Source organism: Pan troglodytes, chromosome 6 (assembly GCF_028858775.2).
Source record: "Pan troglodytes isolate AG18354 chromosome 6, NHGRI_mPanTro3-v2.0_pri, whole genome shotgun sequence".
NCBI classification, from domain to species: domain Eukaryota; kingdom Metazoa; phylum Chordata; class Mammalia; order Primates; family Hominidae; genus Pan; species Pan troglodytes.
This window is the reverse complement of record NC_072404.2, coordinates 171667944-171728891: the sequence shown is the minus strand read 5'-3', so window position 1 is coordinate 171728891 and position 60948 is coordinate 171667944. Positions and strand designations below refer to the sequence as shown.

At 41.8% G+C, this 60948-nt stretch overlaps 2 protein-coding genes, 1 long non-coding RNA gene and 1 pseudogene across 33 annotated transcripts; 2 read left to right on the top strand and 2 right to left on the bottom strand.

Moving 5' to 3' along the window:
• Positions 1–769: 769 nt before the first annotated feature.
• On the bottom strand, positions 770–37954 carry RNF32 (ring finger protein 32). 31 transcript variants are annotated; one of them, XM_063815887.1, is made up of 10 exons: positions 37550–37954; positions 34797–34907; positions 33986–34077; positions 33121–33379; positions 23135–23277; positions 20278–20310; positions 19599–19723; positions 19281–19389; positions 2023–2190; positions 770–1481 (listed from the first exon to the last, which is right to left on the bottom strand). In XM_063815887.1, the coding sequence occupies exons 3-10, from the start codon at positions 33998–34000 to the stop codon at positions 1245–1247; spliced, it is 1089 nt and encodes a 362-aa protein (XP_063671957.1). In that variant the 5' UTR covers positions 34001–34077; positions 34797–34907; positions 37550–37954; the 3' UTR covers positions 770–1244. The 31 variants fall into 31 exon arrangements, with proteins under 31 accessions (XP_063671957.1, XP_063671969.1, XP_063671958.1 ...); XM_063815899.1 differs by having other exon boundaries at positions 770–1605; positions 37550–37602; XM_063815888.1 differs by lacking the exon at positions 37550–37954 and adding an exon at positions 37198–37243.
• LOC134810601 (uncharacterized) lies at positions 17896–23668 on the top strand. The gene is made up of 3 exons (XR_010159085.1): positions 17896–19975; positions 20160–20396; positions 23434–23668. It is a non-coding gene; the product is annotated as an uncharacterized LOC134810601 (long non-coding RNA).
• Positions 37171–39505, top strand: LOC463843 (putative transmembrane protein RNF32-DT). The gene is given in 2 exon segments (XM_063815903.1): positions 37171–37672; positions 37674–39505. Coding segments are annotated over 2 exon segments (651 nt in total). The 5' UTR covers positions 37171–37228; the 3' UTR covers positions 37881–39505.
• A 4553-nt stretch (positions 39506–44058) lies between these two features.
• On the bottom strand, positions 44059–44501 carry LOC129135459 (large ribosomal subunit protein uL24-like; annotated as a pseudogene).
• Between the last annotated feature and the right edge of the window lie 16447 nt (positions 44502–60948).

Sequence of the window (60948 nt, the reverse complement as noted above, 5' to 3'; positions counted from 1 at the left end):
TTCTGTGATTCAGTTTCCCTCTGCGCTCTTAGAATAAAAGTGCTTACTCATTGTTTAAAACATTCTCCAAATTAGTCTGCAAATTTTTTGATAGTATACATCCTTAAAAAATGAGCACACCCCAATATATGCATATTTATTCATAAATGATACATACATATGTAGCTATATAATGTGTACATCACAAAACATAGGAGAGTATTTTTTCTAAGGGATGAGATAAAAATAAATAGAAATTTTGGCATTTCTTCTCACATTAGATGCTGGGTTATTCTGAGCCCATGCCATGTGCACACCCACTTGGCCTCTTCCTCTTGGGCCCACGCCCTGCCCTTTCCTTGCCCCTTGTAGTTACCTGTGGCTGGAGTGATGAGCGCCACTCCCAAGCATGGCCTGGAACAATGTCCTCCTGCCCCTCCACCAGCAGTGACAGGATTCACTGGGGACTCGGGGGCAAAGAAGACTGTGTCACAAGACAAAAGGAGCCAGGGTCACACATGGTGTACCCTCGCCCTGCCTCACCCATGGCTGACATGGGTTGGACACCTCAGAAATCATGTGTCTTCAGCGAGCCACTGAGAGTTGGGGCTTTATCTGTTACTCGGCTAGGGGTAACCTAACCGATGAGACTGTAACTGGTTACTGTAAATAACCAAGCTCCCAGTAATAGTAAACCAGTGACAAAAACAATTATCCAAAAAGGTTCACTTTTTTTTAAAATGTGTGAACTAAAACAGTCTTTATTGCTCTAAGACATTAAAATTTGCACTTTTTTGATGTTGAATACCACTGAATATTTTATTTTTATATTTTATTACACAGAAATACAGCAATTATTACAAAACGAGTATTAGGAATGGCAAAGGCTTTAGGACAAAGTATTAGCGGAAAACATTTGGAACTTAAGGAGTGTTTTACATTTGGAACTTACTTTAAGGAGTGTTGTTCAGACACTAGCTATATCTTAACCTCAATTTTTAGAAGTAAGCAAGCTCTCATTTTTTGCTATTCATATTTGAAGTGATTAAACTCATAAATTTGAAATTTACTTTTTAGAGACCAAAGATTAAAATTAGGTGGGCTGTCAGCTTTTAAAATATACTAAGATTTCCTACAACTACCAATAGCTTATTTCCCTGGGAAACAGATTACATTGTAGTACTTAACCCAGAACTCATGCAGTTCATCCAAAATGATGGTAAACTTTTTTCCTCAGAATTACCTAACTTTCCTTGACTATGAATTCAACATTCAAGAATCTTCTTCTGGTAGCAGGAGCGGCAGAGAGGACAGGCATGGAAAGGAGGCCTGTCTCCCACGGAGAACTCCTCTAGTGCCAGCAGACACGCATGGTGGAACACGTGTGAGCAGGACAGGAGGGCCATCTCTCTGGAACGCCGGCCCGCGCCCACGCGCTGACCGCCAGCAGCGGAGAGAGGGGCCAGGCAGATGGAGCACTCGTGGGTCTCCCGGCGCAGAGCCTGCGGCACACAGGACGGGAAGAGGCCACGCGGGTTAGTTTCATCACAGCAGAAAGTTACTTCAACTGAAATGCGAACCACGTGCCCCGAGACATGGGTCTTCGAAACATGCGGAAGTTTCATTCTGTGTTAAAATCACAGGCATTATATATATATATATACACACACACACTCTGTTACTCCTGGGAACTGTGGAAAGGGTTAGTAACCCACCTGTGATAAGCAACATCCAACAGGAACTTCCAGAATTTCAAACTGAAGGGACCTTTGCCGTCACCCTAAAGCCCATGAGGAAAGTCCTACCACAGGTGCAGGGGCAGCTAGGGCAGCGGTTACCCCGGACCTGACACTCCTAGGTTCCCCAAAGTGAGTCCTCGACCTCCCCCGACATGCCACCCCCACAGCCTCCACGGCTGCACCCCGGACCTGACACTCCTAGGCTCCCCAAAGTGAGTCCTCGACCTCCCCCCACATGCCACTCCCCACAGCCTCTGCAGCTGCAGCTGAGTCTGCTGGTTGCCAGGCTGCCAGCCAAACCTACCTGCACTTGGATTTTCTCCCATTCCTCTTCTGTGATCTCATGGCCACATTTTTCTTCCAACTGCTGAAGAACACTTCGATTTATGGCCAAGCACTGATCGATTTCTGCAAAGAGCTCTTCAATGTTGGTGTTGTATGAGCACAGGATGCGGTGGCTGATTTCTGTGAACTGAGGAGGACAGAGCGGGGGGTAAGCTCACACCTGAGCTCGGTGGAGGTTGCAGGGAAGCGCTCTCGAGCCTGACCATCTATTTTGGTAACCTTCCTCGTCTCTGTCTTCGAATAATACTTTTTAGGGAAATAGATATATGTCTATTTTACTTAACTATAAATCCAGATAATCTATCTGGACAGATGACCACAAGAACCCCTATCTGATGGAGTCCAGAACACACTACCCCAAAATACGGCACCTTGGCATACTGAATATTTTAAGGAAAAAACATTCCTTCCCAAAGGAATTTGAGAAATGACGGCTGCAGGAGGGACCGTCTGACCTCTCCCCACCCCCAAAGTGGGTCATAGGACCCTCCTGTGAGAGGCACCCTCGTCTCCAAAGACGGAGGGAGCCGGGAGGAGACAGCACACAGGCCTTGCCGTGGTTCCCACCGACCACCCTCAGCTCACCCCTTGTCCTGTCACGCTTCCCCACGACCTCTGTGTCCTCATCCAACCTAGCATAGAAAGCGCTCAGGCGTTACTGCCTCTTCGGGTCTCTGCTGCCCCTTCGGGTCTCCGCTGCCTTAGGAAGGCTTCCATATCACATGGGACTTACTAAGTAAATCCGTGTAATTTTCTCGTAAAGCTTAACTTACAGGGCTCCAGCTGAAGAATTTAGGAGGGTAGGGGAAAAGGGTATATTGTTTCCCTCCCCTGCTGTTTTCTTGGTTGTGAGCTTTGACCATTAGCAGGAACACATTTGAAATTAAAAGTTGAGAGAAAAGTTCAAATTTCGCAGGATCAGCTCTGTCCCATAGAAACATACTGTGAGCTACGTATGTAATTTTAAAATTTCTGGCAGTCACATTAAGTTTTTTAAAAGGCGAAATTAATTTTAATATTGTATCTGACCCAACATATCCAAAATATTATCACTTCAACGTTTATTAATTGAATACAGTACTTTGTGTTTTTTTGGTATTTTTGTTTGGTTTGGTGGAGACAGCATCTCGCTCTGTCACCCAAACTGGAGTGCTTGGGGCCATCAATGCTCACTCAGCCTCGGCCTCCCGGGCTCAAGCCATCCTACACTAGAAAGGTCTGAGTCATTACAGAGTGGCCACCGGTGTCATCTGAGGCACAGGTAGGTGGCTCATTCAGGGCCACACCAGCAGCTCCTTTTTAGGACATGTGAAGAGTGTAAAGCAAAGGAGAATAAGGTGTGTAAAAGGTTGTGCCAATGGTGACTGTCAGCCACGCTTCCTGCCCTCTTGCTTGTCCTTTCAAGTGCAGAGCTGTGGCTCACCCAGAGATGACATTTCCCATTCCCCCATGCCCAGGTGGGGCCACGTGAAGTAGTTCTTCCAGATGGACGTGGCTCATGTCTCTTCTGGGTGTTCTCCAGGCCCGGGGGGTGGCAGATAAAGGGCAGAGGGAGACAGTTCCCGAGCCCCACAGGCTGGCATGTTGCCTGCAAGCCAGGACACCTGAACTGTCCTATGAGACCGAAGCTCTGGCTTTCAGTCACTGAAATTCGGGGGGTTATTTGTCCAGCAGTGAGAAGTTCCCTGATTCAGCAGTTACATCTGCTTCATGGAATCGAGCTTGAAGCACAAAGAAGGATGAAATGAACAAGTCCCGTGGAGATCTCACACATTTAGATATGTGATGGGGAAAATGCATTTTGGATGGTCCATGACTGTCCAGGTTTCAAATATTCTAGTCTACTGGAGTCCTCACGTTCACTTTTTCTTTTTTTCTTTTTTTTATTAATGTGGAGCAACCTGGCAGAACGTAGTATTTAAATCACCAGACTTCTGAAGGTGCCTTTGAGGACATGGAGTTCTCTTCCAATTCTCTCCCTTCTGCAAAAAGATCGTGAGACAGCGCAGGGTCGAGTGCTGTGGAGACTATGAGCTGCCTTTGTCCCTGGGATGTTAGAAGAATGAGTATGGCTCTAAGGATGAGAGGTCCTTTTGAGTAAAGAACATTCTGTGAACACAGCAGGCAGTCCACAAGGGTTGGGGTTTGAATGAAGGGGGTGGCTGAGGATCTTCCAGGCACCTGTGTTTTGGGATTAGCCGTACTTGGAAGCCTGGTGGAAGCTGCTTTTCTATTTATGAGTCAAATGCTCTTTCACTCTGAATGTAATTATAACTGCCAAGCAGCTGTATCTTAATTTAGGGTCTTGAATCGGTAACGTTTCCTAAGGCTTTAATTTTAATTTTCTTTATTCCTTGGCCTTTCAAATATCTAATAATATCTAAATAAATTATTGAAAGTAGAAGAGTTCTCTATACATTGTAAAAGGAAAAATTACTTGGAAATATACACAGTTACCTCCAATTGATGCTTTGTAATTCAGATTTTCTGTAAATTGTTTTTAAGTGTGAGATACTTTCCACATATGCCTGAAAAGCAAGATCTTTTCTTCCTTCAAAATTATACCTCAGAAAAAGGGTCACATTCTAGTCCAGACCTTGCAAAGTGTTTCAACTTGTGAGGTATGTTCTGAGATTAGTTTTGGACATAAAAGTACTATCTGGAATGACTGATCAATTGAATGAAATGATCGATATGATCTGGGTGTTTATTCTCAAGGTGGGGCCCAGACCCGCAGCCTCAGCTCCTGGGAATCTGTGAGAAAAGCAGAGCTTCAGGCTTCGCCCCGGGCCTGCCGAGGCCACAGTCCGCGGGGTGAGCCCTGCGATCTGTTTTACAAGCCCTCCAGGTGATTCTGAGGCCCATTCAGGTTTAAGAACCACGGTCATAGAAGTTACCGATGACATTTTTAAATATGCAAAGTTATTTAACACAGCATTAGTTATCATTCCTGGAGGTGTCACCTCCCAACTCCAAGCATGGGTATCGCTGTGCGTGCGCTTTCAGAAGCCACTTGAGAGAGGAACAGAGTAAGTGTGCGGGCCACATATAAATATGTATGTACATCTATATGCATTTATGTTACAGTGTCACCTGTGTGTGCATATATTCTATCATACGTGAGTGTATCGCTCTCTCTACAGGATGCCTGGAGCAATCCCGGCTGTCCTGATGTTACATAAATGAGTTACTTAGCTCAAGATAAACTTCCAAAGACAGCATCATTAGGACTTTTTAAAGTACATTTTCCTTCCAACACTTTAGATGGAAATAGAGCTCATATGCTCTGAACAACTGTGTTGGGTGACTCCTAAGTGGCCCTATTGATGACAAAGACCCTGAGGTCCAATACTGATGTCACCTATTGCCTCCTTCTGCCTCAGTCACTGTGGCATACAGGTCCTATCTCCTTTATTAGTCCTGGGGCCAGGACTGTTGTTCTTAACGCTGATAATAGCATCCAGGGTTTTTAAAGGGTTTTGCACCTGTCGTCACACCCTGCCTTTAAACCCTCTCAAGAGCTCAGTACACGCACCGACCATAGTAGGCGCTTGTTGAAAGAAACAGACTTGTCAATTTTGCATATATACCAAATAAATCTCAGGGAGGGTGGCCCTTAACACTTAGTGCTCCAGTCTTAATGGTAACTGGTGTAATATAGCAAGAAAGCAAATAAATGCTTAGGATATTTTAATATACATAAGAATCACAAACTAATTGCACACTCAGGTGTTTGATTCCATAGAAGAAAACCTAGCATGGCAGACGCAAATATTCCTTTCCACAGGTTTTGATGAAATATTCCATTCCACAAGTTTTGATATGTACTTTTGCTATTCAACTGAAACTTCTTCTCATTTCCATTATAATTTTGTCTTCGATTAATACGTTATTTAGAACTGTTTATTTTCAAACGTGAGATAGTTCTATTTTTTTTAAAAAAATTTATTTCTAGCCTGAGCTGCACTGTGGTCAGGGAACATACTCTACACGACTTAAGTTTCTTAAAGTACGTGGACATAAAGATGGTAACATGAGATACTGGGACGACTGGGGAGGGACACAAGGGCTGAAAAACTCACTGTTGGGTACTGTGCTCATGAGCTGGGTGACAGGATCATCTGTACCGCAAACATCAGCGTCCTGCAGTACACCCAGTAACAAACCTGCACAGGCACCCCCGAATCTAAAAGCTGAAATTATAAAACATAAATGTCTCGACCTATGATGACATCTGCATCATGGACAAGTATATGGTCAGTTTTTATAATGATATATTTGTACTTTGAAAGAAAATATGTGCTACAGTTGCTCGGTGTGGTGTTCTACACCATTATCTCTAATGATGCCTTTGCTTTAGAATCTCTTTTGTCAGGTATCAGCACATCAGCTTTCTTCTGTAAAGAGCTTATGTGTATATTATAGTATGTATAATACGTTACCACACTCACACACACACTGTTCGCGTTTTCAGGCATCTCTTCTGAGTAACACATACATAATCTGATTGGTGCTGGAGCACTCAGTCTGCTTTGTGTTGTTACTGACAGACAAACGGTGCACCCATCCTGCTCTGTCTTCCATCTGCCCTGCCATTGGTTTCTTAATTTTTGCTCTTTTCAATTAAAGTTTTCTATTCATTCTCTTTACTGTTTTGAAGGTTAAAACTCTGTTTCTATTCTTTTAGCTATTGCCCTAGAAGTGCATACTTACATTATTAAGGTCTAAATTGGAATTTTTATCCCTTGAACCAATACAAGGATCTGAGCATACTTAATTTTCCTCTCCTGCTTTATGTTATTTTTGTCATAAGCTCTCTCTCTCTTTTAACCTGAGACATGATTTTTCTTGTTTGGTGGAATCAATGTCTATTAGATTTACTCACATTTTTACCACTGACATCTCAGATTTCCCGTCTGGGGCCATTTTCCTTCCTCATGCAAGGCATCCTTTAGAATTTCCTTTAACGAAGACGTTCTAGTGGCACACTTTTTGTCTGGCTTTTCTTTTGCCTCTCTTCTTGAATGTAAATTTCATATTTCATTTGGTTCATATGGAAGTCTAGACTGACGGTTAGGTCTCTTCCGACACACGGAGATGTCATCTCACCTTCTGCCGTTCCCACTGGGAAATCTGCAGGTCCCAGGGTTTGCCATCGTCTATCCTCGTTCCTGGCCACTTCCAAGATGACTCCGTGCTTTGTGTTCTGCAGGCTCACTAGACACTTAAAACAAAATCATATTGGGCTTCCTTGGGCTTCTTAAATCTGTGGCTTCTATCTTCTCCAGATCTGGAAAATTCTTAGCCTTTGTTGCTTCAAGCCGTTGCCTCTGTCCCACGTGTTCTCTTTTCTCTTCAAATTCTGACAGTGACATCCTGCGCCACATCCTCTCTTAGGCAAGTCACTTCCCTGGACCCGCTTTCCAGGGGATGCAAAACGCAGGGCCCCCCTTGCAGACCTGACTCCTCAGTGAGCTGAAGGCAGGGCCTGACTAGAATGTGTGTGTATCAAGAGCCAAAGTCAAAACAGTAGAGCCAGCCGTGCTTAGCATCCAGCTCCTCTGCAAAGAAGGAAATGTGTGTGCCCTAGGGGGTGGGAAATACGAACTGTGTGCTTTTGGTGATTCCACGTATGAACTAAATGCTCTAATATTTGCACTTAAAACTGACATTCTGGTGTAAAGATGCACTGTGAAAGTCATAACATTTATAATTTAATTTTTTCTTAGAATAACATTAAATAAACAGCAAATAAAAAAAACTACATGACCACTGGAGAGAGAGGCCACAAAGTACATACAGCTTTATACTTTTAGTACTTGGATGGCACTTTCCCATGTTTTCTTTCTTTTAAACAGGGATCTGTGTTTCATTTTCATGGCACTAGGCCATGACCGCCCGCCCTCCTGTCACCTGGAACAGAGTCCCCAAGCCCTGCGTGCTACAGGCCCAACTGCACGTCTCATCTGGTTATTTTGAGCCTCCCCTCCATGGGCACGCCCTGCAGAGGCTCCCAGGAAGCGCCTGTGCTGGAGGGGCCCAGCCATGGCCCCTTCTCCCTGGGAGTCCCCAGCCCTGCCCTCTTCACCCTCTTTGGTCTGGGTCCCAGCTGCTGACCTCGCACCCCCGGGGCTCTGAGGGCAGTTTTCCAGTGTTCACGTGGCTGTGGGCCGCCCTCTTGAAAATGACCTATCTGCTCAGCGCCCGGCTCAGGGCCTCACAGGGGCCTGGGTCCTGGAAGGGTCACCTGTGCCCAGCGGCTCACACTCTGCCAGCCTGCCCCTCCCACATGCTAAGCCGTGCTGCTCTCTGCCTGGACAGAGGTTCCAGGGAACGGCACGGTTCCTCCATTTGGGTTCAGGGTGCATCTCCTCAGACATTTCCACCTTATTTCAAACATCTCACCCCTCACTTCACTCTCTCTCCCCTTCCTCTCTTTGCATTTTTCTTCCTGGCACTTATTCTTGAAAATTGTAACAAAATATTTTATTATTTGTCTCTCCCCAGCTCCCTGCAGGAAGCGTGCCCTGCAGCAGGCGCGAACCACCCGAGCGGCCTCCACGTGCACCTAGACAGGCGCGGGGGCTGGGTGCTCACACCTGGGCCCTTGCACCTGTGTCTGCCCAGAGGGGCTGGTCAGCACACCCTTTACAATGAAGGCTCACAAAGTACACAACTCCAAGTGCCAGTCCATGAAAGCAGTTCACATAGACTTTTAATGCAGTTGAGTCTAATTTATATTTTACTATCCACTTACCCTATGTAACCAAATATCATTTTTACACTTATTAACAATTCGTACTTTTTTCTTCCTTAAGAGGAATTAAAGCATTTCCTCAATGAGAAAAACAATTCCCTTTATATGTAATGGTGGTTAAAGACTATTAATATGCATTTTAATCAATCTAAAGTAAATAATTTTAACTTAAATTTACCACTTACAGGATCCGCACGGTGAATGACAAGTTTCTAAAGGGGCTGGGGTGAAAAGAGTTGGGGAGTTGCTCAGCTGCCATAGAACAGGCACTGTGCTAGCCTGATGGTCTGGATGACAAACACTGGTTCCTTTAACAGAGAGCTCCCGTGTAGCAAGAAAAGCCCCGCTGACGATGGAAAGCGTGCTGCTGTGGCACTGGACTCCGGGAGACACGGAGTGAGGGAGGGATCGCCAGGCTTCTTGGGAAGTCAGCCTACAAGGGGCTCTGGCAGATGCAGCCAGTGGGACGGGGACCTGGGAAGGAAGGAGTGAGGACACAGAGGCAGAGGGAAGCAGGGTGGCAAGACCCACAAGTGCAAGTCACTGGAGCCCAGCTCCACCCGCCTCCCCTCAACAGCCTCTGTCCTCTGGGAACACTCTCCCAGGTCACTCCCCATGGGCCACCCTCCTTCCTTCTTGTTCCTTCCTTTCCTGTGTGAATCTTATGGTCCGGCCAAACTTGTTGACTCAGTTCAGTGAATCACTGTTAGATTTTTCTGTTTCCTTGACTGCACATGAATGACTGGTGGGATCCATGTGTCCCAGGTACCTGGGCTGGAGGTGACCTCTCTTCTCTGAGCTCTCACAGGGCGCTGCTGCTCCTTTCATTCCACACACGTCAGCTGCCCAGTGTTAGCTTTTTCCTGTGTGCATTGCTTATCTCCTTGAATGAGTGCCTTAGATTCAGGGGAGCACCAATTCATCTTTGTAAGGCCCTTAGCATTCAAGAAATTTTGACTTTAGGTTTGCAACAGATGAGAAATGAGAGCAAATATATGCCTCAAATGTACATATTCCAAAGGAGTGCAGTAGAAATCCTTTTTGGGGGAACTAAGAAAAAACACTGCCTACCTAAAATGATTTTCAAGTTACTTTCAGTGTCAAAATTCAGTAAAACATCAACTTTAGCTTATAACATTGACATTGGCTTATTAATAAATATACTGAAAGTCCTTCCATAGACATTTATGACAAATTTAAAAAGTGAACTGGGATGAATATTCTTACAGCTTTGAGTATTCAAAAGTTAGCAAGGGTGGTACTTTTAGAAGTCAAATAAACATTTATTAACTATTGTAGTTAATTCAAAGTAATATCCTATGGGTAGCTACTATTAAATATTTTTAATTGTCAGATTCTTCTGTGTGCAGCTTTCTTTATTCCTTTATTTACTCCCTCACTTTTTATGTGAGTTAGATGACCTTAGTAACTGAAAGGGCAAGAACTGTCAAAAACAAATGACAACTGACTTCTAGTTTTTAAACAAGTGGTTGATATTATGAATTTTACAGAAACAGACAAAATACCTAAACATTTTCAATTTTACAAAGAATGAATGTCTTAGTGTAATTTTTCCTTTTAAGCCTCACATATCAGATACTTGATAAACTAAATAGGAGTTTGAGTTATTGATATGTAAAACAATTACTGGTCATTTACAAGTAACAAGCTGGCTATACATTTTTAAAAAATATACTAACAAAAGCACCCAGGTGAACTCTGTCTACTCAGGAGGGCTTTTAAAGTGATCCATCTTGATGTCAGCAAATTGCTTACTAATGTGTTGACTTATGGCCGCCCTCAAAAGCAAAATGAAAAGCCTGGAATTTACAGCATATCAATGAATCAGTTGATAAGCTTTTACTGGTTTAATATCCTTCCAGTCCTGCTGCTTGGAGCCACTTCAAGTTAGCAACAGAATGTTTGCCATCTCTATGTGATAAAGGAAGTCAAAGGACTAAGCAAACTTTAAGACCATTATGCTGTTTGGTGAGATGTAAATGAAAAAAGTCAGAGAAATCTTGTGCTGGAGGGTGTGGGAGCCGGCAGCCCCTAAAGCCGCCCCAGCATCTGACAAATCACTCACCCCACTTTCTAAACAATGTCTGGGACTTTTAGCTGGGGTGGAGATAATATAATGCACTTGAGAAGTTTTAATTGCAGCAATAAAAGACCCTACCTCAATCATATGACATATGCTAGCAGAGTTTCTAGATAAGGATCAAAGGCAGTCAGGCCCAGCCGCTGCATTCTGGGCAACACTGTGGACTTTCTGTACACACCGGTGCTAGGTATTAGTAGAACAGCTTGAGTGACCTTTCCAGGCCTCTTTGATCTGCGTTCCTCAAAACCTGAATGAATAAGTGTTCGAGGACTACTGTATCATCCCGAGACAACTCAAACACCCTCTCTGACACAGGCATTTCTGAGTGAATTTTTATTCTCTGACACTTACCTAAGGGTACAAAACTCAACATCTGACCTTTTCAATTCTTACCACAAGACTTCAATATAGCTGAAAGGATCTACATTGTAGCACGACATCACTGCTGTGGTTGGGTTTTGTTAGGAATGTGTCAGTGACATCTTAGAGCAACACAACTTTGTGAAAAGAAACCTGCAGTGTATGCAAGCATTCCTCTTCACAGAAAGAGGGTCCCTTTTCACTCGTCAACACACCCAAAAGGTGCATGAAAACTAAAGAAAAGACTTCACTAACTCTCCCTGTAGTAGAGGAGTAAAAATGTAGGAACAAAGTTTGACAAGCAAAATAGATTAATTTATAAAAACAGAATGGCTTGGGCTAATCTCATCCTGAGTATTAAAAACGTATCCCTCTTGGTGAGATCCTAAAACATATAAGGGAAACAAACACTTCCTAATCAGCTATGTCTAAAAATATCAAACTATTATCCCTCCTTGCCCTCCTTTCTATTGATTAGACTTCTCTTTCTCTAAAGGCAACTTATCTTTGATCGAAACCAATGGTTCCCAAGTATAGCAAACAAGTTTTCACCTATCTGCCAGCCAAGAAAGAAAGAATAAATTCAGTGGAGTGAAATATGTGTAAGGCCAAATGTCTGCAGTGTGAAAGGAATATGCTTTAGTGTGCGGTCAGGTACTTTTTTCTTTTCTGGTGTTAAAATGGTCTTTCTTTTACACAATGATTCTGATGGTACGTGGTGTTTTGTTTTTTCCTCTAACTTGGTAAGGTAAGTTTAAAAAGTTGGCACTGACTTTGTTGAAGCCCCAGATTTCTCTCCTAGTTCAGCAGAGTCTAGAAGACTGAAAAGCACTGGAGTGCAGAATCGAGATGGCTGGTGGTTGGGAGTGGAGAATCAGCCACTGACAGAGAGTCAGGGGAGCTGACGCTGACGTACCTTTAACTTTGGAGTGCGTCATGTGATTGATTTCTCCTAGTAATTTGTGATTTCAGTTTTTTTAGGTTAAAAATAAAATGAATTTGCAACAGTTTAACGTTCACCAACAGTGAGAATGGAGATGCCACTTAGAAATGTAGCTGCTGGTTTCACATGTTATTCCCAGACTTAAAAACTGTTGTTCCCCAGATCATTAAGAATTTGCCATAGTCAATCTTATTAATTGCCACACATTTTGCTTTGTAAGATTTCCAGTTTCTAAAATTCAAACCTCAGAGTTGCATACACAGAGAAGTATGGAAGGGGTGATGAGCTGAACGCATGTGAACAGACTCAGGGGTGGCTTCCCATACTACGCAGAAAAACCTGGCATGCCTGGAATTTCACTACATTACAAAGCTAGTCTCTCACTCAGAGGGGCCTTGATAAAGTCATTGTTCATTCTGGCTTTGGAATTTATTTTTAATGGCCCTATTACTAGGAAACCTATAGACACCGATGAATCTGATGCTGGTCCCTATTTAGTACACATTTTTAGTTCTGAAGAACTTTTGGAAATATAAAGGAAAAATGTAAGGAGAAAATGAAGCCTGAGTTGAGAACCTGAGACCCACAGTTATATTTTTATTTTAAATATCTTAATCTGATTTCTAGAAGCTTAACAAGCCTCATTTTACTTATAATCTTACGTTAAAATTTTTATAGGTACTTAAAGGAAAGCAGTTCAATTTCCTCTTTTTTACTGAAACATATGTTTGTTTCTTGGTGAAAACAATACAATTCTGTTTCTATCATTGGAAAAATGACATTTTCAATGTTATGCCCAGATTAAACTAGATAAACTTGTTAATAGTATAGTATTATGCTAGATGAAAAGAGTCTTTTCTAAAGGCATCTGAGGATGATGATGACTTTCTTTACTAAGATAGGGTCCGTGTATTATTTGTCTCACATTTATTATTAAGCTCTTCCAGTTTTGAGCTGTAAAATATTCCACTCATTGATTACATCTTTAAAAAAGAACAATAAAATAGATGCAACCCCTAAACATTAATATATAATATATACAAGGAAATTCTCCACTTGTACCAAACATGTAAATCAAGATGATCATTTTGCCTTGTCAACCAGGACAAATTACCACCTAGTGTGCTCTTGCAGTGTTTTTCTTTTTCTTTCTTTTTTTTTTGGATGGAGTTTGACTCTTGTCGCCCAGGCTGGAGTGCAGTGGCACGATCTTGGCTCACTGCAACCTCTGCCTCCCGGGTGCAAGCTATTCTCCTGCCTCAGCCTCCTGAGTAGCTGGGATTACAGGCATGTGCCACCACACCCGGCTAATACTGTATTTTTAGTAGAGAAGGGGTTTCTCCATGTTGGTCAGGCTGGTCTCGAACTCCCAACCTCACGTGATCCCCCCGCCTCAGCCTCCCAAAGTGCTGGGATTACAGGCGTGAGCCACCGCGCCCGGCCCTTGCAATGTTTTTCTACAGCCTTCAGAACGTTGTAAAAGCCACGGTGGCAGTCACGCAATGTACCGTGTGCATTGGAGCAGAATCTGAGATCCAGGCTCTCTCCCCGCTCTCTGAACTGCACACGTTCTGTTAGGATCGTGGTGTTTTGTCTGTTCCCTCATTATCTCCCCTGACTAACAAAGCACAGGCAGCGAGCAGGCACCCAGGAAGCTATTTGACTCCATTAATTTCATGTATCCATTAAAATGTATTTAAGAATGTAATCCGTGTGGAATGTTTTTGGCAGTAACGTATAAAGCAGTGTTCTTTAATCCCCCTTCAGATGAATGAACTCAATTTCCCAATTGATTTTTCTCAAATAATTTTTTTCTCCACTGGTCTGAAATATCTTCTTTAGTACACTAAAATTTCCTGTATGCTGAGATGTGTGACTTTCTACTGTTTCATTGTTTGTCTATTATTCCCCAAGAATCTTAGTTGCCAAATTTATATATTTTGATATCTAACAAGGCTGTTCTATCTCATCAATCTGTCTTTTAAAAAAATTATTAGCTCTTCATACCTCTTTAGATAAACTTTAGAGTTAACTGTAAAATCCTAAATGCATAGCCAATCCTACTCCTTTGGGAGTTAGAAACTACATTAAATTTATATAAAGTAAGTGGACATTTTTACTCATTCCAGTGTAAAATGTCTGTCATTTTATTCAAGCCTTTTATTCCATCAGAAAAAATTTTTTCTTATCAGTGTGGTACATTCCTTGTTTGGCTTATTTTAATATAAATATAATGTAAAATTGTAATATACATGTGTGGATTTATATAATATGCATAACATATACACATACGTGCACACACATATATTTTGTTTTCATGTGTTATTGGCAAGGATTGGCTCAAGTGTGATGACAGTAAGTAACCTAGTTTTCTTTATGGTTTTACTCTCTAAAACAATGTGTTTTTAGTATTTGACACATAGTTTTTAATGTGACAAGGAAATTTCATTCTAGTTCTAGTGTCTGTCATTATTAAGAATGGCTGTTAAGGCCGGGTGCAGTGGCTCACGCCTGTAATCCCAGCACTTTGGGAGGCCGAGGCTGGTGGATCACGAGATCAGGAGATCGAGACCATCCTGGCTAACATGGTGAAACCTCATCTCTACAATTAGCCGGGCATGGTGGTGGGCGCCTGTAGTCCCAGCTACTTGGGAGGCTGAGGCAGGAGAATGGCCTGAACCCGGGAGGCGGAGGTTGCAGTGTGCCGAGATCACACCACTGCACTCCAGCCTGGGTGACAGAGCGAGACTGTGCCTCAAAAAAAAAAAAAAAAAAAAAAGGCTGTTAAATTTTATTTAATATCTTTTCAGTAAAAACGGAGATGCTCATATAATTTTTTTCAGTCATTTCATACTTTAAATTTCTTTCCACGTTTGCTATTTTTACAGGAAGTAATTTCAATTATATTTTCACTTCTATTGCATAAAGTTGTATACAACAATTTTGTAATTTTAAAATGATTTCTATTTATATGGGTACATCTCCCTTTCTGTGTATCTACAGAAAACCAACGTCCCAGGTCAAGCGGTCAGGCAGAGACAGAGAAAAAGCACATGCAAGAGAGTGAGACTGTGCCTGTGTACACACGCAATTCACTTTACTGAGTCCACTGATTCAAATGCTCAGCTCATCTGGAAATACCTCACAGGCACACCCAGCAATAATGTTTAACCAGATAACCTGAGCATCCCTTAGCCCAGTCAAGTTGACACATAAATTAACCATCACACCTGGGTAATGTGAAATTCAATAACCTAGTTCAGTAACCTTTTGGATTCCATTAAATATGCAGGGCATTCTAAAATTGTAGATTAACATTTCTGAGAGGATTCCCATCGCTCACAGAATGAGTTTATTAAGTTGGAAAGGTAGAAAAAAAGCATCAAATGGTGAGGTCATTTGGTAAATGATTAAGAAGTGGTCTTTATTATAAAGGACAGCTGTTGAGTTCTACTCATACAGGCATACAAGCACATAGGGCATGGACCCATATAGGCACCTACTACCTACTGCTAATACACTATTTTACAGTAAGTTCAATCTTCATTTATTTAACATGAGATCTGAGTTTACAGATTTCAAGTGTTTATGGCCAAATGAGTTAAGTGAGCAAGAGTTACATCATAGGATCCCTATTCATGTAACAAATTATGAGTATAACCTCACTATGATCTGAGTGTGTGTGTGTATATGTATACATCTGTTCCTCCCCACCCCCACACTTGAAACTTGAATGAAGTAAGATTACAGTTCAGCAGATAACACGGTCACTTGTATTATGTTTAAGGTGGCAGTTATTGATAATGCAGACTGCTGATATCTACAACCCATCAGTGACCCATAACATTAATGTAGTAGGCCCAGCACTTTGGAAACGAAGTGGAATAAAAATGATCACAGTGTGGTGCCTGCAGTGAAAGCAGATTTTGCTTTGCGAAAGTTACGTTTCTGTTAACTGTATACATGTGGTGGGTCATTGCTGTAAGCTAAAAATAAAATCCTGGCCGGGCCATGGTGGCTCTCGCCTGTAATCCCAGCACTTTGGGAGGCCAAGGCAGGCAGATCACCTGAAGCTGGGAGTTCAGGACCTGCCTGGCCAACATGGGGAATCCCTGTGTCTACTAAAAAATACAAAAATTAGCTGGGCATGATGGCGGGTGCCTGTAATCCCAGCTACTCAAGAGGTTGAGATAGGAGAATTGCTTGAACTCGGGAAACGATGGTTGCAGTGAGCCAAGATCGTGCCACTGCACTCCAGCCTGGGCAGCTGAGCGAGACTCCATCTCAAAAAAAAAAAAAAAATCCTAAGGCCCCCAGCAACAGAACGAACCCCCTCTTGGCCAAGGGGGCCCTATGAAAACCTTAACAATGGAATTTCTGGCCACGATGGGAAGAAAGGTGAGACGCCCCTTATTATGCCCACTCCTTGCTGGAGTTTAAGCTGAAGTGACCAGTATTCCTTTAAAAGTGATAAGGCTGACGGCAGTCTGAGGCAGTAAGAAACCAAAGTACAAACAAGACCTAAGGCCATGCCCGGCAAGGGACAGTCATGCCGCAGGCCATCAGTCTTGCTGCGCAGCATCCTCAACTTAGAGATTCCCTTCTGCTGACTCCAGTATTTAGATAGAGCCCTACTCCTTTAACCAACTGCAAATAAAGAATCTCTGAATCCACCTACAATCTGTAAGCCCCCACTTCAAGATATCACGCCTTTCTGGCCAAACCAATGTATAACTTCCATGTACTGACTGATGTCTTTGCCTGTAACTCCTGCCTCCCTAAAATGTATGAAACCAAACCGTAATCCGACCGCCCGGGGTGCACTTTCTCAGGACTCCTTGAGAGTGGGTTTCCTGGCCTGCAGTCACTCATATCAGTCAGAGTCAACTTCTTTAAAATACTTTACAGAGTTTGGTTTTTCTGTCAACATTGTTTAGAAGATATTTCTTATTGTGGTTGAGGAAAAGTCTGAAAGCCACTGCCCTAGCCTATGGCTCTTGCCTATAATCCCAGCTAACTGGGAGGCTGAGGTGGGAGGTTTGCTTCAGCCCAGGAATTTGAGGCCAGCCTGGGCAATATAACGAAACCCTGTCTCTAAATAAGAATAAAAAACAACTTATACAGTTTGTTCTCAACTACCACCCCTGCAAAAAATAAAAAATCAGTTTTACTTATCAGTTTCTTCACAGATATTCAGCTTAAGAGAATTTGCTATTGAAATCATCTGAGATCATCTTAAAAGCCCCAAAGGAAAAACCACATTTGTAATATACAAGCTAGAATAGCATTCATACTTCTGTTCTTCTTGATCTCTTAGATGGTATTGTTTAAACATACAATAGAGGTTTAGAGAAGACCAAAGAAATTGGAAGAAAGCTTCAGCTAGGCTTTGAAAAACTGGCACATTTTAAGCAAGGCAGAGGGAACCAGTAGGAACGGGCAGGACATGCGGGGGCGGGCATGAGTGTGCTCAGAAAAGCAGACATGGGGATCAGAGCGGGGTGTTCAGAGCGATGAGGGCTCAGGACGAGGAGGCAGCAGTTGGGATGAACCAGGGATAAAACAAAAAACAGTATTTGTGGGGAGGTGGGATGGCCACAGGGCAGCGGACCCAACGTCCAGTGGGACAGAGCTATGAATCTGCCTTGTAAAGTTCCATCTCTCTGTGGGAGACACTGAATTAGAAACTGAGGAACTTGTTTGATCAGGTCTCCCTGCCCCGACTGCTCTTGGTCACTTGCTTTTTGTTATTTTTCGTTTCCTTTTTCCATGAAGCTGAAGGCTGCAGCATTTGAACACCTGAGCACCGAACGCTGAAACTTAACCTTCACTGGCTACTTTACAAGATAACACAAGGCACATTGTAATCGTTGCTTCACTTGTTTCCAGCAACCTGGGCCAGTTCTCATCCAGTTCAATGGGCTGAGACCACCAACACTTTCAGTGGGCCTTTATCTTCAAGAGTTCTTATAAAATGATGTGTGCACGTGAAAAATATATATATAAGGTAAAATGACTATCAAATCTGTAATTAAAATTTTATAAGAGGTGACAAAAAATCACTTCCGATCTAAGAGACAACCTACTATGACATATTAGAAATTACTAAGAGTAGCCCAGAGAACACAACTGACTGTCAACGACTGAAGATAAAAAAAACTGGAAAGAATGTAAAGGAAGGATGACGCAATCGTGCATGGCGGTCCTTTACCAAATTGAGAATGAACACCCCAGATGAATGATCTCTGAAGATCAGAGACACTGCTCTCAGGAACAGAACACACAGTAACTCATCTCCGTATTCTAGGAAATGAGTTAATAGTGATAATAAATACAGAATTTCCAGCACCTACTGTGTGCTGGGCCATTATAAATGCTACAGCTCTTCTCAGGCCAACACTGCCAGGAAGAAGTGATGGCTTTCATATGACAGCCTCAGAGCTGCTGCTGTTTGCCTGAAGCCACAGGCTGATGGGGTAGGACTATCCTTTTCATATGGGGACAAGGAATGGGAAATTGTTAAATAAGTCCCCCAAAAGTAAAACTAAAACATAAATAGTGGTTAAGAGGAAGGGTAGACATGGAAGTTAGCTCTAAAGCTCATTGTGATGACCCCACGAGGTACTCAATACAATGGTAGCATGTGGGGGCTTTATTTTTATAGGCAGCTTCTATTTTCATTACTATGAGATGTGCAGCAGATGTCTTCATTTACATATAGCCCAGGAGATGGGAAAAATTAAGCTGGTTTCCAGTCTTGTGTCTTAAGAGATGTTTATTTAAACAATTAGCACAAAATGGCCAAACAGAAGTTGCTTTGATTTAACCTAATTTTATGATTTAACTAGAAAAGAAAGTCTAGAAGTATTTTAACATCTAGGTTGGAAAGCCAACTAAAGTTAAACAGGATTTTTAGCAGCATCTCAACCATTTTTAAAAAGCCCTCAAAGTGAAGTAAGTCTCAAAGTTTTACCACCTCTGTTAGCCTTCCTGACCCCAAGTGAATCACCCGCACGGAGACCGTATCTGGAGAACATAATGATCTTTACCTACCTTTTTTTCAAAGAATTTTTTTCTTAACTTGGCATCTGTGGGAGGTACTGTTTTCCTCAGGTTTCTGTACCACTTTCTAACAACATATCCTCTCCAGTAGGCTTGGATTCTAAAACACAGATGTTTGAAAATGACTAATTTATGATGACTCTATGTCAACCAATACTTCAGTAGTTGTTATAAGCCCTGTGCTGTACAAGGCCCTGGGGAAATTATGGTGGCCAAGAAGAGAGATAAAATCCCACTATTCAAAAAACAAGTTAGTTGTCATAGCCTGATCTGTGTCTGCTCAGCGCCAAACGGGCCTGGCGTCCTCACCTGGTCACACACTTGATTCTGAACAGGCGGGCCCCATCGTGTATCACTCGGGTTTGATACTGGTTCTTTCTACAGAGAGGACAGGTTTTCTTATTTGTGAACTTTTCAAAAGCCTGAAGACATGCCTGAAGAAAAACATTTCACTTAAAATTTTACAAGTAATTACTTATAAACAACGTTTTTACTTCCAATGTTAGTGTTCTAATTATAGTGTTCTTTTCTCCCATAACTATGAGACTTAGCCCAATTTAGGTTATAAAGTGAGGAGGCTTCATCAGGTGCTACCACCTTCCTCACGAAACCTGTTCCAAAAATGATTTCTTACAAGAATATACATGCAGAGACATCAAAAACTTCTGAAATCCACTAGCACAAAGGTGAGTCACGCATGTGTATGGGGCCACATGCAGATCGATCATGTGAATTTAGCTGTCACTTTGACATGCATTACTGACAACAATCTGTTACATAAACATTTGTGGTTCTTTTGTCACAAAACTCATGATTTTCAAAATAGGATGAATTGTACTGTAGCCTACAGTCATGTTTCTTTAACTACAGATGGTGGTGATGAGTAAAATAAATGGCTCTCCTTAGGAGCCTTGAAAATGACTATGGTTTCTCTGCATTGTGAGAGCGACGTGTGCAGCACCTGGGCAGGCGTGAGGGGTGGACTTACTTTGTGGAACACATGGGAGCATGAAAGCAGCACCTGTTCATGAGGAAACAGAACAACGTTGAAGTTTACAAAAGAGAAGCAGCATGTATCCAACAGTTAAAATCCTGAATGCTTAGAAGGTAAGCTGTATTATTTCTTTAAAAAAGCAAATTAATAACTTTGATATTTATACTATTTATTGTTTGTTTAGCACAGCACAAGTATATACTCTAAATAACAAAAATTCATGATCTGAAATATCAAATAAACACATGAAGTTTGATATTTAACTATTAAAATGAGTGTATACTTAAGAGCGAAACAATGACAAAATGAAAGTTTCCCTTAGATGCGGGCAGTGACTGCAAACTGGAGGGGTGAGGAGGGGGGCCTGTCCAGTGGGGCCAGGAAAACGCTAAGTAAATACCATTTAGGTCTTTGTTCAGCTCAGTTATGCCCCCCAATTTTTGTGAAATCATAGCTCTACTGAGATATAATTCTGACAGTCTTAAATTTAAATAGCAACAAACCATGGAGTCTTTTTTCTTTTTTAAATGCAGGGAAAGTGTGCTCACAAGAAAACTTCACCTTTCTGTGACCCAAATTCCCCACTAAACAGTGATATACTGGGCTGTGACAAAAGACTGAAGCTTAGACCAAATGAAGAAGAAGGCAGTGGGTACTTAGTAGAAGGGACAGAGCCGCCAGCCAACCAGTGCCAGGCCCTGCGGGCTGCCACACAAAGGCCAGGCTCCTGCTTCCCTTGGGAGGGGCTGCTTTCAGCAACAGGGAGGAAAGCAGGGGAAACTTGTGAGACTGAGCAAAGCGGTGGGGGCAGGCGAAGGGTTTTCCCTTTTTGTCAAGAATCTGACTTGGGTGACCACAGTCTGGGGCACTCCTGGGTGAGGTTTCAATCTCAGCCGGCCCAGGATTCCTGCTGTGGGGAAAACTTAACAGTTTTTAAAGTGAATCCCACCTGCCTTCACTCAATGTATGCTTTTTCTTCTTAAATGGAAGAAATACAGAAATAAGTAGAACTCAGAAAGTTGTAAAACCTTTTCTTGAAACTTATTGCCAAGAGTAAGTCTGAATTGAATAAACTCAGTAATAGGGTCCTTTTTCATTACCACCATTTAATAGCAATCTTTTCTATACTTAATTCATTCTTTATAGAATACTTTTCAGTGTTTTATCAACATATATTCTATCTATATGGAGCAACATTAGACTTCAGTATATTAAAGTGTTATCTTTTTAAATGTCCCCAAATATTTGTTATTGGCAAACATTCTCTGATGTAACAAAAATCAAGGATTAAGTAGTGGAAAACACACTAAAAATGGCCTAGAAGTTAGGACTGGATTCCAGCAGGACTCATACTTTATGCGTTGGCCTACTGTGAATCATTTGAATTGTTTTTTATTTCCTCATCTGCTAAATGGGCAGAATGCCTACTATACGAAATTAATTGAAGGCCCTCTGAAATCACTAAATGTTATAAAAATGCCAACTATTGTTTATAACTAAGGAAAAATCTGAACATGGAAATGATCACTGGAAATGCAAAATATACAGGATAGGTCTTATATCAAAACCAAATAAAAATAATGGAATTTAGTGAGAAATTTATAAAAATCAGAAAGAAATGTTGGGCAGGGTACACCCTGATCCCCATAAGATACTAACTTTCACTTTTCATTCTTCATACAGACACTCGGGTTGGATATTTTAGTATAAGTAAGAAAGAGGGTGCTTAGCCAGAAAGACACCCTCTGGCTTTATTCACAGTTTTGCTACATTAAATTACTAAATTATCCTAGACAATTTGTGGTTTCAGGGCTAAAATCTGTCCAAAATACCCAACTTTCACATATGTAAGATTAGGTCCTGATAGAGAACTGGAATATAATAAGTATGTCTAAAGTAACTTATGAATTCAAATTAGTGAATAGAAGTGTAACTGTTGTGAGCTTTCTTGCTGATGAAACCTACTCAAATTCAACGAAGACTCAGAGTTCATTTGCCCAGATTGTAATAAGCCTGGGTTCCTAGGCTACAAACTCCAAGGCTGATTTTAACTGTATTTGCTGTGTTTTCTCAGCAAATCTCTGAGGGCCTGCTATGCAGGAAGCGTAATGCCACACCACGTGGGAAATTGTTACAGGGCAACCACGCACGCACGTGCGCGCACACACACACTTCTGATAAATCTAAGTGTCCCCAACTTCAGGGGACAACAGTTTAGTTAGGCAGACAAAATATGTATAGAAAAAACCCTATATGCATTCTCTCTCTCTCTCTCTATATATATATATGCATTCTCTGTGTGTGTGTGTGTGTGTGTGTGTGTGTGTGTGTGTGCGCGTGTATATTATCTGTTAACCCAGAGTAGTATCATCGGTCTTACTATGGTAAAGTTTCATGAATAAAAATCATTAAAAGATTTTACTTTTCTTAAAGATTCTCTCACAAATTCTTTGGAGACATTCAAGCACAGTTTTTTTTTTCTTTTCTGACTCAAATCACAAAACCACTTAAGAGTCCCTCTGCTTTCATCCTTCCCGCGCTGGGACACAGCTGCTCCTGGGAAGCCCCCCAGTTGTCTGCACAGCCGCATGGGGCCTGTGGAATGGAAACATTCCTTTTGAACAAACTTTAGTACTTGAGAATACCAGTTAGTAAACAAACAAAACTATTTAATGAGGGTGTTTAGCTCTTCACACACTTTAATTAATGGAAAACAAAATGGAAGTGTGTGAGGCTCACACAGGAGGATGAAACTGGAAAAAGGAAGCTTGGAATCTTAGGCTCCAGCTCTGGGCCTCATCCCTAGGAGACGGCCCAGGAGCTCTCTAGCTCACCCTCATATGCTAAACACCTGAGGACGAAGCTCGAATTCTTCTTTACAGATGGGGCATGGTTGCACGGAGTCCCCTTGCAGGAGGGAGCGCTGTTTCACCTTCTCCCATTCATCTGATGACAGTGGAGGTGGTGGAGGCCCAATGAGGCCCAACTTCTGTGCTAAAGTAAGACAGCACAGGACAGGAGTTAGAGTGTCTTTTAGCATATGGCACCCACCTCTAACTTTAATGACACCATTTGCAAACAAAGATTAAAGAACTACATATAGATCACATACTTGATTTCACAATAGAAGCTGTCCATTGGTATCCACAGGGAATGTGTTCCAGGACATTCCAAGGATGCTCAAGTCCCTGATAGAAGATGGTGGAGTATTTGCATACAACCCATGCATATCCTCCTGTATACTGCCAGTCATCTCGATTACCAATAATTCCTAATGCAAGTGCTATGTAAATAGCTGTTATACTATATTGTTTTTAATTTGTATTATTTTTATTATATTGTTGTATTGTTATTTTTTATTCATTTATTAAAATTTTGATCTGTGGCTGGTTGAATCTGTGGATGCCAAACCCACGGATACAAATGGTGGACTGTATATAGGATGCCGTTTTTCTATGAGGGCGCAAAAGTCAGTGGTAATAATACCTGACATTTTCAATACATTTATTTTTTATTTACAAAGCATTTCCCATATCTTATTTCATTTCCCAGTAACTCAATAAGGCAAGCAGGAGTGATATCCAAGTTTATGAAAGAAAAACTGAGGAATACTCATTGTTCACACGTATTGGCCCAAGGTTCTCCCAGTTCTCACCTGCCTCAGCCCTCAGCCTTCAGCACTGCCTCTCCCAGCTCACCTTGCTCTGCCACCAGTGGCCTCTACATCAATCTGCACCTCCCCTGCTAAAAACTTCCTATGACGTATCATCAAGGTCAGAATAAAGTTCTTATTTCAATAACACGTGGGTACCCACCATGTGCTGTCTCGGCATCGAGCTGATAGTGCGGTGGGAAACACTCACTTTGAAAAAGCAACTGCAACATCCTCAGGCAAAATGCAGGAAGCAAAGTTCACCTTCCACCACCTCCCCACACCCCAAAGACGGGTCAATGCATGAAAAAGCATCGACCTACAAGGATATCTTCAGAAATAGAAGACAAAATGTTACATCGACAAAACATGACAGAAAACTATGAAGGGACACTTTTGAGTACAGAAAGAGCTCTTGGGCTTTTAGAGTAGAAATGTGAACGTCCACTGAAAGGCTGGAAGAGAAAGCTAAGATACAGTCCTGAGATGCTTAACAACGGGCGATTGTTGTTAAGAAATGTGCTGTTAGGCGATTTCGTCATCTTGCTAACATCACAGCATATGTACACATGCTTAGCTGGTACAGCCCACCACACACCAAAGCTACACGGTACAGCTGATTAGACTACACACCTGCACAGCATGTTACTGTACTGAATACTGCAGGTAACTGTAACACAATGGTAAGGATCTGTGCATCCAAACACGGAAAAGGTACAGTAAAAATATGTATAAAAGATTAAAAATGGTGTACCTGTGTAGGGCACTCACCATGAATGGAGCTTGCAGGCCTGGAAGTTGCTCTGGGTGAGTCAGTGAGTGAGTGCTGAGTGAGTGTGAAGGCCTAGGACATGACTGTACACTACTGTAGACTTCATAAACAGTCTACACTTATGCTACACTAAATTTATAAAAATATATTTTCTTTAATAATAAATTAAAATTAGCTTCCTATAACTTTTTTACTCTCTAAACTTTTAAATTTTTAAACTTTTTGACTCTTTTACAATAACATTTAGCTTAAAACAGTATGTTGTCCAGGCTAGCACATAGTGATGTGGTCACGGCTCACTGCAGGCTGTGTCTCCTGGGCTCAAGCTATCCTCCCACCTCAGCCTCCTGAGGAGCTGGGACCAAAGGCACACAATACCATGCTCAGCTAATTTTTCAGTTAATACAAAATATTTTCTTTCTTTATATCCTTATTCTGTAAGCTTTTTCTATTTCTCAAATCTTTTTTTTTTTAACTTTTTTGTTAAAAACTAAGACACAAACACACATATTAGCCTAGGCCAACACAGGGTCAGGGTCATCAAGACGTCACGAAGTGGTAGGAATTTTTCAACTCCATTATAATTTTATGGGACCACTGTGGTTTATTGTTGATTGAAACATTGCTATGTGGCACGTGACTGTAATCTCACAGAAAAACATATATCAGGAGACAGAAAATAAGAAAATCAAGGGACCGGTCTAGGTGTTGTTGTGACATCTGAAAAACTGGCATTTTAGAAAGAAAACATGGAAAATGGGGAGTAAAAATGTTAAAGAAAATAGTCCAAAACATCTCCCAGAAGCAAAGGACATGAGCTTCTGGTTTGAGAGGGCCCAGTAAGTACTCAGAACATCGAATCCCGTCACTGTGAGAATCTCGGAGACAGAAAGCAGACTCAAAAAAACAGGCCTCAAAAAAGGATCAGGAATCAGAACTGCATCAGACTCATCCACAGCACAACAGACAGGAGAAGACAATTCCTTCAAAATTCGGAGGAAGGAAAGATTTCCATATCAAGATTCCTTATTAGCTATCAATCAAATGTGAGAAAAGAGCACAGACATTGTTACACATGTGAGCTTCTGCATGGGTCTCCTCCGCACTCCTCCAGGGAGCTACTGACAGAGAAGCGTCGCCACTACAAGGGAAGAAACCAAGGAGGAGGCCACCATGAGGTCCAGGGAGACAGAATCCAAGGAGAGAGCCCGGGGTCCCGGGATGCTGCTCAAGAGGGAGCCCGGGGAGGGGCCGGGGGAGGGGACCACAGAGGATTCCAGAAGCAACGTCCCCATTGATAAAGTGCCCTGGTATATTTTAATGTATTGAGATAATGTATTTCTGGAGGAGATTTTAGGGATGAATCAGTGATGAGTTATGATAGAGGAAACTAAAATGTGAAAAAATAAGACATAACTTCAGGTAGAATAGAAAAATGTCTGAGAAGGAAACTGTAATATAGAACACCACATTGCTCAGCGGTGAGTGAAGTCACGGAATTGTAACAGAGTAAACACTGAATGTTATTAGTCTAACCACAAGTTATGAAAACAATATGCTAAATCTCGATCTTCTGCAGTAAGAAGAGATATCCAGAACTGAAAATTAACAAAACAGCAGCGTAGACATGTTATTTAGAATTATTAAAAATATGGCTGGGCATGGTGGCTCACGCCTGTAATCTCAGCACTTTGGGAGGCCGAGGTGGGTGGATCACCTGAAGTCAGGAGTTCGAGACCAGCCTGACCAACATGGTGAAACCCCGTCTCTACTAAAAATACAAAAATTAGCCAGGTGTGGTGGCACACACCTGTAATCCCAGCTACTCAGGAGGCTCAGGCACGAGAATCGCTTGAACCCGGGAGGTGGAGATTGCAGTGAGCCGAGATTGTGCCACCGCACTCCAGCCTGGGCATCAGAGCAAGACTGTGTGTCAAAAAAAAAAAAAAGAAATATTAAAAATAATACCAGAAGAATGAACCAAAGGATTTGAAAATGGCTGCCTTAGAGTAATGCCCAAAATGGGTCAGGGGAATGCTACACTTTGTTATAATCCTCATAGAACAATTTTACTTCTAAAACTATGCCCATGGATCTTCTGATAAGAATCAAGCAGCTACAAGTGTGATGAACGCTATGGAGAATGGTGTGCAGGATGCATGGGGCTGTGACCCCAGAGAAGGTTACTTGACCAAAGTGGCATTAAATGGAGACCCGCAGGGTTAAGAGTAACAGCAGCAGGTGAAGGGGGAGGTTTTCTAGATGGAGGAAAAGGATGTGCAGATGGCCACTAGTGAGAGAGCACCTGGCCTGCAGAGAAACAAATGAACAGTAAGACTGAAGAGGCTGAGACTGAGGTTGCGGAGGAGGGGCGCTGCCTCAGGCCAGCTCTTTGCCTTTGGCTCAAGGTGTGGGAGCAGGGAGAGACAGGGCCCTCAGCACCACCCTTCCTCTTAGACTTGGGTGGGCACTTGCTGTACAATCCAGACTCTGCTATGGTCAATGTCAACTGCCTCAACTTCAAACATCCACATCTCCCCATCATGCAAACCTGGCCTTATATTTATAAACTAATCAAGACCTTAGAACGGGAGGGAGAATAGGTAAATTGTATTGACAGATTTCAGCAAACTGCTGTGCTCTCTGGCCACAATGTAATAATGTTTAAAATCAATAGCACGTCCAGCGCCCATCTTGCCTTTAGAACCCCACTGCGCATCAGTGGAAATGGGCTCAGCCTCACAGAGGTCTCTTGATGGATCTAAGCATGTCGTGGAAGTCTTGCTACCCTTTGCCAATTTTTAGACTATCAATGGGCATGTGACCATCTCAGGTGAAGCGGAAGGAAGGTCTGTTGGGAGCTTTCTCCCCTGCCTTTCTGGCTCCTCCCTTGTTGTTGAGGACTGACCCTGGGGCTGTGCACCCTCTTGTGTCCATGCACGGGGCAGCACCTCCCCACGGCAGCACCGGAAGGAGGCTGGTCCCGGCAAACATCAATAAGCCACCAAACCAGAACTGCTGTGAACAATGACACACACCATTAAGCTTTACATCACTTTCAGTGTGTTGCTTGTATATTTGCAGCCAAATGCATCCTAACCCATCACCTCTCCTCACCCCGCTTAAAGGAAAAAAAGAGCCTCAGGCCCAGGTGATTTTACAAGTGAGTTTCCCCAAACTTTTAAGGAACATATCATCCCTATTTTCTGTTATTCCAGAATCCTGAAAAAGAGGGAACACTGCCCAACTTATTTGGTGAAGCTTATATGGCTTTGATAATAAAACCAGACAAGGACAATCATAGTCCAGGGTAATCCATGGTTAAACGTCAAACATCGTAAACGAGAATTAGTTATCAGAATGCAACAGTGAATGTGAAAAACACCGTGGGCAAGTAGGGTTTATTCAAGCTACGCGCGAAGATTCAACATCAGAGTCTGTCACTGTAATTTATGGCACAAACAAACTCAAGGAGAAAACCCACAACAAACACGCTCATCTAAAAAGTTGCAGGAAAAAAAGCATTTAAAAAAGTACACCTATTAATGAGTTTAAAAACCTGTAGCAACTTGCTAAAAGGGAAATTTTATAATTAGATAAAGGCCAACAAACAACACAAAACAACAATAAACAAAGGGCAAACATCACATAAGTAGGTAAATGAAACGTGTTAGGCTAAGGAACGAGACAGAAATGCTAGGTATTACTACTTGTATTCACCACAGCTCAGGAGATCCTGGCCAGATTAAAAAAAAAGCGGGGAAAAAAAAGAAGGGGCATAAAAGTAGAGAGGCACAGACAATAAGAATCACTGCAGAGATCAACTGACTTACTCAGAAAACCCCTAGGAATCGGAGACAAAAAGACCTAAATGGTGTGAGATGCTACCATATTTGTGGATCAGATGATAACACTGTAAATACGGTATTTCCCCCATCTATAAATCCAATTCAAAAAAAATCTCCAGCAGAATTTTATGTAGAAAATGAGGCAGTTTTAGGAAAAAAAAAAAAAAGAGGAAACGTCTTTTCCTAGCAGCTATTAAGACATATTGCAAGACTCTATCAAAACAGTGCAATACTGACATAGAAGCAGAAGCCTTGGAAGGAGAGAACAAAACACGCTTTAATCTCGTCGATTTTCCCAGTATCATAAGCAAAACAAACTGTGGTGACATCTAAATGTGAAAGGTAAAAGGTTAAAGGTAAATAAAGAAAATGTAGGAAAATCTTTGCACTCTCAGAATGGTGAAGTATATCTAAAGTCTCTCCCAAACAGCAATAAAGTGAAAAAAACAAAACAAAACAAAACAATGGATTTAACATTAATCAGAATGAAAATTGTATTCAATATAAAACAATAGATATAATTTAAAAGATGGTAAAAGAACAGAAGATATTTTCAGTGGCTAAATCAACAAGAGATTACTATGTAGAATATGCAAAGAACTCCAGTAAATCAGCAAGAAAAGACAGAAATCCAAGTGGAATATTACATATAGATAGTAAAGAGCATATGGTTCAATGTCATTAGTAACTAATACGCACAATCAAGATTTTTTCCATAAAGAGGTCCTGAAAAAAGTTCTCATCTAATTTCCTTAATAACTTTACTTATTTTCCAAATTGGGATGTTCCTCTTTATATCTAATTTAAATTTTTCCTGATAAAACTCTTAAGATTGATTATGATGAAACTATTTGGTCATCTACATAAACCATACAGGTACAACAGAAGATCTTCACTAAACTACTGTACGACATTATTCCAAGTCTCAACATGTTCATGAGCCATGCTGTTTTCTAGAAGACATCGAGCTTGTTAGCAGAAGTTCAGAGGAAGACAGCATCAAATATCTCCCCTGGCATCGCTGTGGAAACAGGTCCCCTCCACCTTGTGTGACTCCAACACACAGATCTTCCAGCACCTCCAGATCCATCTGACCTGTGCCAAGACATGCCTCAACCAAACCTATTTTCCATGCCTATCAATAAAAAATCATATTTCTAACTTTTCGGTTTAAAATAATTTCAGATTTACAAAAGGTTGTAAAAACAGTATGAAGAATTCTCAGCAAAGGACTAGTATCCAGAACCTACGAGGAACTCAAACAAATCAGCAAGAAAAAAAAAAAAAAACAAATAATCCCATCAAAAAGAGGGCAAATGATACGAACAGATATTTCCCAAAAGAAGATATGCAGATGGCCAATAAACATGAAAAAATGGTCGTCACTCGTCATCAGGGAAATGCAAATTAAAACCACAGTGAGATACCACCTTATTCCTGCAAGAATGACCATTACTAAAAAGTCACAAAACAACAGATGTTGGCGTTGATGTGGTGCAAGGAGAACGCTTATACACTGCTGGTGGGAATGTAAATTAGTACAACCTCTATGGAAAACAGTATGAAGACTCCTTGAATAACTAAAAGTGGATCTATCCCTCGATCCAGCAATCCCACTACTGGGTGTCTACCCAAAGGAAAAGAAGTCATTATATGAAAAAGATGCATGCATACGTATGTTTATTGCAGCCCAATTCACAACTGCAAAGATACGGAACCAACCTAAGTGCCCATGAACCAATGAGTGGATAAAGAAAATGTGGTATATATACACCATGGAATACTACTCAGCCACAAAAAAGAATGAAAAAATGTCTTTTGCAGCAGCTTGGATGGAACTGGAGGTCATTATTCCAAGTGAAGTAACTCATGTTGTATGTTCTCACTTATAAGTGGAAGCTAAGATACGAGTATGCAAAGGCATACATAGTGGTATAATGGACACTGGAGACTCAGGAGGCGGAGGGTGGGAGGGGTGCGGGATAAAAAAAACTGCACGTTAGGTACAGGGTAGGCTACTCTGGTGGTGGCACTAAAATCTCAGAATTCACCACTATATAATTCATCCATGTAACCAAAAACCACTTGTACCACAAAAGCTATTGAAATAAAAATAAATAAAAAAGAAGAAACACACACAAAAAACAAACAAACAAAAAATAAAAAAAAAACAGGCCAGGCATGGTGACTCATGCCTTTAATCCCAACACTTTGGGAGGCTGAGGCGGGTGGATTACCTGAGGTCAGGAGTTTAAGACCAGCCTGGCCAACATGGCAAAACCCCATCTCTACTAAAACTACAAAAATTAGCTGGGTGTGGTGGCACACACCTGTAATTCCAGCTACTTGGGAGGCTGAGGCACGAGACTCACTTGAACCCGGATGGCAGAGGTTGCAGTGGGCCAACATCGCACCACTGCACTCCAGCCTGGGCAACAGAGCAAGACTCCATCTCAAAAAAACAAAACAAAATGAAATTTCAACATGAGTTTTGGAGGGGACAAACATTCAAACCATAGCCTAGCCACTGTGAGCTATCAAAAGACTTCTGGTACCTATCAACATAGTAATATATGTGAGTAGTGGATAAGGAACAAAGTATGAAAAGTACTTAGCTTGATGCTGTGAAAAAGTCTTCCAGACAACAAATGTAAGTGAAGGATTCCGTTCTCATTGATGCCTAATCTAAATGGAAGTTCTCCCCTATCAGGGACATACTTGATGTACTGGGTTGAATTGTGTCATCTCAAAATTCTTATTGACCTGGAACCTCCGGATGTTGACCTTATTTGGAAATAGGGTCTTTGCAGATGTAGTTAAGATGAGGTCATGCTGGTTGCAAGTGGGCTGTACATCCTATGAATGGTATCCTTATAAGAAGAGGAAAGGGAGAGTACAATCACACGTAGAGAAGAAGGTTGTGTGAAGTCAGAGGCAGAGATTGGAGTGACGCTGCCACAAGCTAAGCAATGCCAGGAACCACCAGGGAAAGGTAAGTTAGGATTCTTCTGTAGAACCCTGCCAACAGCGCCATTTTGGACTTCTGGCCTCCAGGACACTGAGAAAATACATTTCTTTTGTTTTAACCCACCCAGTTTGTACTAATTGCTTGTGGCAGCACTGGGAAACGAATATCCTTAAAAACAGCATTTACAATTATAAGTGCGTAATACATCTCCTTTTATTAATTAGAAGAAATGGAATTGATTTGCATGCCTTTATTTACAGGCACAAACTTGTAGCAATACTATACACAGTAAGAATGTGTGTGAAGTTGCATGCTATATGCATCCCACCTATCATAAAGAATTTCAATCAGCCATGACGGAGGTAAGGCTGACTTATTTCTATAAGAATGACATTACAGAATTATTGTCACATGAAAATATGATCAAAGAGTATCTAGCAATCAAAAGAGATGGAAAAAGTATTACAGAGATATTTCAGGCAGCTAACTAATACAAAATATTATGCTATTTTTATTGATTTTTGTTTGGGATACATTTCATGTTGTTTTGAAATTCCTGATTTGTTGCAAGTTTTGGTCTTATTCTAAATACATATTCACACTTGCAAAAAGAAAATATTATCATATGTTCTTAACCCCAAATGTTAACCTTTTATATAACCCTGGTACAAAGATCAAAACCACAAAATTAATGTTGCTATAATCTATCAATTAGCCTACATGCCTTCTGCAGATCTGGTTCTCTGTCACACTGATGTCTTTTTTCTGAACTAGGATCTGATCCAGGATCACAGATTGCACTTGCAGCTATGTCCCCTGGGTCTCCTGTAATCTGGAACAGTTGCTAGGTCTTCATTTGCTTCTGTTGACTTGACACTTTTGAAGAGTACTAGCCAGGAACTGTGTGGAATGTCTTTCACTTGGACTGGTCTGAGGTTTCCTCATGATTAAATTCAGATATACATTTTGGTAAGAATGCCACAGAAGTGATGTTGTACCTTTCAGCAGGAGACACATGATGCTGGCCCATGCGTTACTGCTGACCTAACTAGGATTACTTGGTTCAGGTGCTGCTTGCCAAGCGTTACAACTGTACAGCTGAAGTAATTGTGAAGTTATTGTTTTTCTCCCTGCCATGTACTTGCATCTCTGGAGAAACTACCTCAATATTCTGTGTCTGTACGTAAATTTTTCTCATTCCTAATTTCAGTATTGATGATCGTTATTGTGGTGTTTGCCAAAGGTGATTTTCTATCCCCGTCTACTATCCTTATGAGTTATATTCATTCTACTATAAGGGATTTTTCTTTTCCATCATTTATTTACTCAATTATTTATTTTTATCAATGTGAATCAATAGATATTTCTTTTGTTCTCCCATTTTTACTTATTCTACTTACCATTACTATCTTTACCTTCTTGCTCTAATGGTCCCCTATCATTTTTAAACTTCAATACATACATACCTTCAATACATATACACCTCTCTGTATAATTATAAATAAGTTATTTCTGTAACATAAAAAATTATACTATTAATCTCAATAGATTTTTTTAGCCCTAATAAGCCAAAAGATGAATGACTACGTCAGCTTACCCAAAGTCAACGGTGGCGGTTTGGGATCAAGAACATATTCTTTTTCTGAGTCTTCTAGTTTGGGGCACTGTGTAGTTTTTTTAAGTCCAGTATCTATTATTGCCTTTGTATCTCTTTTTAGAGATTTGTTCTCTTTCTTTTGTACTTGTGTCTTAGAATGATCTGCAACTAAAAGATTTCGAAGCTGAAGATCATGTAAAATGTGATCTTGTAAAGCAACTGCATTGACTGCCAAGTTATCTTTCTTAGATGAGTGACCCTAAAAAGTAGGAAAAAAGTCATATTTACAGGAGCATTATGTAATATATCATTTAGAAGAGAACCGAGGCTTCAATACTCAACCTTGATGGCACATACAACCAAATCAAATAGTAAGGAATGCTTGACTCATTGTTACCTAAGTAGGAGCAGACCCTTGTCTCAGCATTTATGTTAACAATACAGGAATATCTTTTCATTGAATTACGAAAGCCTTAATTATAATATGAATAAATTCATTATGACCTATAAACCTGTGCATGCCTAAACAAACACACGCTGCTTCACTATAATTAAATTAGACTCCGGGCAACTACTAAGGAGACTCTTGCCATTTCAGCTTATGCCTTTTTGTGAAAACTTAATAATTTCCTGTGCAGAATAAAAATCACCAAACAGCTAAGAGATGCTTGCAGTAAATATCACCAGAGATTGTTTTTCCATTGGCTTGTCCACTGCCCCATGCGACACTTGGCATCGCCCATTCCTGCTGACAATTCCTAGTTCAAGCAGGGTTTGCAAACTAGTTTTTATACTCTCAAATGGCTGAATTAAAATACATTTCATGAGTCAAATAACGTGTATGTTTAAGAAAAGAATAGCGTACCTTATTTTTTAACATGCCGAATTAGGAAAAGTTGTTGCTTGGCTATCACAAATTCTATCATCACATCCTATCACCTTCCTTCTATTCTTCTGCTGCAAAGACGTGGTCAACAGAAAGTCAAAGTTACAGTGCACAGAAAAACCCATGAAGTTTGTGAGGATGCTCTGTAAGAGTCTAACAGATCATGAAGCAGCAGGAATGCCTGCTACAGGGTGGCACTAAGCTACACATTCTGGTTCTGGAGGAAGGGGGTGAACTCAAGTCAGTTATGCTTCGACTCATCCCTGTCCTCAAATAGTTCACCCCTGAGCTCCTGAGGACACATTAATACAAATGGTTAATTACTATGAATTAATCCATTGCTAAATATAACATGATACATAAGTACTACAAAACTTCAGGCTAACACTGGAGACTTGTAAAGGAAAAACCAGTTAAACTGCCATTTGAAAGATACACAGAGGGAAATGAACATGGCACATTACAGGTAGGAGGAAAGAACTGGCAGGCTGGAAATCAGCATGATATGCTTATTTTGGGGAGAAAGGGAACAATGAAGAAACTGGAACGCAAGAGGAACACTGGCTAACTTCAGTCTGTCCAGAACACAGAAGTACAGAATATGGGGACAGACCAACTTGAGTTCCAATTGAACTCTACCGCTTTGCTGCGCAAGATACTGGACACAGCTGAGCCCCAGGCTCCTCATCTATAAAGCAGGTATAATAACGCTGGCTTTGCAGGGTTGCCGCAAGGATTAATGAGACAACCTTTGAAGTATCTAAAGTAGGTCTTTTCACACAGAACTTACTCTTGTTATTCTTGCTTCAATTCCCTTCAAAGCTGGTGGAATAATTTGGAATTGGCCCTTTTAGATTTTGGACATGGTGTATTTTATGAAGACAGATGTATTCAAAATATACTGTGATGAGGAGAAATAGAAAGTTATTCAAGTAATCTAGGAACTGGCACAGAAGGCCCTTGAACATATTTCTTCTAATGTTGTTTCCTTATAACGTTGATGAGAAAAAAAATTGATCCCAAGCAGGGGCCACTGTCTGTTTGGAGTTTGCACGTCCTCCCCATGTGCTGTGGGTTTCCTCCAGGTACCCCGGGTTCCTCCCACATCCCAAAGCTGTGCACGTGAGGCTCACTGGGGCGTCCCCGTCTGAGTGAGTGTGAGTGTGCCCTGCCATGGGACGCCGTCCTCTCCAGGACTGTTGCCCGCCTTGGTCCTGAGCTGCCTGGATGGGCTCAGCCCCCTGCCACCCTGAACTGGAATAAGCAGGTTGGAAAATGAAAGGATACAAATTATTGCCAAATAAAAATTCGTAAAGCATAAGGTATTCACACAGAGATGCAGGACAATACCCGATGCAGTAGGAAAGGCCCAGCGGGCTGAGAATTGGCTCTTGTTTGTTTTGAAACCGCATGGTAGGGGGAGGCGCTTCAGAGCTTTGGCTTGGCCAACATTATCTTTAACACAGCCCCTCCACAACCCGGTCACTCATGGATTCACCAGAAATTGGGTAATGATCTTTCTTAAATGTAGAGCTCATATGTACTTCAGTGTTTCATATTAGAAGTGCTTTGGCCTTTATTTAGAAGTTTGGCGATGTTTTTGTGACCAGGAATGTGCTGTGGGAACTTTCCTCTTATTTATATCAATTAACCTATGGTGAAACTGGTTTCCTTGTACACTGCATGGCTTAAAGCTCCAGTTTCTAAGAACCTATGGATGATGTTAAGTGAAGACTTACTGTGTTGAGGGCCTAACTCTAAAAATAGAAAGAAATTAATCCAAAATGTATTTCTAAGGACTAACACTTGTATTAAATTACTCCAACCGAAAGAACAAACTCACTAAGGCGTGAGTGGAGAGATAGAAAAGCACAGTGGAACCAAATCTCTGAGATATCCAGGGTTAGAAGTAAAAACGTCAGTCGCTGCTCAAGTCCTGGAGGCTTTGATGATGGTTCTTACTACAGCCCTTTTCTGTTCCCGTTCAATTCTGGCATCAAGAGATGTTTGAAATAGTTCCACCCCGTATCTCATCAAGACAACTGAACTTGGAGAAATGGTGGAATTTAAAATACTGAAAGATCACTGCCAGAATTTTCTCAGTTCCTGCTTCCAAAATGCCTATAACCTGCAGAAGATACAGTTTGCATCACACTAAAAATGGTCCGGTCATAGCTGCAGTCTGCAATTTAATCTCAAGTTTCTACGCAGTAGACCACTGTCATTAATATCAAGGTAAGAGCTTTTAAAACCTATACTTTCTTAAAGTCCTACGGTATCATTAAGTTTTAGAGTTTAAAATTCAGAATTTAAAGGTATTGAAAACCCTTCAAGTACCTACTCCAACTCCACTTTATAAATGAGCAAACCAAATACCAGGTGAGTCCTTCAATATATAATGAGCCTGTGGCACTGATAGGGTTAGAAACGTAACCCTTGCCCAGTATTGAAAGCTAAGATTAACAGGAACCCGTTGCTTTGTAAATCCCAGTATTAAACGCTCAAGAGGCAGAGCTTGGTGGCAAAAACGATCACTGGGGTGCCAAAGCGAGTAACCTCAGCTAATTAAACACGCTCAATAAAAATACACGAGACCAAGCCTACGGCGTAAAGATGCAATCCTACGTAGGGTCTTGGTGTTATCTCCTGCCTTCTGAACCCCGCTGACCGTTTTCTGAGGTTCCACTCATGCAGGAAGCGCGCGGTGACGAGGCTCCAATTCCTCTCAAAGCTGACACCACCCTGCACCTGGGGCCCCTGATGGCAGCCGGTCCTACCGGGTTCTAAAATTACCGACGTGGGATCATTGTTCTAAGGCTTTAGGCCGCCGTAAATTCGTACCCCTCAGATAGAAGGAGCTGTGGAAACCAACCAGGACCCCGAGTCCCCCAAGGAGGCTGCGCGCCGCTACGGGACCCGACCTCGCCTCACAGCTGCGGCCATCGCCGGCACGGCTCGGAGGAAGCGAAAGCGAGGCCGCGGACGGCCCTCACCCCGAATCCATGGACCCCGCCCGTCTGGCGGGCCACCCTTCTTTCCGTCCCTCCCCCGAAGCCTCTCCGTGCCTCGACTCCTCCGCGAACACCGGAACCCAGGGACGTCTGCCCCTTTTCCCTCAGGCAACTCCCTGGCCGCCCACCGTTGCCGTAGCAACGCCCGCCTCCGCGCTCGCTCCCCGCGCGCTTGCTCACCAGCCCTGCCCCGCCCCGCCCCATACTGCGCATGCTCGCCAGCCCCGCCCGGCCCACATTGCGCATGCTTGCCAACCACGCCCTGTCCACACCACACTGCGCATGCTCGCCGGCCCCCGCCCCGCGCACGGCGTCAGCGTCTAGACGCAGGTGCGTTCCCGTCGAGGCTCGCGCAGCGGGCGTTTTTGGGGATCGCCTGGCGGGGGTGTTCGGGAGCCGCGGGCTGAAGCACGGGGGCGTGCAGGCGCCCAGGCCTCGTGTAGTGAGGGCCGAGCCCCGCGCCGGCTTCGCTGTAGTCCGCAGCCCCCGGCGGCTTTGTGGGCGCAGCCACGCTCCTCAGCCGCCCGCCCACCTGGGCCTGGGCCCCGGTTGTTTCCCTGCGGTGGCTGTGGTCGTTCCCGTTCCAGGGTCTCGAGCGCACCGCCCCTTCGCTGCGCTGTTAGTCGAGGGCAGTTTTCTGGGGGATCCCCCGATCCCCCCCGCGCCGCTCAGGCGTCTTGGCTCGCGGAAGCGCCGGCGCCGACTGCCTGGCGTCGTCCGTGACTCCTGGCCCTTGTCTGTGGATCCCTTTGCTTCTCGTTGCGGGTTGTGTTTCCTGCTTCGTGGGCCTGGCCGTTTGCGTTTGGATGCAGGCCCGGGTGAGCCCTGCGTGGCCCGCTGGCCTTTTCCTGCTCCCTAGGTGACTGAGCCGCGTGTGTGACACATCGGAGTGAATTGAGGCAACGCGTTCCTTTCCAGGCTTGCAGCGGGCGGCGTCGTTCGCGCTCCTGAGCAGAGCCTTCCGGTGCTTTACTCGACGCCACAAATAGTGCAGGGTTCCTCCCAGGGGCTGTCGCGAGCTAGAACTCTTCCCCGCCCCTGTGAGCTCGGGCTGTTCTTCCTCCTCCGCGTGGCTCACTCCAGCCTCGGATGTTTCCTCGCTGCACAGACCTGCTCGGGAAGACTCGAGAAGGCCACCCCAGGACTCCAGCTCTCCCCGGAAGGGCTTCCCCTCGGATTGCGTCTTGGCCCCTGGAACCCTCCCTCTGTATCCTCTGCTGTTACTCTCTTGGCCTCCATTTGGGTTGTGGCCTGGATACTCTGGCTCGCTGCTTCCCTTCTCTTAAGGATCACAGCCCTGCACTGCCTGTCGTCCGGTGCCTGGAAACCATTGTATTTTTTGGTCCGATTTTGTAGTTGTTTAAGAACTTAAGTCTGGTCCCTCACACTCCATGCCCAGAAGCAGAAATGAGTAAAGTTTGTTTTATATTTTCTCAATATGACAATTATTGTGTTGGTTCAACTTATGTTGTACTTTAATTAGAAGAAATTTGGCCGAAAATACAAGGAAAATATACAAATGCAAGTAATTTTTTTTAAACTTCCCTGAAAGCAGGGTCTAAAGAAATTACCAACCAACTTAGACTGGATCTAGAAGAAAAGGAAGGGTCTTCGCAGTCTTAGGACTCTTCCATTCCGCGACGTAGGTGTTAGGATAACAGCCATAAATGGTTGTAAGACTTTGGGCTCAGATAAGTAGACTTAAGTTCAAATTTTGACTTATTTTACAAGTGTGTGATTTTTGGCAAGCTCATCTTCCTAAACCATGAGCTCCTTATTTGTAAAGGGGACATTAGCCACTCTCCAGCAACAGCCCTGGTACTTCTTCAATCCTGGGATGAGACGTATGATTAGCCTAAGCGAACCAGAAAATCCAGGCCCGTGACCAGTGACTTAATCTGGGCTGGCGATATATCTAGCTAGGCCAACCAGGTGGACTCAGTATTTTTGTGGGTGCTACTGGAAAATTTATTTAATTTTAACTGAATGTGGAAACAGCAACAGACATGAAATGGCAGTTGTATTGCTGTCTTATCATGAGGTGAGGGCCTGAAGCTATGGTAGCCACCCTGTGAACCTTGGAAGGAGGGTTCTACAGGAACTGGCAGAGCTGAGACTGGGACGCAACCCATGTCCTGGTGACGTATTTGAGTCCTGAGGCTGGCCCTCCTGTTAGTCTTTTCTCTTACTGGCTTCAGCCAGATGGGGTCTGGTTTTCTGTTACTTGCAACAGGAAGAATTGGAATGATATCTATGCATGCTATTACCGCCTTATGGCTGTGGTGAGATTAAAACATATTGTGGGTGAACTGCTTAGTACAGTGCCTGCTATTCTTTATATTGGTTTTAAGGTGTTTTTCTTGAACTTTAAAGTTCTAAGAAAAATTACCGTTTTAAAATTCCTACCCTCTGTTCACATGTTTAAATTTTCATGATAGTTTTTCTGTCTGCATGTTTTCTATTCAAAATAAATTGGTCATTCTTCAGTTAGCCACGAAGAATATTTTGAATTTTTTATTTTTAAATTTATTTTTTATTGATACATATTAGATGAACATGTTTTTGGATAACGTGATAATTCGATAAATTCATAAAATCAAATCAGGGTAATTGGGATATCCATCCCCTTAAATATTTATCTTCTATTTACACTGGGAACATTCAAATTATTCTAGCTATTTTGAAATGTGCAATCGATTTGTGTTAAGTATAGGCTTGACTGAAAATTTAACCTTATTGCTTTCTAATTCTTGACAAAAACAAAGCTAACATAGTTGATATTTGAAGAAGAATACATTCATTCTTCAAGATAGTGTGTTCTGTTGAAATGAGTTAGATGATCAGAATGCAACATTCTTGGATAGGGATAATTAAAAATATAGTCAACCTATCTTGTCCCCAAAACCATGTTATCAATGATTTGTATTTTAACATTATGCCTTTTGTTTTAAAAAAGTTTTTCTGTTTTTTTGAGATGGGCCTGAGAAACTGCATGTATACAAAGCATGTTTACATCTTCAGAAAACTGCTATTGAGTACATTCTCCATGGTGCTGTTCAGTGCCATTTGTGTAAGCACCCACGTGATTGTTTTAGAATTTCAAAACCACTAATTGAATGTCCTAGGAATAGTGGAGACGGAAGAGAAAATTAGAGGTGCATGATGTTAAGGATGTCGAGGTGCTTAGTCACAAGGAGAAGGGCACCAGTGTACTTGGCTGATTAAGATGCACTTCTGTACTCCACTGTGCTTAAGAAGAAAGCTGCGGGTGGTACTGTAAGAGATCTGTTGTATGAACATTATCACAAAAAGAGTGATGATACCTGTGCTTATCCAAGGAAGAGCAGCCCAAGATGGATGGCAATAGCGGACTATTTAAGTGGAAGACATTGATATGAAGGGAAAATCTTATATTTTGCTTGTGTAGAGCGCAATTCAGAGAAAGTGTTCAAATACTAGAATAGGCAGTTGGAGTCCATCTTGTGGAAGATGGGGTTTTCTTCATGATGACACTAGAGATCATGATATTGGATACTAGTGCTGGCCCTGTATATTTATTTATTTATTTATTTATTTATTTTGAGACAGAGTCTCTGTTGCCCAGGCTGGAATGCAGTGACGCCATCTCGGCTCACTGCAACTTCTGCCTCCCAGGATCAAGTAATTCTCCTGTCTTAGCCTCCCGACTAGCTGGGATTACAGGTGCCCATCACCACGCTTAGCTAATTTTTGTATTTTTTAGTAGAGTCGGGGTTTCGCTGTGTTGGCCAGGCTGGTCTTGAACTTCTGACCTCAGGTGATCCGCCTGCCTCGGCCTCCCAAAGTGCTGGGATTACAGGCGTGAACCACCGTGCCTGGCCTATGGATTCTTAATGTATCATACCCATAGTATTTGAATTTGCCCACCTGCCTAGTCTCTAAACACTGCACTAATGAAAGCCTAGGCAGGGTCAGAATGGTTCTTAGTTCAATATGCTTCTCACATTTTAGTATCTTAATGCTCTCACATTTCTCCTTTGTTATGTACAAAATATTCTCAAAGCCTACTCAGTGCCTATTTGACTCTTGTCTCTCTCAACACAGTCCTTGACATCTAAAACAAACCTAAGGAGCAGAAATTGGTGGCATGGGGTTCATCTTTAATTTAGTTCTCAATTTTAACCTTCACCAAAACCATCTCTCCATTTATTTTTCTTAATCTTCTGTATTACCTTGAACTTTCTACTCACACTTGTATATTTATTTATTTATTTTTTTTTTCTTTCTTTATTATTATTCTTCTTTAAGTTTTAGGGTACATGTGCACAATGTGCAGGTTAGTTACATATGTATACATGTGCCATGCTGGTGCGCTGCACCCACTAACACGTCATCTGGCATTAGGTATATCTCCCAATGCTATCCCTCCCCCCACACTTGTATATTTATTATCAATTTCTATTCCTAACTTGCTGATGTGGTTTGGCTGTGTCCCCACACAAATCTCACCTTGAATTGTAGTAAGTAATCCCCATGTGTGAAGGGCAGGGCCAGGTGGAGAGAATTCAATCATAGGGACAGTTTCCCCCATACTATTCTTGTGGTAGTGAATAAGTCTCACCAGATCTGATGGTTTTATACATTGGAGTGGCCCTGCACAAGCTCTGTCTTGCCTGCTGCCATATAAGACCTGTCTTGCTTCCTGTTCCACCATGATTTTGAGCCCTCCCAGCCATGTGGAACTGTGAGTCAATTAAACCTCTTTCCTTTATAAATTATGCAGTCCCGGGTATGTCTTTATTAGCAGCATGAGAACAAACTAACACCCTTGCTTCCACCCAGATTATTTTTTCAAATAATTCTAAGTCATTGCCTATATTATGCAGTATGTGATGTCCAGCAATTGTTTGGAAATTTGCCAATCTCTCCGAGTGTTTTGTAGCAGCAGTTGCTGTAAAGACTCAGGTATATTTGTGGGAACTTACTGAAGTGTTTTTTTTTTTCCTAGAGATTATATTATAGTTCTGTTTTGTCTTTAATAATGAAAAAGGGCTTAGGATGAGTTGTTTCCACTCCTCTGATAAAATGCATTTAAAAAAATACCTGTGGCAGACATATCATGATGACATCATTCCTGTCAACATTAAAATAGTAGTAGAGAAACACTGATGAAAACACTTCCGACACTGGAGAAGAGAGGAGAAATCTTGTTTTCATTCTTACTCTATAATTTAAAGTCATGGGTATAACAAGTGAGCCTTTAAAAACTGTTTTCCGAATTAAAAAATGGAGCAAATTCATTCTTTGTTGTTGAATTCAATATACTTAGAAGTAATTTATCACTTTGGTAAAGAATAATGTCCTACTATGCCTTAATATCTGACACGATGGAGATATTCTTGCTATCTACACTGTGATCACCAGATACCAGACACTTTAAAAATGTTGCCAAAAGCTGTTAGGCATACTGATTGTATGAAAGGTGTTTGGGTAATGTGGACTCCTTTCAGATGTTTGTGATTTTTCTGCCTTAATTGAAAGTTTTGACAGGTTTGTAAAAGCATAAATGTCAGGTTATTAGTAGAAACTCTAAAATAACCTGGGAAATAAATACATATACTGGTTTCAACCACTTTGGCTAAAGCTGAATGTCTCTAAAAATTGAATCAGTTGATGCTCTAATATGTTAAATATATCAAGAGACAGGATGTTTCCTGATCACATCCAGATAATTTTTTTAATTAATAGATTTATTTTCTTAATAAATTTTACAGATAAATTGAACAAATAATACAGAGAGCTCCCTCTCCTTGCAACAGTTTCCCCTATTTGCCATTTGTATGCTATATTTGTTAAAATTGATGTACAATAAGGTTGTTCATGTTTAATGTTGACTATGAAATTCTCCGCAAATAAAAGTATACCCCACAAGTACACAGGAGAGACCCCTTCTGCAGTTCTATTCATAGAGGCACAAGCAAAGGAACTATTGAGAGATAAGAGTCTCATGATAGCAGAAAAGTATTGATCCATGATCTTGGGAAAGCTGTCCACATCTAGGATGCTGTCTGCTTTTAGGGAGAAACTTTCCTGGTTAGCTTTACCTTAAGGTCTCCAACAAGTGTATAGGTTGAAGAGTCTGGAGGGGCCCATTTCAGCTGTGAGATTGTAAACCCAAGGCTCAAGGTGCTGAAGTTTTGCTGCAGTGTAAGTGGCAGGGGCAGTCTTTCCCTGATGATGTTTCCAGAAGAGTCAGTTTCTAGGCTTTAGATCATGTAGGGTTTGTCCTCAGTGGACCATGGAAAGCTTTCTTTACCTGGTGAAAATAGACTTGGGCATAATGCATTAAAGCCTTGCAGCACTTAGTCATATCAGAGCTTAGGAGGAGAAGATGTGTGAGGTTTTATTATTAGGAGCATAGGCCTTCAGTGACTATTGCATAAGGGATCAACTTAACGTTTTGCACGTGGAAGTGGATCTGTCATCAATCCGCAGTACTTTAGACCAAGGAAATCCAGTCAATTCAGTTAGCTTTGCCTAATGTGACTATACCTATGATACCTTATCTCATTGTTTTACAACTTGTCTGATGAAACAAGTACCTCTATCACTAGCAATCTTTCCAGGTATGTCCCATGAGGGAAACATGTTTCCTAATAACCTTTTATCTACTGTTACAGCACGAGACTTTTTGAATGGAAAAGCTTCTATACAATCAGAAAACATGCATTGAAAATGGCAATGGAATGAAATCCCTCTAAAAATGTTTCAATGGCCTATAATGTAGCAGAAATGTACATGAAGTTTTGATTGCCTTCCCAGGATTGTAGATTTGACAAACCAAACATTGGGCATAAACTATTTTAGCAATTTAGAACATGCCAATATTCTATTTGGATCATCTTACCTCTTCCATGATGGGCCTTGGAGTGTAGAGCTTTTAGTAATGGAAGCTTTAAGGATTCAGGAAGGACCAGGCATCTGTCCAGGCTCCATGAGTCCATCCTTAACATTAGATTTATATCTTCCTTTTGTTTTTCATTTCAAGTTTTAAAGCTTGTATATAAGATTACTTTATTCCTGCATCTTCTCAATTGTTTCTTCCTTGTATTTGCCCTTTTCCTACTTGGCGAGATTTGGCTTTCTGTTCAAGAATCTTTTTGCGGTCTGTGTCCAGTTTTAGCCTAGTGATAACCACCTTGCTGGGGTGAATGCCTACATGGACAGTTGTGCCATTAGCCTTTTCCCACTGCACCCGTTCGACGTAGAGGACATATTTCTTCCTGTAAACCTGGACTACTCTGCCAATTGGCTAACCTTTATAGTGTCCTCGTACAACCTGAACTTCATCATCCTTTCGGATGGGCATGGATCACACATTGTACTTCTGTCTCAGCTCTTTGGAAAGAGGGGAAGACATAATCTTCCTGTAAATGGGAAGGTGCATTGAAGTGCCTTTTGTGGTTCTTGTTTCGGTTGGAAGTCGCAAAGGGATTGAACTTCATTTTGGCGATTGCTGCTTCAGTGATAGCTGCAAAACGGAAGATTTATGTCTTCTTAAATACCAGTTTTGTTTCTCCAATTCACGTGCATAGCACTGTTTATTAGATGGGTTATCATAGGTAAATTTGACTTGGATCATGGAATTCATCTAAACTACATATCAAAACAATTTCAGTACTGGCTGACTTAGCTTGAAGATCTGGCAGAGTAGTTCCTTGGTATTCAATTAATTTTTATCCCAATTGGATTATCAGTTTCATAAACCAGTCAGTGTGTTCATTAGAGTGCTGGTAATTCATACCCAGTCTAAACGATATGATCCTAAAGACATCAGAAACTTGGCATTCAAGAGTGCTTGTCAGGGTCCTTTCCATCCTTTTCATGAATCTCCTTGAAGGCATGATACTCTAGGATTTTACTCGCTTATAAACTTAACGTAGCAAATAATCCTGTTTCTCTGTCTTTTGGATGCTGCAGGGGCCCTCTGTAGCATCCCAAAGTTAGTTTGAGGTAACAACAAAAAAAGACAATTTGAAATTTGATTTTGGGAAGCCTGTCAAATATGTCAAAGGTTTAAAATAATCAAAATAGGATCACAAGGCATTGTAAGATAATATTCATTTAGCCAAAGTGATCAAAGGGGTTAGAAAGCAAAAACCGTTCTTCTTTGATAGAGGGGAGACTCAGTTTTCCAATCAACAGATCTGAGAAAGACAGCATGAGACAGAATCTGTCTCCTTCTCTCCTCTGTCTCTCTTTTGCAGTTTACTCAAAAGGTGAACAAAAGTCTTTTACTACCTCTTATTAATACTACATGAAAATTCTTGTTCAAAAGGGAAAACCAAATTTTACTTTTGCATAGTGTATTATCAACACTAAGCTAATAAAACCTTATAAACAGATCTGTCCAATTTGTTATCTTTTGACCACAGAAAATTTCCATAAACTTTTTATAATCTCTTACAATTTTTTTATTCTTTCCAACTTTATTCATTTATCTTTCTTTTTTATTCCTTCAATTTGAAACAATCTTCAGCTTCTAGACAAAATTATTTTTTTCTCAACACACATTTTCATGCCTTTACAACTTTCCTTACCGAAAAATACTTTGCTTTTCTTTAGACACTATATACAAAATTGTTTTTTATATCTATTAGTTTCAATTACATATATTAACTACAATTTTAACTACTAGTAACCCTAATTTTTAGTGAAAGCCTAGGAAGTAGTTTTGAACTGTTCTATATCAATAATTGTAGATGAAAACTTTCATAACTTTTTAGATAGGTTTTCTCAAGTTTATTAATAGATGTAAATATATGTAGCTTTTCTATACCATCTAAAAATAAGATGCCAAAATATATAAACTTAAATTTATGTTTACTAATTAATGTTTTAGTATTTTAACTTACTTAGAAATGACTCAGACATTTATGCTTATTACTTAATTCAATATAGCATAACTTTAAGATTTTAAATTACGGAAAAGAACTTTGAAAGAGGTACTCTCCTGCCAATGACACAGGTACTCTCCTGCTAATATTTTCCTCAGTTGTTCTGAGTCTCAAGTAGTCACATCGTATCCAGGATGGCTTTGAAGGGCAGGGCCTATTTGGGTCTTGAATTTACATACCAAATGTAGAGCTCAAGACAGAAGACACCTGTGAAGATGATGCCTGGGAGATCCAAACCCTTGCAGCATGGCTCGGAGACAAAGCTGGGCCAAGGAAGAAGGGGCTCATCTTGGGCTTGACTCTGCCTAGTAATTGGTGGTCTGGCCACTGATAACATGTCCTCAGGCCTCACTATGGCCACCTATCCAGACCCCAGAATCCAGAGGCTCAAAATCAAGAACAAAATATTACAGACAAATTAAGAAAGTATATAAAGTATTATAGAAGCAGCAGTTTTATGCCCTTAAAAACATGTAGAGATAGCGTAAACCTATTTGACCAGTAGATCTAGCCAAAAATATCTGAATTATATTTAACTGACGATTCTGAAGCCATTTCTATCTTATCAACAATTTTAAAGCTAGCATTATTTGCCAAATATTATACACATAATACATATCAACATACAGACACATGGAGAAGCAGAGCTTATAGCTTTTACAAGTAATTCTCATTTGCTGGCTTTCAAATAGTTTTTATTTCCCTATTCAGACTATTAATGTTCCAATTACCTGTTTCATTGCCCTAAGCAATTGTTAGCTAGGCAGCCCTAAATTTGCATTTCTAGGGATGACTGTTAGGTGAAACAAGGTAGAAATTTATATCTGAAAAGCTCGGAGCTGAGACTTTAGGCTTAAAGGAAAACGATTGTACATAAAGGCATAGTTAAGACAAGATGACCAAGAAAAGTGCCATAAAGGTAATACTTGTTATGTAAATTTAAAATAATGTTAAGAGTTTTTGGGATTGGGAGGTGGTACCACACACTTTTAAATAACTAGATCTCACAAGAACTTACTATCATGAGAACAACACCAAGGGGAGCAATCTGCCCCTGTGATCCAATCACCTCCAACATTGGGGATTACAACATTGGGACCTCACTCCAACATTGGGGATTACAATTTAACATGAGCTTTGGGTGGGGACACAGATCCAAACCACATAATTCCTCCCCTGACCTCTCCAAATTTTATATCCTCACATTGCAAAATACAATCATGCCTTCCCAACAGTCCCCCAAAGTCTTAACTAATTCCAGCATTAACTCAAAAGTCCAAAGTATCATCTGAGACAAGGCTAGTCCCTTCCACCTATGAGCCTGTAAAATAAAAAAAAAAGTTAGTTGCTTCCAAGATACAATGCAAGTTTGGGCATTGGGTAAATACTCCTGTTCCAAAAGGAAGGAATCCACCAAAAGAAAGGGGCTACAGGCCCCACTTGAAGTCTGAAACCCAGGAAGGAAGTTATTAAACCTTAAAGCTCCAAAATAATCTTGTTTGACTCCATGTCCCAATTTCAAGACACACCAGTGTGAGAGGTGGGCTCCCAAGTCCTTGGACAGCTCTGCTCCTTTGACTTTGCAGGGATCAGCCCCTGCAGCTGCTCTCACAGGCTGTGGTTGATTGCTTGCAGCTTTTCCAGGTACATGGTGCAAGCTGTTGGTGGCTCTACCATTTCAGGATCTGGAGGATGGTGGCCCTCTTCTCACAACTCCACTAGGCAGTGTCCCAGTGGGGACTCTATAGGGGGGTTCAACCCCACATTTCCCCTCTGCACTGCCCTAGTAGAGGTTCTCTGAGAGGGCTCTGCTCCTGCAGTAGGCTTCTGCCTGGACATCCAGGGTTTTCCATACATCCTCTGCAATGCATCCAGGTGGAGGCTTTTGAGCCTCAACTCTTGCGTTCTTTGCACCCACAGGCTTAACATTATGTAGAAGCTACCAAGGCTTAGAGCTTGCACCCTCTGAAGCAGTGGCCGAAGCTGTACCTGGACCCCTTTTAGCCATGGCTGGAGCTGGAGTGGCTGGGATGCAAGGAGCAGTGTCCAGAGGCTGTGCAGGGCAGCAGGGGCTGGGCCTGGTGCAGGAAACCATTCAGTCCTTCTAGCACTTCAAGCCTATGATGGGAGGGTGATATGGTTTGGCTCTGTGTCCTCAACCAGATCTCATCTTGAATGGTACTGCCACAATTCCCACATGTTGTGAGAGGGACCTGATGGGAGATAATTGAATCGGGGGGCAGTTTCCCCCATACTGTTCTTGTGGTAGTGAATAAGTCTCATGAGATCTGATGGTTTCATAAGGGTAAACCTGTTTCTCTTGGCTCTTATTCTCTCTCTTGCCACTGCCATGTGAGATGTGCCTTTCACCTTCTGCCATGATTGCGAGGCCTCCTCAGCCACATAGAACTATAAGTCCAATAAACCTGTTTCTTTTGTAAACTGCCAAGTCTCTATGTCTTTATCAGCAGCATGAAAATGGATGAATAAAGAGAGGCTGACTTGAAGGTCTCTGAAGTGCCTTAGAGGTCTTTTCGCCATTGTCTAGGTTATCAGCACTTGCCTTCCTTTTAGTTGTGCAAATTTCTGAAGCCTGCTTGTATTCCTCCCCTGAAAATGGGCTTTTCTTTTCTACAACATGGCCAGGCTGTAAATTTTCCAAACTTTTATGCTCTGCTTCCCTTTTAAATATAAGTTCCAGTTTCAGGTTATTTCTTTCCTCACATATATGAGCATAGGTTGTTTAGAAGCAGCCAGATCATATCTTGATTGCTTTGCTGCATATAAATTTCTTCCATCAGATACACTAAATTCAAACTTCTTCCATCAGATACACAAAATTCAAAGTTCTTCCATCAGATACACTGAATTCTCAAGTTCAAAGTTCCACAGATCCCTAGAGCAGGGACACAATGCAGCCAGGCTCTTTGCTAAAGCATAGCAAAAGTGATCTTTATTCCAGTTCCCAATAAGTTTCCCATTTCCATCTGAGATCTCCTCAGCTTTGACTTCATTGTCTGTTTCACTATCAAATTTTTGGTCCCAACAATTTAGCAAGTCTCTAGGAAGTTCAAAATGTTCCTTAATCTTCCTTTCTTCTTCTGAGCCCTTCACGCTCTTTCAATCTCTGCCTGTTTTCCAAAGCTGCTTTCAGGTTTTCAGGTATATTTATAGTAATACCCCACTTCTGGTACCAATTTTCTGTATTAGTTCTTACACTGTTAGAAAGAAATACCCAAGACTGGGTGATTCATTAAGAAGAAAGAGGCTTAATTGGCTCACAGTTCCACAGGCTGTACAGGAAGCATGATATTGGCATCTGCTCAGCTTCTGGGGAGGCCTCAGAACACTCAGAAGGCAAAGGGGAAGCAGGCATGTCTTCTTAAATGGCCAGAGCAGGAGCAAGAGGTGGGGTGGTGGGATTCCATACAGATCTCATGAAAACTCACTCATTATCATGAGAACAGCACCAAGGGAGAAATCTGACCCCATGATCCAATCACTGCTCACCAGGCCCCACCTCCAACATTGGGGATTACAATTTGACATGAGATTTGGGTGGGGACACAGATGCAGACCATATCACCAGTCGACTGCCAGAAAGATGTATTTTAGAGACATGATTTTGTTCAATAGGTGGTCTTTTTAACTTAGGTACTGTTTCTTGGTTAAAATTACTGAGTTCAGGGTGGAGCCCATTAAATAGGGCAAAGAAAGCATTCTCTGTGTCTGGACTCAGCGTGGATACCTCTGAAAAAGAGGCAAGCCTACTTTACCCGAGGGCCTACCTTTTATAAACACTTTATCCAGGATAGCTTTCTTTTTGCTTTTGGGGTGGGATAGTAACTAAGCCAAAAGGTTAGCAGATTTAACTTTTCTTATCAATTAGTCACTTAAACTTTTTGTTTGTCTTTTAGAATGATTGTTTTAAAAGAGGCAATAAAAAAATTGACATCTTTTTAGAAGCTTCTGCAGATCAACAGGCATTGCTGGATGAGACTAATTTGGGAGCCCTCATTTTCAAATGCACTTCTTAAAGTGCAGTGTTGTTTATTTGAATGTCCTACTATAGTTTTGTTTGTTTGTTTGTTTGAGACAATCTAGCTTTGTCGCCCAGGCTGGAGGGCAGTGGTACAATCTTGGCTCACTGCAACCTCTGCCTCCCAGGTTCAAGTGATTCTCCTGCCTCAGCCTCCCGAGTAGCGAGGATTACAGGCGCCCACCATCATGCCCAACTAATTTTTGTATTTTTGGAATAGACAGGGTTTCACCATGTTGGTCAGGCTGGTTTCTAACTCCTGACTTCAGGTGATCTGTCCACCTCAGCCTCCCAAAGTGCTGGGATTACAGGTGTGAGCCACCGCAGCTGGCCCCTACTGTAGATTTTAATTGTCTTTAATAATATTTCACCATGTCTACATGCCCTATTTGCTGTTTGTAGGGCCTAATACTTATACATATATAGATAGGCAAAGCCAGAAGGTAGAGTACTCAGTTCTTCAGAAATTAAGGATTCCATTTTTACATTGAATCTTGGCTTTGGCTACGAGATCCCCATAATCAACTTAGCCAATGATTTTCCCTACCTAAGCATGCAAGAAAGAGAAACAAAGGGGATGGAACACACAAAATCGCTACAAATTTTCGAAAGCTGGAGTTTGCGCCCCCTGCAGTGCTGCCATGTACTGCCAGTTTCTGCCTGACCCACTCAGACGTCTGAGGCCTCTATCTAACTGGATTCAAGCCAGTTAATCATCAGATCCAGTCTGATCCTGGACCCAGTCCAGTTTGTTATGACTTCCGAACCCAGTTGGAATTAAAATTTTCTCAAACTTGGATAGCTCAAAACACAAATCTGTGAAGCTTACCCAGCATCCCCAACGGCTGTGAGACACACTACTCACAGTGGGCCCCGTGGGGATCCTGTTTGGTTATTCGATGCTCCTAGGTGTCACTGGACATTCTACTTTGGATCCCACTTCTGATGCCATCTGTTAAAAGAAAAACTTGAGACAAATCAAATTTACTAGTGCTTAATACAGCAAAGAACGATTTGTGAATCAGGCAGCCCCCCCAAACCAGAATATGTTCAGAGATACTCCGGCACTGCTGCATGTTTGAAGAGGATTTACAGGCAGAAAATTAAAGAGAGGTACAGAAAATGGAAGCAAGGTACAGAAACAGCTGGATTGGTTACAGCTCGGCATTTGCCTTATTTGAACATGGTGTGGCTGCCTGTGAGTGGTTGAAGTATGGCAGTGATTGGCTGAGACTCAGCTACTTGTCACAAGTGTAGGTTACAGTCTGTTTGCATGTCCAGTTAGGTTACAGTTTACTATGTACAGAAAAACTTTTAGGCTGAACTTACAAAGAGGCGACTTTAGGCTAAACTTAAATTTAATAGTTCCTTAGCCTTTCCCTTCTCCCCTTATGTGAGACAAGAAGACTAAAGGGAACGGAATGCATTCAGTTGTCTTTTTCCTAGGTTAGACAAGGCTCTAACAAGATAGTTTACCCTGAGGACCGGTCCCTGCCGTGAAGAAGAGAAAGCTCAGGTGTATTTCATAATGGCAACCTTTCTCCATGGCCTATTTCAAAATGGTTACTTTTCCTCTCCTACTGCCACAAACACAAAGGAGTTTTTCTGTGAAATTCAGTGTGAGAACCTGTTCAGACTCCTGTAGGTAAAATTTATGAAAGTATGAGGATACCTTAAGAGTGGGCCCCCAGGCTGAGCACAGTGGCTCACGCCTGTAATCCCAGCACTTTGGGAGGTCGAGGCAGGCGGATCACCTGAGGTCGGGAGTTCGAGACCAGCCTGACCAACATGGAGAAACCCTGTCTCTATTAAAAAAATACAAAATTAGCCGGGCATGGTGGCTCATGCTTGTAATCCCAGCTACTCAGGAAGGCTGAGGCAGGAGAATTGCTTGAACCTGGGAGGTGGAGGTTGCAGTGAGCCGAGATTGAGCCATTGCACTCCAGCCTGGGCAACAAGAGTGAAACTCCGACTCAAAAAAAAAAAAAAAAAAAAAAAAAAAAGGAGTGGGCCCCCAGTGGTCTCTAACTCTTAGGCAAGTCCACACTCAGCCTCTAGCAATTTGTGCCTGCCAGCTGCTGGCTGCAGCAGTAACTTTTGTACCTTGTAAACTGTGGCTCTCTGTATTCATGTCTGTCCCCAGCTTTTGAGGTGGTGATTTGCCCTGTGACCTCATTTCTCTGGTTATTCTAAGAAGTGTTGTTGATTTTCAGTTTGTTCAGTTTTTTCTTGTTGTGAGGTTGACAGCAAGTACTGCAAGTTCTTTGCATGTCAGAGTAAAAACCAGAATTTGTGAATCCAAATGGGTTTTTTGTTTGTTTGTCCTTGTTTTGTTTTTGCCTTTAACTGTCCTCTTGTTGTATCATGTTCTTTTATTCACAGTCTTTGGATTTTTTTTTCTTTCTTTCTAATTATCTCTCTTTTTAGTTTTTCTACCTTTTATTTTATAATGATCCCAGGAGGATTTTTTGGTACTTATTCCCTTTGCTGTCTAGTACCTACTATTTATTTGGTTTATGTACATTTTCTAAACTTTTCCTCTATATTTTTAGTTTCATAAATTCTTAATAAGTTATTTAATGAATTGATTTAGATATTTTTTTTTGAGATGGAGTTTCGCTCTTGTTGCCCGGGCTGGAGGGCAATGGCCTGATTTCCGCTCACTGCAACCTCTGCCTCCTGGGTTCAAGCAGTTCTCCTGCCTCAGCCTCCCAAGTAGCTGGGATTACAGGCATGCACCACCATGTCTGGCTAATTTGGTATTTTTAGTAGAGATGGGGTTTCACCATGTCAGCCAGGCTGGTCTTGAACTCCTGACCTCATGATCCGCTCTCCTTGGCTTCCTAAAGCACTGGGATTACAGGCATGAGCCATCGTGCCCAGCTTATTTATTTATTTTTAATGTATAAAACTATATATATTTGTTATGTACAGTGTGTTGTTTTGAAATATGTATACATTGTAGAATGACTAAATTGAGCTAAGTAATGTACGCATTACTTCGTGTAATTATTTTGTGATGAGAACATTTAAAATCTCTTAGCAATTTTCAAGAATTTAATACATTGTTATTAATTATAGTCATATAATAAGTTACACAATAAACTATAGTTATACAATATATCTCTTGAGCTTATTTCTCCTATTAACTGAAATTTTGCATCTTTTGACCAACATCTCCTGAACCTCTCCCTCTCCACAGCCCCTGCCAACCACCATTCGACTCTCTACTTCTATGAGATGAACTTTTTTAGATTCCATATATTAGTGAGATTACTGGCATTTGTCTTTCTGTGCTTGACTTATTTCACTTAACATAATATCCATATGATTGCAAATGACAGGATTTACTTCTTTTTATGGTTAATAGTATTGAATTGTGCATATAAACCACATTTTCTTTACACATCTGTTGATGGACACTTGGGTTGATTCTACATCTTGGCCATTGTGAATAACACTGCAGTGAACATGGGAGTGCAGTTATCTCTCCAACACACTGCTTTCATTTTCTTCGAACACATATCCGGTAGAATTGCTGAATATGGTAGTTGTATTGTTAAGTTTTTGAGAAACCTCCATACTATTTTCCATAATGGCTGTAGCAATTTCCATTCTCACCAGCAGTGTGCACGTGTTCTCTTTTCTTCACATCCTCTTCAATTCTTGTTATCTTTGATCTTTTTGGTAATAACCATTCTAACAGATGTGAAGTGATACCTCATTGTGTTTTTAATTTGCGTCTCTCTGATGATTAGTGATGTTGAGCAATTTTTTAATTAATTTTTTTATTGAAACAGAATCTCACTCTGTTGGCCAGGCTGGAGTGCAGTGACACAATCTTGGCTCACTGCAGCCTCCATCTCCCAGGCTCAAGCAATTCTTCTGTCTCAGCCTCCAAGTAGCTGGGATTACAGGCACCCACCACCACACCCGGCTAATTTTTCTATTTTTAGTAGAGATGGAGTTTCACCATGTTGGCCAGGCTGGTCTTGAACTCCTGGCCTCAGGTAATCCTCTCGGCTTGGCCTCCCAAAGTGCTGGGATTATAGGCACGAGCCACCACGCCCAGCAGAGCAATTTTTTATATACTTTTTGGCTCTTTGTATGTCTTCTTTTGAGAAATGTCTATTCAGGTTCCTTGCCTATATTTTAATCAGGTTATTTGATTTCTTACTATTGAGTTGTTTGGCGTCCTTATATAGTTTGGATATTAACCTCTTGTCAGGTGCATAGTTTGCATATATTTTCTCCTGTTCTTTAGGTGGTCTCTTCACTCTGTTGATTGTTTCCTCTACTCTGCAGAAACTTGTTAGTTTGTTGCAATCCCATTTGTCTATTTTTGATTTTGTTGCTGATGTTCTTGGGGCCGTATCCAAAAATGACCCAGGCCAATGTCATGGAGCTTTTCCCCTATGTTTTCTTCTAGCTTTATAGTTTCAGGTTTTATGTCAAAGTCTTTAATCCATTTTCAGTTGATTTTTACAAATCTGGTGTGAGAAAGGGTCTAATTTTATTCCTCTGCATATGGATGTCCAGTTGCCCCAACATGATTTATGGAAGAGACTGTCCTTTCCCTATTGTGTGTTTTTGGCATTTTTGTTGAAACTTAATTGCCCATAAATGTGTGTATTTATTTCTGGGCTCTCTATTCTGTTCCATTGGTCTATGTGTCTGTTTTTATGCCAGTACCATGCTGTTTTGATTATTATATGTTTGTAGCAGATTATGAAGTCAGTCAGTTTGATCCCTCCAGCTTTGTTCTTTTTGCTCAAGAACCTAGATTGCTTTGGCTATTCAGGGTCATTTATGGTTCTATACAAATTTCAGGATTGTTTTATCTATTTCTGTGAAAAAGCGTTATTGGAATTTTGATGGGGAGTGCATTGAATGTGTAGATTGCTTTGGGTGATATAGACATTTTAACAATATTAATTCTGTCAATCCATGAACACAGGATTTTCATTTATTTGTGTCTTCTTAATTTCCCTCATCATTGTATTACAGTTTTCAGTTTAGAAGTCTTTCATCTCTTTGGTTAAATTTATTCCTAAGTATTTTATTATATTTTGTAGGTATTACATATTGCAAATGGGATTGTTTTCTTGTTTTCTTTTTTGGGTAATTTGTTGTTAGTGTATAGAAATGCTCCTGATTTTTGTATATTTATTTCATTTCATGTGTGTTTACTGAATTTGCGTATTAGTTCTAACAGTTTTTTGATGGAATTTTAGGGTTTTCTTTTCGTTTTTGTTTTGTTTTGTTTTTTGAGACAGAGACTCACTCTGTCGCCCAGGCTGGAGTGCAGTGGTGCGATCTTGGCTCACTGCAATCTCTGCCTTCTGGGTTCAAGCGATTCTCCTGCCTCAGCTTCTCGAGTAGCTGGGATTACAGGCACCGCCACCATGCCCAGCTAATTTTTTGTATTTTTAGTAAATATGGGGTTTCCCCATCTTGCCCAGGCTGGTTTCAAACTCCCAAGCTCAGGCAACCTGCCCGCCTCAGCCTCCCAAATTGCTGGGATTACAGGCATGAGCCACCGTGCCCTGCCAGGATTTTCAATATATAAGATCATGTTGTCTGCAAACAGGGACAATTTAACTTATTTTTTTAAGCATCCCCACAATTTGGATGCTTTCCATTTCTTTCTCTTGTCTAGTTGCTTTGGTTTGGACTTCCAGTACTATGTTGAATAAAAGTAGTGAGCGTGCCCATGCTTGTTTGGTTTCTGAGGAAAAGCCTTCAATTTTTTTTTTTTTTACCATGAGTACAGGCATACCTCATCTTGTCGCACTTCACTTTATTGCACTTTGCAGATATTGCATTTTTTACAAATTGGAGGTTTGTGGCATCGAGCAAATCTACTGGTGCCATTTTTTCCCCACAGCCTGTGCTTGCTTTCTCAGTGTTTTTAGCAATAAAGTATTTTTAAGTTAAGGTATGTACATTTTTTGGACATAATGCTGTTGCATACTTAATATACTATAGTATAAACATAACTCTTGTAGGCACTGGGAAGCAAAAAAATTCATGTGACTCTATTGCAAAATTAGCTTTATTGCAGTGATCTGGAACTGAATACACAATATCTCTAAGGTATGCCTTTATGATGTTAGTTGTGGATTAGTCATCTGTGGCTTTTATTGTGTTGAGGTACACTTCTTCTGTACCTAACTTGTCAAGAGTTTTTATCATGAAAGAATATATTCCCCCATTGAATTTTGTTAAATGCTTTTTCTGCATCTATTGAGATGATCATATGGTTTTTATCCTTCATTCTCTTAATATGGTGAATCACACTTATAGATTTGTGTACGTTGAGCCATTCTTGCATCCCTGGGATAAAGACAAATAAAATCAGAAACGAAAGAGGAGACATTACAACAGATACCACAGAAATACAAAGGATCATAAGAGACTACTGTGAAGAATTAAATGCCAACAAATTGGACAACCTAGAAGAAATGGATACGTTGCTAGACACGTACAGCCTGCTAAGACTGAATCACGAAGAACCAGAACACCTGAATAGATCAATAATGAGAAAGGAGATTTGAATCAGTAATGAAACATCTCTCATCAAAGAAAAGCCCAAGACCTGATGGCTTCACTGCTGAATCTTACCGAACAATTATAGAACTAATACCCATCCTTCTCAAACCCTTCCTAAAACATTGAAGAAGAGAGAATACTTTCAAACTCATTTCACAAGGCTAGTTTACCCTGATACTAAGTCAGACAAGGACACTACAAGAAAAGAAAATTACAGACCAATATCCCTGATGATCATAGATGCAAAAATCCTCAACAGAATACTAGCAAACCAAATTCAACAGCACATTAAAAGAATTATTCACCATGATCAAGTGGGATTTTCCTACAGATAGAAAGTAAAAAGTAGTGAGTTTAATTTTTAGATAATTTATTTTGTTTCTAAAGGATCTTTCTAAAATATAGAAAAAAAATGAAAAGACAGGCATTGATATTCTGATTTTATTATCAAAATTTTCTAATGAAACATTTATAAGAATATTGCTATTCAAATATCCCTTCCCACTTCCCACTGGCAACTGTGCCATCGGTATCTTTGTCAACTTGTTTCTCACCAGTGCAGGGCATCATGGACACTTAAGGATACAAGGTAAAAAGATTGCAAAGAAAAAACTGCAAATTCCATGAAAGAGTCAGGATTTAATAGAATTGACGGAAATGACGTGGCAGGCTCTTAGGTAAAGCTGTTACTGATTAAAGATCTGGCGGAAATAGACCTGATAATTTTAGAAGAGAAAATGACAAGAATGATGGCCAGGAGCTTCAGAAGAGAAAAGACTTGCATACTGAAGGATTAAGGAAGGCTTCAGGAATGCATTGAAGAGCCTCTTGATCATCTGCAACACAATGGAAGTCAAAGTTGAATGAATACCACAATGCAGTTTTTCAGTCTGGCACATATTAACCATGCTTATGCCCTGTGACCCATCCATTTGGCTCCTATGTCTGTTGTAGCTTGTAGTATTGTCAGAGGCGTGTGAACCAGAGCAACTCCATCTTAAACAGGAGCTGGGTAAAACGAGGCTGAAACCTACTGGGCTGCATTCCCAGACAGTTAAGGCATTCTAAGTCACAGGATGAGATAGGAGGTCAGCACAAAATGCGCGTCATAAAGACCTTGCTGATAAAACAGGTTGCAGTGAAGGAGCTGGCCAAAACCCACCAAAACCAAAATGGCCACGAGAGTGACCTCTGGTCGTCCTCACTGCTAGGTTCCCACCAGCGCCATGACAATTTACAAATGCCATGGCAACGTCAGGAAGTTACCCTATATGGTTTAAAAAGGGAGGCATGAATAATCCACCCCTTGTTTAGCATGTCATCAAGAAATAACCATAAAAATGGGCAACTCGCAGCCCTCAGGGCTGCTCTGTCTATGGAGTAGCCATTCTTCATTCCTTTACTTTCTTAATAAACTTGCTTTCACTTTGCACTGTGGACTCACCCTGAATTTTTTCTTGCGCAAGATCCAAGAACCCTCTCTTGGGGTCCAGATCGGGACCACTTTCCTGTAACAGTAATGGCCCCAGTTCTCTACCCGCTTTTGGTTGTGGAGGCAAGGACCAGCCAAAGGAGAACAAACAGGCTGTTTATTTACAGCTTGTGATACAAGGAATTCAGCTCCACCACCTGCATTCAGCAGGGGCTCAGAGGCGGAGAGCAGGAAAGCTGTAGAGTGAAGAAAGGAAAACTTCTAGGGTGTCCTGACTGGAGGTTGCCAGTGTAGGGGTGGCTTATGCAAAGTGAGCATCGCATGCCAGTGGTTTGGGGAACATATTTGGCTTTCTCTAGTTAGTCCTAATTTGGAAGCAGGGGCAAAATATACAGAAACTGGGTGTCGTGGACCTGGAAGGAAACTGAGGCACAGCTTAAGCCACAAAGAATTTTTCTGAGCCACATTTGAGTGACTGTAGCCCAGGAAATGCTTCCAAGTTACCTTGGGAAGTGCTTCAGAAACAAGGGAGGATTCCAAGCTTTTAAAGAAAAAAGGATGAATCAGGAGAGGGGGCAATTGCAAAAGTCGTTTTTCAACTCTTACAATGGGTTTGATTGCAGTCAAAGCAGCCCTGGAGCTGAGGGTTGGGTGTAACTGTAAGAAGCGCCCTTGGAGAGGGAGAGGGCCACCACAACAGATGCCTTGGCAGCCGCTCAGCCAGGGGGTTGTAGTCTGGGATTGAACGTTCTCCACTTAAGCCACCAGAGGCTCAAGCCCAAGTGGCCTCCCAGCTCCAGCCTAGGCCCCTTGACTGACATGTCGCGGGCTTCCCTGGTCAGGCTGTTCACCAGGTCCCAGGTTTCCCGGCCAGTCAGTCCAGAGAGCCTGGCCTTCCTTCCCCAGCTGCTGCTGTGGAGGCCGTGGTAAGCGCTATGCTGTCACACTCGGCCTGGCCTCTGGCCCTCGTCCGTTTGTGTGCTGTCTCTTGATGCTTCCAGGCTTGCATTGTTAGGGAGTGTTTCAGTAACCCTGTACTCCAACCCTGCTCACCCCCAGACTCTGGTTTCAGACATTCAGCTTCACTGGATTTACGAGTGGGCCTGCAGGCTGGCGGTCCTGGCCTGGCTGGGCAGAAGCTTGTTTTGAGCTTGTTTTGGTCTCACTGATGACTTACCGCATGGACAGGCAATCTGCTGAAGAAGAAACCCAAAGCAGCTAACGTTCAAACGGAGCCGCAGGCTGCTGGCTAACCTGGCCTGGGCCGGGGCAACTCAGCTGTGGTGCCCCAAAGCTCTTCATCCTCCAGCTACCCAGCTCAGCTGTGTTTCTCCATGAGAAAGGACGGGAAGCCTGTGTGCACGCCCGCTGTGGGCCTTGGCCGGCATGTTTGCTAACATGCCAGCCGTGGAAGCAGGACACATGGCTGAGCCCAGGTCTCCAGGGGGAGGTACCGCACAGCTGCCCGGCAGAGTGCACACAGGCGTCTCCACCGCACTCTACCCAGTGACTTTGTGATTTTGCCCACCCCTCGATCTGGGTGTCGCCACATGATTTGCTTTGTTCAGGAAAGTGAAAATGGTTGGATATCAAGAGAAAACTGCTTCTTGGATGGTTTGACAATTGCCATGTATGAAACACAGCATTACTACTTTTATTTATTTATTTATTTATTTATTTATTTATTTATTTATTTATTTATAAGAGACAGGGTCTTGCTCTGTCCCCCAGGCTGGAGTGCAGTGGCACCATCATAGCTCACTTCAGGCTCAATCTCGTGGCCTCCAACCATCCTCCCACCTCAGCCTCCTGAGTAGCTGGGACTACAGGCACAAGTCACCATGCCCAGCTAATTTTATTTTATTTTATTTTTTGGTAGAGGCGGGGGTCTCACTATGCTGCTGGAGCTGGTCGTGAACTCTTGGCCTCAAGTGATCCTCCCACCTCAGCCTTCCAAGTCGCTGGGATGACAGGTGTGAACCACTGCATTTGGCCTGTGACTGCTTTTTAAACGAGATCTTAGTCCATGAGTCCAGAATTTATGAATTCATAGATAGAATATTTAAAATGAGGCCACTGGACTGCTTTTCTGCAGTTCACATATCTGTTTTATTTTCACAGTGCAGAGATAATTCGGAAGTAAATGTTTTTGTGGAAATTTTAAGTGTCATGGGTGGCTCTTCCATTCGTATAGTATTTAAGGATTTATTTTCAACATCCACAGGACAACATTTATTCCTTTAATTAGGACTGGACTCAGTTTCCCAGTTAGGAGCCATTAAGTAGTAACAGTCTTGCTGGTGGGTTCCATTTCCCCCATATTAAAGCCTGTGTAGTAACTGTCACTCTTTATTACTCTTAAAATGAATCATAAAGGAATGGAGTTTAGACTGTATTTAAGTTCAGCAGGTGTGCGCTTCTAGACTCCCGTGCGCGCTGCGTGCACAGAAACGGGTGCAGCCCAGCCTGGGGGAGACGCCGCAGCTGTGCCCGTCCTGCCAGGACTGCCCTGAGATGCGCCCTTGCCTGGGGACCATCAAACCATCCAAGAAGCAGTTTTCTCTTGATATCCACTAAGACAAATGTTCTGCCCAAAATCTTTACCTCGTGTACACTTTATTAATGGAAAAAGTAGTTTTATGCAAGTAGAAATACTAAAAGAAACAAATAAACGAATAATACACGCAAGTATCACTTCCCTCTGTTTCTGAAATTGTTCTATTTTATTGTAACTCTCTCCGTGGTTTGGTCGTGGCATATTTTAATGAATGCTTTTATTCGCGTCTTTTCCTGCGTCAGTCCCGGCATAGCCAGTGGGGATCCGTGTTTATTCCTTGAACTAGGACTTACTATTCCGCGCCCTTTTATGAAAGCGCTGGGCCAGGAACACAGTCCCAGGTTCACCCGGCTGAGCGCGCTGCCCTTGCGGAGGCCGCGGGTTAGCGGGAGGGGGGCGCAGATGCGGGGTGCGG

Bases quoted from the DNA above. Each gene is read 5' to 3' on its own strand.
- RNF32 (XM_063815887.1), bottom strand. The intron at 19,724-20,277 runs GTAAGTCCACCC...GTTTTTCTTCAG, and splicing joins GCTCCCATGTGTTCCACAAA to GCATGTCTTCAGGCTTTTGA. The intron at 1,482-2,022 runs GTAGGTTTGGCT...TGTGTGCCGCAG, and splicing joins GGGAGAAAATCCAAGTGCAG to GCTCTGCGCCGGGAGACCCA.